The 71551-nt window shown below is 46.0% G+C and overlaps 1 protein-coding gene across 28 annotated transcripts; it reads left to right on the plus strand.

Annotated features, from left to right (window-relative positions):
• Nucleotides 1-26237: 26237 nt before the first annotated feature.
• TPM1 (tropomyosin 1) lies at nt 26238-53546 on the plus strand. 28 transcript variants are annotated; one of them, XM_028100419.2, is made up of 10 exons: nt 26238-26412; nt 27139-27264; nt 27469-27594; nt 39392-39525; nt 41604-41721; nt 43016-43086; nt 43848-43923; nt 44395-44457; nt 44748-44817; nt 52666-53546. In XM_028100419.2, exons 1-10 carry the CDS (start codon nt 26299-26301, stop codon nt 52746-52748), a joined length of 981 nt encoding a protein of 326 aa, XP_027956220.1. In that variant the 5' UTR covers nt 26238-26298; the 3' UTR covers nt 52749-53546. The 28 variants fall into 28 exon arrangements, with proteins under 28 accessions (XP_027956220.1, XP_027956208.1, XP_087880949.1 ...); XM_028100407.2 differs by lacking the exons at nt 43848-43923; nt 52666-53546 and adding exons at nt 43343-43418; nt 47749-47942; XM_088024823.1 differs by lacking the exon at nt 52666-53546 and adding an exon at nt 46237-47249.
• Nucleotides 53547-71551: the final 18005 nt, after the last annotated feature.

Here is a 71551-nt window from a genome sequence, read left to right on the forward strand (position 1 = left end):
CTAGAACTGCCCGAACAACCACGCTAAGCCATTCCTAGATTCCTGCCCTACAGAAACTGTGAGAGATAATAATTGTTTACTGCTTTGAGGCATCACACTTTGGGGTAATTGTTAAACAGCAACAGGTAACTAACACAGGCGGGCAGACCTTTATTGGCTCACGTGTCAGGATTTGGTGAGATTCTCCTTGACATTTCTACTCTCTGTGTTGCAAAGTCCTTCATCTTGAGAGAGGTAGACAGAAGCCCTGGTGCCTCCCTGTCCTCTGTAGAGCTGGGAACAGAGACTGGACAACCATGTCTGCCTCTCTGGCTCTCAGCTGTGCTAGCCAACAATGCTTTGACCATTTCTACCAGGGGTCAGCAAAGCGTTCCTTAAAAGGCCAGAGAGAAAGTATTTTAGGGCTTGCAGGCCACACAGGATATTTGCTACAACTGCTCAACTCTGCCATCGTAGCACAAAAACAGCATTCAACAATATACACAAGCAATTGGGTATTTTCTAATAAAGCTTTATTTATAAAAACTGGTGAGTGATCCATGGGCCATGGTGTGCCAATCCCTAGTTTACACAGAGGGAACAATACACGAAGGTCTTTGGTCAGGCAGGCTTATGGGGCTGGAAGGACACTACCCACAGAGGGAAGGCCATTCCTCAACTGCCTTACCCTGGGCCCCACGAATGCCTTACCCTTGTCCCAGGAGGCCACGTACATTTGGCATCTCTTACAAACACAACTACCTATGAAAAACACGGGAGCTCTCGGTTTGCTGAGAATCTGGGAACTTGTCACGGCTATTACTGAGTAAGTGTCCATACCTGCTGGTAGGTCCATTTCAGCCCCGATAAAGATTGGTTATTGCTTTCATACATATCACCTTCTTTCTTTCTCCCCTCTAATTATTGTTGTGTAGAAAATTACCCCCAACTCAATGGCTCACTCATGTAGCTAGCATGAGGCCGCTTGAATGTCCTCACAACATGGCAACTGGCTCACTCCACAGCCACCTATGCTGGAGACCAAGGAAGAAGCTGTAGTACCTCCATGACCACGCTCTGGAAGTCACATCTTGTCATATCTACTGATTCTATTGCTCCCACAGGTCAGCCCTGATTCAATGGGGGAAGAACTATAAAAGAGTAAGAATACCAGGAGGCAAGGATCGTCGGGGGCCATCTTGGAGGCTGGGTAGAGTAAGTGGGTCCTGAGGTTAACGCCACACTGGGGGTGGTCACTACAAAAGCTCACCCACTTAAGTTTGGTTGTCGCGTGACGGGGGGCAGATAGAAGGGACATGATCACCTGTTGAAATATGTATAAGTGACTTGTATTTTTAGGCCCTGTCTTGAGGCACCAAGTTTCAGGTACCAGTGGTTGTGGGTTTTAGCTACATTTGACCACACATTTTCCTTGGGGTTCCAATACCACCATCCTTGATGATCTGCCATTTCTAGGAATCTGCAGTAAATGTTTATCTTTCTGTTTTGGCTTCCCAGCATCCAAATACTTTCCTAGAGAAATTTCCCATGTGGGAGTCTTCGTAGGGTCAGGTTCCTGCCTGGCTCTTCAGCCTTTCTGTCGGTACCTGATTTACCCTATGACTCTCCACTAAACCTCTTTGCTGTTTGTTTGTTTATTTATTTTTTATTATGTTATGTTAGTCACCATACAGTACATCATTAGTTTTTGATGTAGTGTTCCATGATTCATTGTTTGCATATAACACCCAGTGCTCCGTGCAGTACGTGCCCTACTTAGTACCCATCACCGGGCTCACCCATCCCCCCACCCCCACCTCTCTTAAACCCATAGTCTCTCGTGGTTCGTCTCCCCCTCTGACTTCTCCCCCTTCATTTTTCCCTTCCTTCTCCTAACGTCCTCCATGCTATTCTTTACGATCCACAAATAAGTGAAACCATATGATAATTGTCTTTCTCTGCTTGACTTATTTCACTTAGCGTAATCTCCTCCAGTTCCATCCATGTTGATGTGAGTGTTGGGTATTCATCCTTTCTGATGGCTGAGTAATATTCCATTGTATATATGGACCACATCTTCTTTATCCATTCGTCTGTTGAAGGGCATCTCGGCTCCTTCCACAGTTTGGCCATTGTAGACATTGCTGCTATGAACATTGGGGTGCGTGTGCCCCTTCTTTTCACTACATCTGTATCTTTGCGGTAAATACCCAGGAGTGAAATTGCTGGGTCATAGGGTAGCTCTATTTTTAACTTTTTGAGGAACCTCCACACTGTTTTCCAGAGTGGCTGTACCAACTTGCATTCCCACCAACAGAGTAAGAGGGTTCCCCTTCCTCCACATCCTCTCCAACATTTGTTGTTTCTTGCCTTGTCAATTTTTGCCATTCTAACTGGTGTAAGGTGGTATCTCAATGTGGTTTTGATTTGAATTTCCCTGATGGCTAATGATGTTGAGCATTTTTTCATGTGTCTGTTAGCCATTCACATGTCTTCTTTGGAGAAGTGTCTGTTCATGTCTTCTGCCCATTTTTTTGACTTGATTATTTGTTTTTTGGGTGTTGAGTTTGAACTACACTCAGAGGAAGCTCACTTGGGGCCAAAGCCACTACATCTCTGCTGCTGTTGTGGAAACAGTTGCCAAGGTAGAACATCCACTTCAGAGTCGGACAGACCTAGGTTCCAGCCCCAGCCCTGCCGCTTTCTGCAGTAAGTTAATTTCCAACAAATTATTTAACATCTCCGAACTGGAGTTGCTTCTCCTGTAAGATGAAGAAGTTAACTTTTATCTTGCAAGACTGCTATGAGGATCAGCACATAGCACTGTGCCTGACACCTAGCTGGTACTTAATGACTGCTCTTATATGACAAATGGCAATGCTAATGATGACGACAATGGTGGACATGGGTGGTGGTCCCTCCTTATGTGGCCCCTTTCAGGGTTTTGTGAAGTGGCAAAGTTACTCCCATCTGATGACAGGTTTTTCAGGCGACCTTGAACGGCTTGGTCTCTCAGTAATAATTGCTCTTTAGAACTCTCAAAGCTGGCCCTACTTGTGAAGTTGAATAGACTCGTCTAACAAGGAACTTGCTAAAGCACTCCACCCACCCACCCAGAGATTAATCCAGAGCATGATCAAGAGACAACCTCCCCCAACCCCCAATCTGCAATGCTTTGCAAATGGGGCTCTTTGTGGCCTGCCCTGAGATCCTAGAGCATCCAAGATGGGCTACTTCACACTCTATTGTGGTCCTTACAGTGTGGTCCTAGGTCAACCAGAACTTTGGCCTGGGCCCCCGACCAGCTATATAACCTTGTGGCTGCTAGAGATGCATATTAGATAGAAAGCCACATTCTGAGATGCTCTGCATCTTTGAGCGAAGGGGAGCCATACGTGCTGTGTCACCTTTCCCAAGGATTATCCCAAGCCTAGGGTGTTCATGAGAAGCGATTTGCAGGTCTCATCCCAGGCCACTCTAAAAATTAACAATCTCATAGCAGTCTGAGCAAGAATCTGACACCTCTCCTCTGCCTCTACCCCAAGTCCTGGTGATTGGGTGGTGCCACCTACGCTGGCTATGTGGGCACCAAAGCTAAGTGGGCAACTGTAAGGTCAGGGAATCATCCTAACGTGGCAAGAAACCTCACTTGTTCTCAGACTCCCTCCTAGAACATCCCAGTCAACTCTATGGGGCCCCTCCTTTGCCCTCCAAAGCATTAATTGGACACTTAGGACATACATTTACTACATTAACAGCTGACTAGTACCCCATTTTCTTTCCCCAGAGTATAAGTTGCTGGGAACAGAGAGCCTTCTTACACTCTTCCTGTCCCCTGCACACCCGGCATAGCACCTGGAGATGAATCAGAGCTTAGAAATATTTCAGTGGCTGCTCCATTGAGGGCATAGAGCTCAGGCTGCAGACCCTGCCGCCCACGGCCCCAAAGGGTAAATACTGTGGTGAGTGGAATGATGGGAAGCCAAGACCTCTCTCAGGGCAAGTCAGCTGACGGGAATACGCCAGCCCACCGTGGCCTGTGCGTTTTTCCAGGTTTCAGAGACAGGACGTATCCTGTGCCTGACCAGCAGGACATGACCATCCCTGAAACAGCTGAGCCCCAACAAGTGTGCTGCTCCAAAAGTTGGTGCTAGCCCGCCTGCGATGTCAGGCCTGCCGGAGCGAGGTCTCAGGTTACACCCCCTCTCCAGCTCCTCAGCTTTGGATGGGAGCTGCCTTAGGACAGGGCCATCATCACCACCCCATTAGTGCAGGAAATATTTGCCAGAGAGCGTCACCGTCCAGGAGGAGAAAGACAACTGAAGATCTACATTTCATTTGTTCCAGTACTGTTTTAGCTTAGATAGATTCCTTAATCCTCCCTCCTTCCCAGTCGGCTCAAAGACCTGCAGACTTTCCACACACTCCATGTCCCTTTTAAGATTAGAAATTGACCCAACAATAATGTCTCCTTGCAATATCCTTGCAAACGCGTGCCCCAGTATGCACTGCCTGGTGTGTTTGCAGGTCAGCACTGGGAGGCAGGACAAGGAGATGGTTTGGTTTGGATTAAGAGTGGGAATAGCTGCAACAGCTAACATTGTACTAAATATTTGACAAATACTGTAGCCTTAGAACCGCCATAGGAGGTGGGAATGCCACTTAGCCCCATTTTTAGATGACTAAACAGCAGCTTAGGGGCATTAAGAAACTTCTGAAGTCACCCAACTGGGAAGTGGTGAGACCAGAATTCAGATTCAAGTATGTCTGGCACCAAAGCACAAGCCCTTGACACTCACAGTCCACTTCCGTCCACATGCCTATGATATACGGGTGGCTACGCCACACGCAGGAAACATGGGGACGATCAAGATACCAACTTGACCCCCACATTTTCAACCTAGCCAGGAAAACAAATTTTAACATATTTTTAAATTCTTTATTACAATGTGATATTTGTAATAATACACAAATACATATAGGAGTGGTTCAAAGGCTGGTAATTCATCCTGTCTATAAGGGAAGAGGAGAGATTAGGGAAAGCTTCACCAAAGGACACTCCAAAAAGTGGAACTTTCTTTATCTATGGTTCAGCTTCCTTTCTACTTTGAACGTGTAATCTTTAGCCAGCATTCGTCCACACCGGCATCCCTCAACTGCACCATCCATCATCTGGGCAAGACCCAGGCAAAAGGGGCCCCTTCTCTGAGGCCTCGCTTTCCTGGGTCTCATATATCACTGACGCAGAATATGTTCATGTCTGAAAGAACACAAGAGTGCTTCTGTCACTCAGGGTCCCGAGCTCTGCATGGCCATAGCACAGCCCATAACCCAAAACATCCACTCTCATGAGTAACGCCATTCAAGCCTCAGGGAAACACTTCTCCACATCTTTTGCCTTGGGTCTAAGAATCAAAAGGAAAATGTGCCCAAATGCCAGGGTTTGTGACTTGTGCTGAGGCCAGCATTGGAGATGGACTCCTCCCTTCAGAGGGTGGGCAAGGTTTGAGCAGTGGATGCATAGATAAGAGTAAAGGCAAATTAATTATTATATTCTTCCTCTCTGATATGAACACAACAGATTCGTGCACAGTGAAATATCTTTTCCTAGTAGTGCTATTTCTTCTATATTCTAATGTGTGGTTCTAAAGACACTCAAAAGTTAATGGAGTATTCACAACAGTTACGCATGATGGCTGGAGAGAATTTTGCATTAGTGAACAAATCATACTTCAAATTTGTATATTTGCAGACCCACCCATAACATACTGGAAGCCTGATACTAATTCTTTATGTTGACCACAGGCAGACACTGAAAGCTAAAATTATAAATAGTTTTATTTTTACAAAAGTACTTTTAAAGATTTAACTATGTTTTCAAAAGGTTATATAACAATTTTTATCTAAATGTTGATTTTTCTAAGTTGATATGAATTTATTATCAGTTATACTTTGTCTTTTAATTTCAATAGATTGTTTTGCATATTTATTTGCATAAATATTTAGTCACTTGAAAACATCAGATGGGTTCACTCCCCATTCCAGGCGCACTGTCTTATCTCCCATGGAATCCTTCCCGGGCCAGCAAAGAGTGAGTTGGCCAGTGTGGTCTCATCATCAGCCCTGGTTCAGCAGGAAGCATGTAAAAGGTTCCCTGGCTAAGGCAGGAGAGGTTTCAGTTGCAAGCTTAGTTTGGTTGCTGCTATATATACTACTCAGTTTCTCACTCTGTCTTGCTTTGACCTTGAACTTCTAACTGTCTCCTGGTACCTAATTATTCACCTGGCTTCCTGGTCTACCTCTACTGATAGCTTCAGCCACTGTCCTCCTGAGCTAGGTCCTCATCAATCTGCTTTGGTGATCACAGTCCCTGCTCCCTTCCCAGCAAGTACCCCCTGACATCCATTGGCCTGACCTGATGCAGTTCACTGATACTAACACATCCTTTAAAGATAAGGTCTCTTTTTCTCCCCCAAGAATATTCGGAGAATGGGCTTCTTCATCACTCATTTCATGTAAATCATTTTACAAACTATCCTGATTCTTGTCTCACCTTGCCCCCCTTTCAGGGTGAGTCATATAAATCACTGAACCTAGAAAGGAGAGCAGCCCATTCATCACACTCTTTTTATAATTGGGGAAACTGAGGTACAAAGACAGGAAATGACTTGCCCATGATCACACATCAAGAAACTGGGACTAGCAGTTCTCCAGTCTCCTTGCCTGGCATCCATTCTCTTGTTCCACGCCACATTTTTGGGTAAGTGTGTGGCATTCCAACAGCACCCCCACCCCACCCCAGTAAGTCTCCCTGTGACATCCCAAAGGATAGTTATTGTGAATTGTGGGAGCCAGGAATTTGATGGTGAGTGCGTGAAGGAAAAGCAAGAGAGGTCATTTCGTAAATGACATAATGGCAGTCTCCAAAGTTGAGCTGCAGGTATTCTGCCACCCTGAGAGTCTGCATGCCTGCCTGGAGACTAAACATTTTCACAGTTCCTTTGGCCCAAGGGTTATTTTCTTGTTGGAAAAAAATGGAAAATCCTCCTTACAGATGGCAAGAAAAATAACTTCAGCTGAACTAATCCAGAGACAAAGATTCTTCTGAAACTGGAGAAGGATAGGGGAGTGAGGAGGAGCAAATATTTACTTTAACTACATACAGAATGTTTCCTCTGGGTTTCTTTTTATTTGCTCATGCCCAGGAACCCCCAACTAGCTCGTTAGAAAGAAGATGGGTCGCATAGGTCATAGGAAGAGCTGGGTGGTTCTAAGCCTGCAGGAGCCCAGGCTCACAGGGGTTCCTTGCCTGGCCAAGACTGTTAGGAGCTGCACCACATAGACCTTGGCTGAGAAGAAGACTATCTTTCAGGGGAAACCTCCCTTCACCCAGACGAGCCCCTCCCTAAAGATGGGATTGTCACCAGTCTAAGACCCTATTTGTTACTTATCTTCAAAATGTACTTCTTCTTAACAAAAAAACTGCCTTTGACACTGAAAAATTCAGTTGTTACAAGGTACTGCTTGATATCAGAATAATTTATGTCCATTTCATTGAATTCATAATCTATTAATTTCTTATCTGATTTTCTCTCAGTTATTTAGCTAAAGAAAAACTAGTTTCTTTAAGGAAAAAAATCCCAGTTTTAGTATCTATATTTTAAATATCACATCTATGAGACAGACCTGAAGAGAAAAAATGTAACTGTTGGGAAACACTGAAAATATCAATAACTTCAGGTATCATGGAAGAGAGATTTCTCCCGTGAGATGGAGGAAATCTGCGGCACCTGGCACATGTTCTGAGAGCCCTTAATGCTTTTACCGCACATCTGTAGCTGCATTGTCGGGTGACTGAGAATGTTAACAGGGGGTGACCATCTTCTAGAACTTGTGTCACAAAGAGACAGTTTTCACTTGCCAAAATGTTTGGAAATGACCCGGAAGCGTCCATGCAAGTGACCGGCCTAAGTGTCACCAGCTTCACAGTAAATCCACCCTGTCAACCAGAAAAGGGGGTTGGCCCAGCCTCCCAAGGGTCATTTCACCTCTACCTCAAGATACCTACCTCACAGCCCATGCGCCTGGGCAAAGCCTGGTAAACAGGGGTCACATCCTGATTGTGTATATGAGTGGAGCATGGGGGGAAGAGCAACAGACTCAGGACCATGTCCCATCTGATTGGATGATACTTTATATATCTGAAATAAAAGTGTATTAACAATACCATTAATACTTCTATAAAATAGTATTAATAATACTAGCCTTACCTGTCTCTCAGTGGTGAGGATCAAATTGTGTAAGATCTGGAAAAGTACTTTATAAACTACAAAGCACTTCCTGAAAGTGTATATATTGTTCATGCAATCATGTGTTCACTAAATGTTTATTGAGTATCTCCTATAAGCTAGGCTCTACTCCAGCACCAGAGATAAAGCATTTAACAAATATTATTATCTTTTTAATATATAAAATTGATTCTCTTTCTGGTCTTTAAGCTGAATGGTTCTTTGATGTGATGATCAGTCTCCAAGATGGCCCCCAATGATCCTTGCCTCTGTTATGGGATGTTGTCCCAACCACATTGAATCTGACCTATGTGACCAGTGGAATATGGTAGAAGTGACAGTCTGTGACTTCCGAGGTTAGGTCATAAAATAAACTACTGCTTCCTCCTTGGTCTCTTAGATGACTTGCTCTGGAGGAAGCCAGCCACCATGTCATACGGACATTTACGGAGCCATGGAGAGGCTTGTGGGAATAAATGTGGTGTTCTCTTAGAATCTAGCACCAAAATTTGGAAGTAAATTTTTAGCACCAGACAAGCCTTCAGATAACTGCAGTCCAATTGACATCTTAGCTACAAGCTGATGAGATCTTAGCTACAAGCTGATGAGTTAGCAAACCACAGTTACCCAGCTAGACCACTTCTTAACATCTGACCCTTAGAAACTGTGACAGATAAGCCATTATATTCTTGTTTTAAGCCATTATATTTTGAGGTAATTGTTATGCAGCACCATCTAATACATTCATCAAATAATTCTTCTAAAAGGGTAAACGAAGAGAATTCCACATTTGATCTTGTATCACTACAAACTGGTATTTGTTGCCTCTCAATTGTCATTTGTTTGAGGAACCTTGTTCACATAGCACCACCCATGTAGCCTGAGCCTGTGTTGCATAAAGAATTATTTGTTGGCTGCTGAATTACTGATTTCAGAACTGCTGAGCACAACTATGGCTTATAGGGCAGGGGATAGATCACACAAGAGAGATGGTTGGCCAAGACAGGTCCACCAAGGCAGGGAAGGTGTTCAGGATAATCTTGGTGATAAGTAATCCTGGAAGTCCAGAGAGGTGGGCTGGCCTAAGGGTAGTTTGAGGGTAACCAGAGGACATCCTGGTGGCTCATCAGAACACAACACTCAGGCAGATCCAGGCTGGAGAGTCTGGATTAAAGGGAGGAAAGTATTGGACAAGTATAATTTGAAGGAAGGGCAAAGGACAGGTACAAAGACTCCAGGCCAAGACTTCAGACCAAGACTTTGAGGTGGGGTATGGGAGGCTAGATAGCGGAACCCAGTCAGAGACTTAGGGAATGAAGGTAGAAATGGTAAGCCAGTCAGAAGCCCACTCCTGGAGCTCAGGTCCAGGTAGAGCTGACGAGTGTGGCAAGGTTACAAAAGGAACAGCTGCCAAGCTGACACAGTACTGATCCACAGAACTACAGCTCCAGATCCCTGCCCTTCTCCCTATCTAAGATCTATCTTGATCCCAGAATGTAGTACAGTGTTCAGAGGAGACGGTTAAAGAGGCTCCTGTCAGGTGAAGTGAAGAGAGAAGAGTAGGCAGACATCAGATTCATCTGCAGTTTGGGAGAGGGCTCTGACTGATGTATATTCCTAGATCTCTTTCCTCAGAGTAGAGACAGTCAAGGAGACATAAAGCAAACCATGAGTTGAAATGTTTATTTCAACCTCTGATCCTCCATCAAAACTGTTTGGGTTTTGTTGTTGTTATTATTGTTACTGGTTGGTGGACAAGTGGATTCTTAGGCTTTCTCTGTGTTTCCTTCTCCCTGGTCACTTTGGGATGGAGGGTCAGGTAGATAGATGGATTCAAACATTTAGAGAGCAGAGTGTAGGCAGCAAGCTGGCTAAGAAAAGCACGTAGGCATGAAGGTGAGTTCCATAGATTCTCAAGGGACTAGAGTGAATGTTCAGCTTCTGGCCCCCGAGGATCTGCACTCTCTTCTGGGGAATGAACCAGCTACTGAGTGTCATGGGCACCCTAGCACACCATCTCCCTTCACAGATCTGGTCCTGACTTCAGCCCAGCTTCTTCCCCTAACTCTCCCTCACCTGTCTGCTCCTTCTCCTCTTCTACCTTTTGGATTTAACCTCAGCCACCTTTTGGATTTAACACCTATTATGGTACCCTTGGTTTTGGCTTTAACTTCCTCCCACTATGATTCCTCATCCTCAACCTGACAAAGCATCCTTGAGCTGCTGCCCTAAGGAACACCCTTCCCCCTTCACCTGGCACTTGGACCTTCTTAGCCAGACCATCTTGCCTTCCCGCTAGTAAAGCTCCCACCGTATTCACTTTGCTTATTTCATCCTCTGATCCTCCATCAAAACCGGCTCCTAAGTCCGAATTCACCATGATTTGGGATAGGGGGCTGTAATACAGTCCTTCCATATCAAAATCAAAGGGGAAGCTGTCTCTCTTTAACCATACCTTCACGGTTTTCCCTTTTGTAGACCCTGGACTTCTGGAGCAATAGACAATGTCCCCAAAACAATGAAAATCTAGTGATGACACCAGATTGTGAGACTCTGGTGGGGAACCAAGGCAGGAAACTTCACTGACAAAAGAAGGACTGAGTGCAGGAGCTCTGGAGATAGGTAAATGGAAACAAAATGCAGAGTAGTCAAAGTAAGGTCCTCACTTCCCCAAATATCCTTGCTTTCTCCTAACGCTGGATACTCTAACCACAAATATCACAATGTGAGATGACAAGCTCAAATCCAAATTCCCTCCTAACACTGCAGAGACTACCTGTGGTTTTGTAGCATCTCCTAGTTTTTCAAATATATCAAAGACACAAATTTTCCAGGCACTAATCCCAAAAGTAAACTCTCCAAAAAAAAGTTTATCACCCAAAGATTATGCAGATTGATGCTGAGCTCTTCCATGTCAACCTCTGCCGTCTCTCACCCTCAACACACAATGTTCAGGTCCAGGAGAGTTTTTCTATAGCAATTTCTCTACACGACGTTCACCATTGTTAGCTTAACTGACATGAATTTTTGTTCCTTGCTTGAGCTATAAGAATTGTTACTACTTAAACGTTTCTGAATTCCATCAAATCAGGTTCCATTTCCCGATTAAGCCAACCTCAGTGCCAAGTCCCATGTCGGTCATATTTTGTGGCTCCCTTGCCCCTTCCCCAGGGCTTTCATGACCCATGAGAAAATAGAAGCAAGTCCTCTAGTTGAGGTCTAGCATGGTCAGTTAGGATCCCTGGCCCAAGCTTGTAGGATCCATTCAAAGGAGGGCCACACCACAAACATATCCATGACCACCATGCCAAGCTCAGCCTTGGGACAGAAGCCAAAGCTCCCCTAGGTATGGCGTTTGCGCCATGGTCCTTAAGCATCCACCAGCCCATTCTGGTTCCTGTCACCCTCAGGAATGAAGGTCTCCCATCCTCTTCGCTACCCAAGCCCCAAGCCTGATCCCGTCTCCTCAAGGACAATCAAGCCTTCCTCCTAGCTGGGTCTATATCTTCCAAAAAAGCCCCAAGGCTTGATGCTTTTCCTCTTGATCTTTCAATCACACACACAAAAAGCTGTCCCTTACCAGCCCTCCACCCCATACCCCAGGACAAGTTGTGCAGGACTCAAGAACAGAAAGGCTGGTACCCTACACAGTGAGGCTCAGGGGTTGGCGGGATTAACTCTGTTCTGCTGATGAGCCTGTAGCAACAGAAAGGACAAGACCCTCATTTTTCAATAACTTGATGGTTAATTTATCATCACCTTTCATGTTCTTGATTCTAAAATAATCTATCTCTTTAAAGAAGAAGATCCAGTGTAATAGGACTCACCCATGACCAGGCACACAACAGGGGGCTCAATGCAACTTTACCTATGAGGATTGAAAGATTGTGTGAAGTCCACCTTGCTTTTTTCAGCTCGCTGAGACCAGACTCATTCCAATTTCAAGAACGAAGGTAAGACTTCAGAAAAACTACACCCAGGGACTGGCTTAGTAAATATACCTTACTAAGAATTTGTCTATTTTGTTTGTTGAAACAATTTGTTGTGTGTTTGTCAGGCACTGAGGAAGATTAAAAGAAGATGACATGGCCCCTACCCCCAAAGACTGTGATCTTCTAATTGGGAAGGTATGTACCCATGAGAAGGATGAAGCTTAATAATTGTAGAAAATAACAATGCAAGTAAGGTCACAAGACAAATTGACACATCTCATTGGTTTCTTGCAGCAATCTTGAGTAGTGTGTTATGACCTCCCATTTTGTAGATGAGGAAACTGAGACTCAGAAAAGGGATCCTGTCCTCCCATAAACCACACTTCTGGTGGTGGAAACTAACATGGGACCAGAGAAGCTGTTACAGCCCCCGCCACCCCCACCCCCTGCTAGCTTGCTCCCTATTCGCCCGCCCTGACCTGTAAACGTCCCAGCACATATACACACAACCTGCCTCTACCTTATGGTGCAACTGACTCTGCAACAATCTATAAAAGTTTTATTATTCCTTCTTCTAGAAAGTTGCTGGATCTCCCCAGCACTTGTAAATAATATGGTGCTGCATCCCTGCCCCCAACTTGTCCCTAACTGCAGGCACCCAGAGAAGCTGAAGAAACACAGTCAGGGGATTCTGAGATCACAGACCTCCACCTATAGGTTGATGACACTGCTGAGGTCCAGGAGAGTTTTTCTATAGCAATTTCTCTACACGACGTTCACCATTGTTAGCTTAACTGACATGAATTTTTGTTCCTTGCTTGAGCTATAAGAGTTGTTACTACTGAAATGTTTCTGAATTCCATCCAATCAGGTTCCAGTTCCCGATTAGGCCAACCTCAGTGCCAAGTCCCATGTCGGTCATATTTTGTGGCTCCCTTGCCCCTTCCCCAGGGCTTTCATGACCCATGAGAAAATAGAAGCAAGTCCTCTAGTTGAGGTCTAGCATGGTCAGTTAGGATCCCTGGCCCAAGCTTGTAGGATCCATTCAAAGGAAGGCTGCTCCACAAACATATCCATGACCACCATGCCAAGCTCAGCCTTGGGACAGAAGCCATCTGCTACCACCTGTCAGAAAGAATATTCCCGTGATTTCTCCTCCTCCCCAGGCTCAAGCTCATGTCCTGCCCACTGACAAGAACTCAGTCTAATGGGTTAGCCTGGTGATGGGCATTAAAGAGGGCACGTTCTGCGTGGAGCACTGGGTGTTATGCACAAACAATGAATCATGGAACACTACATCAAAAACTAATGATATAATATATGGTGATTAACAGAACAATAAAAAATTTAAAGGAAAAAAAAAAGAACTCAGTCTAGATATTACCTTCCCCTTCGATCCTTCCTCAGTTTCCTCCATCTGTATATGAGCTAACCAGTCTCTGAAACCCCAGAGTTTCACCTGGATCATTTGAAGGCATGCTTCACCATCTGCTGCTTCTTACAGTCATTTGTGGATCTGCCTTAGGGGATTGAAGTCAGAGCTATGAATCTGTGTCCCACCTCTGCCACATATGACCAGTGCACAATCGGGAAACTGAGCTAAAAGAAGTTCATCTGTAAAATGGGGTTTCTTGAGGATGAAATGAGATCATCAGGAGGAAAGCATTTTGTAAATGATAATAGGCTTTACTTGTGTGCTTAACCACTCTCTGCCCCAGCTTGCACATTCATAAAAATGAGGAGTAGGAATAGTGTCTCCCTCTTGGATTTGCAGCAAGGATTAAATGGGCTCACGTCTGTAAAGCAAACTGAGCACAGTTCCCTGCCTCCATCTCTGTTCCACACATGACATGATCAGAGCTGGAACCATAGACCCAGCATAGACCACCTCACTCTGACCACGAGGTTATGCAGGATTCAGGACACCTTTGCAAACACTCCTCCACATGGGTGACTTTTGGCATCTAGGCAGGAATTCCGATGCTCTGCAATAATAATCATCATCATAAACAGTTGGTGGTCCCTGCATCTAGGAAATTAGTTTTTAGGGGCCAGGTCTGGCTGTGATAGAAGACTCCTCCCCCCACTCCCCCATCTCCACCCCAAACCAAGGAGAGACTGCAGAGCATGTGTGTCTATAAAACCACAGCTGATTCTCAGAGCAAGATGAAAGGGCCGCCATCCTGAGTGGCTGGCCACCGCATCAGAGCCAGAAAGTCTCCCTCAGGAGTTCGGACAGCCTTGGTCCTCCATGAGTACTGTTATCTCTGAAGTGCTTCAGTTCAAATTTGATAAAGAAAATGAGTAAGTCAGTTTAGACTTTGGGTCAAGGATCTGTATATGAGAAGGAAAAGAAATCAAGACTATCAGAGCTGGAAGGAGCCAGTTTGGACCATGGTCCTTGCTGAGAACCTCCAAGCCAAGCCCCTCCCCCTTCCTCAGCAGCACTCCCTCTTTTCAGGGGAGGGGGTGGCCCACAGTCCTTTAGCACCCTGTGTCCCTAACCCTCTAGCCACCGTTGATATGACCAAGAGTGGGCCAAGCCAGGCCAGTCAGCTACTCGTCCTGGAATTCTGGAGTTGGAAATCAGATACACTGGTAAGTTTCCAAGGGGGACCCTCACCAAGGGAGACTCACTTCCATGGATAGAACACAGAGTGGGAGCCAGACAAGAGAGCAGAGTATGGGGAACTTGCACCTCATTCTAGAGAGAAACAACTCGGGGAGGTGGCCCTGTGTGAGGAAGATCGCAAAAATCACGCACCAAAGACACTGAGCTTCTTTTGCCTCATTGTTTTAGTTAATTAACACAGTGTCTTGCATGTAGTTGCTGCTGAATAAAAGTTTGCTGACACTTGAATTAATCATCAAAAACAGGTGGAAATCTACTCACAGTGTAGATTTTGGGGAGAAACAAATAGACACTGAGCTGCTCAAAATCAGGAGCCAGATTTATATGAAGTTCAAAACCAGGAAACAATCAGGATAGTGGTTACCTTTAGAGAGAGAGTATATGGAAGGAGCACAGGGGCTTTTGGAATGTTCTGATTCCCAATCTGGATGCTGGTTACACAGGTCTGTTGAGTTTGTGAGAATTCAGTGAGCTGTATGATTATGATATATGCACATCTCAGTATGTATGGTACATGTCAATAAAAAATTTAAAAAAATAAAACAAATAAGGGTCAGGTCTTGACTTGCCCCCAGAGCCTACCTGATAAAGTTCTGGCAGAACTTCAAGGAGCCACCTCCCTAGCATTTCATACAAGTGATATCTGGTTAAAATGACTAACCTAAGTGGTCTGGAAGGGCATAGGAATCAGAAGTCCAAGTCACAGAAGAGCAGTCTTGTTCTGAGAAGAGTTTGGGGTGGAGAAGAGATCATTGCTAAAAAGTCAACCCCAAATGGTGTGATAACAGTATGTTTGGGCTAATGTTTTATACACAGACCAACAAACACACATAGGTGTGTGAGCATATATGTTCACATGCCTTGGGCCTTTTGATAAATTCAAAATAATTATAAAAGTAGTACTTATTGAATCTTTCTACATGGTAGGCACTTGTGGTTTATATTCATTAAATAGCTCAATTATCACAACAATCTGACGAAGTGAGTATCATTATGTATCCTCATTTTTCAGATGAGGAGACTAAGGCACAGAGAGGTTTTAGTGAATTGATAAATGTCAAAAGCTAATAAATGGCAAAATCAGGTTGGTCTAATTCCAAATATTTTTAAAAGAATAATTCCTAGCTCCCAAAAAGGTATAAACAGAGGTTTGTACACTTGACTCCTCCATGTAAAATATAAGAAATACTCAGTTTCATTTATCAATGGTTTATACTGAAGGCACATCTGATAGCAAGACCAGTGAGCTTATTTGTTTCAAGGGGTGAATAGGAAATCACTAATTTGCTGGTCACTTTTCCCTATGTGACAGTTGGAAGGGAAGCAACAGACACAGTAGTTTTGTTCTCACACTTACTCCTCCTAACAATTTTATGAGGCAGGTATTTTTGTCTCTGGTTTGCAGGAGAAACTGAGGCTGGGAGAGATTAAGGATCTTCATCCCTATTCAGACTCTTACCTGGGTGACTCCAAAGCCCAAGAAGGCATTTTTCCCCCAAACACGGTGGTCTACATCCTTGTGTTGACCTCTTAACTGGACCACCTAGGCTGTTGGGTTGGACAGGAGGGCTTATGTGTGGCCTGGCCTTGCACTAGACCAGGTGTGCTCAGTGACTGGGCTCTTCTCGGCTTTATTTGTCTCTAGCAATACCAGGGCACCCAGGCCCACTGGCTCAGCAAGCACCAAGAAGAAATGATCATGCCAAGGAAAAAGCCCACCTGACTGAGAAGAGAAGGACATGGGTAACAGCTTCCCCGCTAACCACACACCTGGGAGAAGCACATCCTTCCCAGCCATGAGCTCACCATCCTTTGCTCAGACGTCAAGGCTGACAGAGTCAGTGGAGGTAAAAACAAACTAGAGCTTGACCTTCTCTCTTCTCTTAGCTGAGGAGATACTGGCTGTGGGCTTTCCTGTTGCTGTTAATGATGTGTAACTGCAAGATCTTGGGACTGCACTTTTTTAATGCACATGTGTAACATTCGTTCACTCGATATAAACATACGTTGCGGGCCTATTCCCAGCAAACATTAGGAGGCATAATGCAGTCTAGCAGTCAAGGAAGGGAATTCTGGTGCCTGTCTGAAATGGGTTCAAGTCCTAGCCTTGTTCAGGCCTGGTCTAGGGAGAGTCTGCTGCTATAATTACTTGTCTTATTACTCAGTGGAAGTCCTAAGCTCGGTGCTTGGGGGGAGAGGGATAGTACTTAAGGAGCGTTCCTGCTAGGAGAGGCATTAAGACAAGTACACAAATAGCCCACGATTGTGAAATAGGAAACATGCAGAATATGATGAGTAACCTAATAGGCAATTTAGAATTATAAGCACTGTCTCTTTCCAAAACTGTTCCTTGGGGAGGCCTCATATTTACATATAAAGCATTGTTGCTGCTGGTTAAAGGAGCTTTTTAACATTTATTGATTTATCATTATTATAAAAGTAAAACATACTTGTTTTTTGCTTTTTTTAAGTAATCTCTACCCACAACATGGGGCTCGACTTCACGACCCTGAGATCAAGAGTGACGTGCTCTATCGACTAAGCCAGGCAGGCACCCCCACATTCATTTTTTAAACTTCGGAAAGTACAGAAAGTATTTCAGAAATGTCTCATAATCCCATCATCCAAGAAACTATAGTCAATAGTGTGCATATGTTCTTTTATTTGAATCTTTTCCAGAAGTATTTTTGAGCTCCACGTTTGGCGCCTCTATTCCCTTAGGCTCTGTAGCACATTCTTTTGACTTTGTCTAGTGAGACAGATCTTGACCCTTTGAAGGTAGCTTGCATTTTGGAAACATCCGTAAGTCATCAAGAACCAGGTGCGGCAAATTTGATGTGATCAAGCCGAGGGCATGTTGCTTTGGGTCCAAACACAAGATGATAGAATAATGAAACTAATTTTATTGGGGGGCTTGTAAAATAGTACTAACGGGAGTTCCAGTGAATTGCTTGAAATTTGAGTTTGCCACAAGCAGCGACTTCGAAATAAAAGATCTTGAGGAAGGTCAGAATGCTGGGTTGTTCATTTTTAATTTCTGGTGCCCAGTGTTATGCCTGACAAATAACAGGCACTTAAAAACAGTTGTGTGCCCTGAAGGAGATCGACCACTTTAGTTTTTAATTGATTGTTAATTGCTGTGTGGCTTCGGCTAGCATTCCTTCCTCTAAGACACTCAGGCAATTACAAACCCTCCAGAATTTTCCATAATATACTCAAGAATATATATATTTTGAAAGAACGGTAAAGGGAAAATAAGAGATTGTTAACACTTTAATTATATAATCCATAAAAATATTCCACTTATAAAAATGAAACCTTAAATATATGGCTATACTTTTGACCACCATTTTCAATCCTGTCCCCCCCAACTCCTCAGAGGAAATGAATTCAGTTAACAGATTGATGGGCAACTTTCCAATTATTCTATGTTTGTATATGTCCCCATATATATTATACATATATATTATATAAAGTATACCTATCATTTTTTACTAAATTGTATCACTGTATGTATGATTCACTGCTTACATTTTTCAGCCAAATAACTTAAAACTGACCACTTTACAGGGGACAAAACCCATTTAAATATTTAAGTTCTGGTTCATTTCCTTTGGAAATAAGCTCCTGACTTCATAACCAAGCCTTCCATGGCATTTGGGAGAATTTAGAGGAGGCTGAGACGTCAGCAGATGCACATAAGAACTTCCCCACAGGCTAGCCCTAGAATTTATCAGCACAGTCCTGCACATATGACAGGCCCTGAGGAATGTGGTGGATAACATGGGCTGATGTCAAACTCCAGGATTAGAGACCTCCTACGACTTTCTCATTGTCCTTCATGACCCATGATGCATCTGTCCTCCACAAACTTATCAGGCTCCTTGAGAACATATTTCTATTTCCAGCTTGCACCATCTTCAAGGGATAATGAATTCAATGAGTTATATCTGCAGTGAGAAAGATGTTTGCATCCCCATCATCATCATCTGATATAGAGCATTGACTGGACTTTGTCTCTCATCTTCACATATTTTCATGGATATCAAAAGAGGATTTTGCTTCAGGGAAATATGTGTTGAGAGCCTCTTGTTGCCTCTGTCTGGCATAAACGGTAGAGACAAAAAAACTGAAGATGGGAGCCAAGAGTAGAATCATTATAACTAAACTGGCTGCCGTCGAGGTAGACAGATCCAGTGGTTTTCTCCAACCTCTTCCCAAGGCAGAAGTCACATCTCGGCCAGGATCTGTAACAGCCCCACAGTTTGGGAGAGGAACAAGAAAAGGAACAGAGCTAGAAATGATCTGGCTCTTGCAAGAAAAGCCTCCCTTGGGTGGTATTTTAGGACATTAGCTCAGGCTGCCTTGTCCTCAGTCATCTTGCTAGCATTTAAGTAGCCCCTTGGGTTACAGATCACGGCAGGTGCTGGGAAGGAAAGAAGGCCATGCTAAAAATAACCAGCCTCTTCTGGAACCCTGCCTCTAGCCGGGAACTCCTTCCTCAAGCAGCAGCACCTCAGAAAAAGAAGAGTCTCCTCCACCTCGAGCAGTCAGAAAGGTCTGGTTCTTTCCTCCAGTGAAGTTATTGAGGTGGAAATGGTCCTCTGGAGAACATACACTCAAAGAAGCATTTCTACTGAGGAATAGCAATTTCTATTAAATCAGGAAAACGGGCTCTCTTAAGGAGAAACCAGGGCCCCAAGCAGAAAGTGCTTGGGGAGAAGGATTTTGCTAGTCAGCCAAGAAAGGGTCTTTACAAAAACACCGAAGTTCACTGCTTCTTTTCAGTCACCTGGGCCTACCTGTAGGCCTCCAAACCAAATAATCTCAACTGAAAATTAAGCTGTTGGCCGTTGAGTATGGCAAAGTCGCAGGAACAAAAGTTTTAGAGATCCCAAGTTGGAGCATGCCGAACACAGCCGCCTTCCGAGAGCCTGGAGGAGTGGCAGCTAGATGTCAGCTAGAGCGGGGGGGCTCTGGTTTGCCCACCTCCACGGGCCCTTTTGCATCCGATTTCATGGTATGCAGGGTAAGAGTGGAGTTCTGTCCGCCACTCCGGAAGCTGCAAAGGTCACTTTCACATATGTTCCTGTTAAGGACATCAGTGGAAACTTGAGAACCAAGTATAAAAATATAAAAATGAACAGGTGGCATCCAATACGAAAAGAATGCGGGTTTTGCTGGGAAGTGATGATTAAAACCATTCCAAAGCTGAAATGTGGCCCCTGAGGCTGGCTCAAGTCTCTCGACTGCAAAGTCTGTGAACGCTTTCATTCAGCACAGCTGGAGTCTTGAGGAAGCACTAGCTGCTATCCTGACCACATATTATGTCTTCGTTTCCCCCCAAACATACTCCTTGGATTGATTGGTGGCTCGTTCCTTTGCCAATCCATGAGTTTTGAGAAAAGCAGGTGTAGATTTCTAGCCATCACCCCGAACTCTCCCCTGAAGCTACTAAGAGCAAATTTAATGTGCCTGCCTTTCTCTCTTCATGAAGATGTCCTTCCTGTCCCATCTTCAGCCATCAGTGTGAGAAGAGAGAAAGGTCTCCTCAGCCCAGGTTCTCCCGACAGGCCAGGGTGGGGTGTAGGGGCCAGGGCCGCAGTACAGAGCTGGGCCCATACAAGACAACACACCCTTTCAGTCCCAGCCTGACTACTGTCCCCTGTCAACCATGTTCATATGTAGAAATGACCTCTGGTGGCCCTCTGTTCTCTCCTCTTCACCTTGTAATGTGTTGTGGGCTGGGGCAGGGTTAATGGAAAGAGCACCATTGCTTGGAACTGGGATATCTATGTTCTTGTCCCTGCACTGCCACCTCCCAGCTCAGTGATCCTGCACTGCCCTTGATATTCTAATCTGTAGAGTGGGAATAATAGCCCTCATCCTGATGCTGTCATAAGCTGCAAGGAGGAGATAATAAACATGAATACACTGTACATACAGACGTTCTTGAGGCTGCTAAATTCCACAAGTCAGGCTTGAGTAATCCTTCGCATAGTTGGTGCTGTTATAAGAAAAGAAGATGTAAGGCAGGAAAAGCCATAGGCCTTTTTTTGTACCGGGAGAACCATCTTGCCTGTGCAAACCGTCCACGTAGCACCCGCACTTGGGGGCCTCTCCGCAGCGTCAGGACCAGCCGTGAGTCACTCAACAATGAAGGAAGGAAGCATCCACGGGGCCTAAAGACTTTTCTCAGCACTCCGAACCCTTCCTGGAAGCAGAGCCTATTTTCCTTGGGTCCTTGGTAGTGGTGGCATCCCAAGCCCATGAGAAAGAAAACTCCCCTGTGGATGAGGAGGACACGCTGTATCTTGTTCCATGAGACAATGAGCCATGAGCATAATAACATGCTGCATTCCAAAACCCAGTAGAAGAAGCAATTGTCTCTCGATTTAATTATAGATTCTTCACTTTCCCTTAATTGCTTGAGTCAACACTGTTGATTCTGGGGCAGTCACCATACGCAGAGCTATTGCTATGAAACAAGGTGTGACTATCAGGTAATGAGGTTTTGATTTTTGCTTTATGTTTTTAGACAAACAAACCCTTATGTACATATTCAAGTAAGTGTTCCTGTTAAAGGTATCCCCGGTAGCAAGCTTTGCTTATGTTAACTCTCTTTTCTAACCAAATATTGGGAAATGTAGTGTGGCAAGTAGGGGTGCTCTTATGGGGGTAAAGGAACAGTCTATTTAATATTAAAGCTCTGATATAAAATATAAAACCTGAGATACATGATCCTTATAGCTATAGGGGGCCCAGACAGCATTTGGGACAATGGTCGTAACACTGTTGGAAATACACAAATAAATGACCCCCAGAGAGAGGGTTTTATCTGCAACATACATATTTTCCTGGAGAAAAGGATCCATGTCTCTTATCCACCTTCCCTGACCTCATAAACTCAGGTTAAATGCCTTGCACACCAAAGGTGTTCAATAAATATTTGAGGGACGTTTGTCCTACCCTATCAAAATACTTATATTTATTCTTCAGAAAATAAACCATGGAGTCTGTATTTTCAATGGAAATAAATCTTTCGCGCCTAGTTTTGTTATCTTTCCTTCCCGGTACTGTTTCTCCTACTTATTCGTATGAATAACAGCTAATAAACTGTCATTCAGCAAACATTTATTGAGAAATGACTGATACCAAGCCCTGGAGAAATCTGGAAATTCCACGGACGTTCTTAGTGTCCATACAGAAGCTCGGGGCCAAAGGTGTTGTGCAGCCTTCTACACCAGCATGATTTGGTCAGCTTTTTACTTTCAAAGAACACAGACTTTCTCATGTCACCCCAGGAAGGAAAGAGAGTTATTACAAGGACCCTTGGAACTGAAATATGATCACATTCTCCCAGTCTCTTTCTCTCCATGGTCTTTCTGTTTATCTTGATAAGTCTGTTCCATTCCTTCTCCATAACCCAATTTCTCTGCTTCCTCATAACTTAGAGGATGCATGGCCTATTGCAGTGTATTAGTCAAGGAAAGCTAGTTATGCTTCAGTAACCCCCGACCTCAGTGGCCTAAAATAGCAAAGGTTTATATCTCACTCTGGCTACATGTCCACCAAGGGTTAGTTGGGGAGAGGGGGAATTCCTCTTATCATAGCTACTTGGGAACCCAGAATGACAGAGCAGTGACAGTCTTGAAAAAGGAACATGAGGAGGCATGTGCTCTTAAAGTGTCCACCATATGTCACTCCTGCTCACATTTCCTTGGCCAAAACAAATCATTACCACAACTAACTTAGCTGGGTGGGGATGTGTAATCCTACCAAGACCCTGATTGGAGAGAAAGCCCAAATATGCATAAATAGCCTTAATCACCCTCATTGAGACATCTCTAGCCCAAGACTGCAAACCCCTTTTGGTTTCAGCAGCCACAGCTAATGATTCACATTTTCCATGTTCCTTCATTCAAAGTGCAGTGAGAGAGAAGCTGAGTATCCCAGTCCCTCTGTCTGACAGGCTGCAACTTAGGTCCCTGGTTAGCCTATGGATCTGTCCTTGAGTCATGGCCAATCAGCTGGGAACAGGGATATACACTGTAGCATGTGGCTGTCCAGCCCAGCCCTTTTGATCCTCTCCAGCCACCAGGAGACCTGTCCAGTACGGAAGAAATTGTTTGAGTTAAGTCATGATGTTTGCTTGTCCTAGCTCTTGATGACACAGAGGTCATGGATGTGCAGTCCATCAAGCTGGGTGGGGTCTGGCTGTCAGGCTGTTTATGGAGCAAACTCTCAACAGTGATGAAATGGAAATTACTGAGCCCAGGGACCTGCTATGTTAACCCATCAGTCTAGGGATAATGATGTGGTACTATGGGATTTTTAAAAAATTGGCTCTATGTAGCTCTATTTCCACACTTGGACACCCCAGTCTTCCTCCTCTGCACGTAGACTTAGGTGGGAGGTGCAGGAGGGGAACAGAAGTGATTGGCTTCAACCCACACAAGAAGACCTGAATATGTGAACCCCGAAATTCAAGTCCCATATGCCCCCCATCTACCTTTCCAGGCTCATGTCCCAGTTCACCCTCCAAATAAACCTACTATCCAACCACTGTCAAACATTCCTTGTTTTTCTCTCGGCTCATACAATACCCTTCTCTTTAACTGCTACCCTTCCTCTAAAATCACTTTGTTTTTTTTTTAAGATTTTATTTATTTATTTGAGAGAGAGCGCAAAAGAGCACAAGCAGGGGGAGCGGCAGACAGAGGGAGAGGGAGAAGCAGGCTCCCCGCTGAGCAAGGAGCCCAATACGGGGCTTGATCCCAGGACCCTGAGATCATGACCCGAGCCAAAGGCAGATGCCTAACCGGCTGAGCCATCCAGGCACCCCTCTAAAATCAGTTAAAAAACTACCACTTTAGGGGCACCTGGGTGGCTCGGTTAAGTGTCTGCCTTCGGCTCAGGTCATGATCCTGGGATCCTGGGATCAAGCCCCGCATTGGGCTCTCTGCTCAGCGGGGAGCCTGCTTCTCCTTCTCCCTGTGCCTGCCTCTCTGCCTACTTATGCTCTCTCTGTCAAATAAATAAAATCTTTAGAATAGACAAAATAAAATAATTTAAAAAATGAAAACCACCACTTCTCAGAAAAGTTTTTTTCTGTCTGCTATGACCTGTGGTCATTTCTAGGACTTCCTCCTCTGAATTCTTCTACCCCGGCTCATGCTGAACACCTGGAAGGCATGAACATGTCTTACTCATTTTGGAATCCCAGAGCTTAGTGCCTGCCTAGTATATAGGAGGTGCTCACCAACAGTGTGTTTAATGAATTATCTGTAGCACCAGACATTTCGGGAAACTTTAACGAGATCCTCTGCTCTATTAGGCACAGTGAAGGAAAGTCAGTAATATATGATCTCTCCAGAAGTTTCCTTAGTTTGGTTGCTTGGTTTCATAGATGAGAAAATTGAGTCCCAGAGAGGAAAAATGATTTGCCGTCTGCCACCCAAACAGCCACTATCGACCGAGCACTTGGCTATGTGCTAGACAAATGCTTTTCACTCTTTATCTCATTTTCATCTTGTGACAACGCTAAGAAGGGAGACTTTTTACACCTACTTTTACAGAAGAGAAAACGGGGGCTTAAAGGGGTTGTAACCTGGCTAAGGCCACATTGCAAGGAGGTGGCCAGGCCAGGTTTGGATTCTGCAGTCTAACTCCTGAGTCCCTACTCTTGCTTGCCCCCTGTGCTGAGCTCCAAGCTAGGGAGTCAGCTCCCTGTGGTCCATGCATCCGTCTATTGCCCAGAGGCCTTCAACCTTTTCTGTGCTCCAGTGGCTGGGTTGACATAGGGTGATTACAGGGTCTTGGTGAATTTCTGTGCCAGGCGGCTCCTATGCACACAGGTCTAATGTTCTGACCACTAATTCAGGGTATTTTTTCCCACCTGGGCAGTTGGGTTAGTGGAAGAAACCTGACAAAATCCTGGAGAGGAATTTGATCATTCTCTGAAGGACTTACAAGTCGTTTGGCCTGCCTAATCTGCTCAGAAACCGTCTGGGGAATATTCGGTATCCATGTAGTACAGGTTGTGAATTACTCTGCGGAGACTGTTAACAAGACCCTCACCAACTCTGTCTTGGCCAGTGTCAGACAGGGCCCTAGGACAGCCCCCTTTCTTCCCCATCCACCAAAGCTCTGAAAAGAATAGGGTTTTCTCTCTTGGGGGCTGGGAGGAGTGAGAGATGGAAGGGAAACCCTCCTGCCTCCAAGCAGAGCTCACTATACACAGCTGGACCTGATCCCTCCTCGGGGCTATGGCTGTGGATACAATGACTTAGCTGGGATAAGTCAGCATTTTGGCAACCTGGTATCTGAGCACCTAAACATGGAAAAAGGCCGACTCCCTAAAATCAATGCAAGAATAATGACAAAGAGTTAGATCTGGAGGCACCTCAGGGATCATCTACCCCCTGGATTTAAAAAGACACTGAAGCTAAGTTACTTGTCAAGGTCACACATCTGCTGGTGATAGAGATTGAAGACCATGGTGCCTGAGTCTAAGCTCAAAGTTCTTTCTCAAACTCCCACCCACCCACCTACACACCAACACACACAGCCTACCCTTTGCCATACCACCACACACAGGCACATGCACAACTAAGCCAACTAGGTCCTGTGTCCCTAAAGTCTTTGACTGTCCCTCCCCTGGGGAGAAAGGCACTCAGAAGACAGATTCCCAGACATCCTGACCCGCACCAGCAGGAAAGTCTCAGGAGGAGTCCCCACGTCTTCCTCTCAACTCTCCCTTCCCTCCTCCAGAGAGGGAGCACCCAGATGACACCTGGCAAGCTGAGAGCTGCGGGGGAAGCACACGGGGCGGGTGCGGGGAACGCGCCGGGCTGGGACCAGGCGCGGCGGCTGCTGGGGGCCCCCCTGGGCGGGATGCTGAGAGCGCGGGGGTCTGGCGGCTCCCCCGGGCGACGCGCACCCACTACCTGCCCCGCTCCCCCGGCCTTCTGGGGCTCGGGAAGGCCCGGCTGGGCACCCTGACGGCCGGGCGCGGGCCCCGGGAGGAGGGGGCGCGGAGGGCACAGGGCAGAGGTCAGCGCCTCGGCCCGGCTGGGCCCTAGCGAGGCCCCGGCGCCCAGTCCCTGGCGCGCAGGTTTGGAAACAGGGCGGCCTCACCCGGCCGCCGCCTCGGCGGCTCCGGTCCCCATATATAGTCATATCCACCGTCAACTGGGAGGCCGGCAGGCGGCAGCGAATGGGCGCGCGGCCCCCGCGGGAAGGAGCGGGGAGGGGGCAGGGGGCGGAGGGAGGGGGGAAAGGGGGCAGGAGAAAAAAGCTTTTCCAAAAAAGTATTGGCTGTCTCGAGGAATGCGGTCGCCCCCTTGGGAAAGTACATATCTGGGAGCAGCAGGCGGCTCCGCGCTCGCACTCCGGCTCGGCCGCCCCACCGCGCGCTCGCCTCGCCGCTCCCGCCGCAGCCCCAGGGCCCCTCGCCGCCGCCACCATGGACGCCATCAAGAAGAAGATGCAGATGCTCAAGCTCGACAAGGAGAACGCCTTGGATCGAGCCGAGCAGGCGGAAGCCGATAAGAAGGCGGCGGAGGACAGAAGCAAGCAGGTCTGCACCTCCCCGGCCCTGCGCCCGCCCGGGTGCCCCCGAGCCCTGGGCGCCTGGCACCCCTTCCCGGCCGCTCACTCCGAGGACGGGGGCGAGCCGCCCCCCACTCCTGGGCCACCAGGGTCGCGCAACTGAGAAGGGAGAGGGGAAGAGCAAGGCTCGGGCTTATTCTAACTTTTTGGTCTCGTCTGGGGACCTTTATTTTCCTCCTCTGCTTCCCAGAGTCCGCGAAGTCAACTCAAGTCCTAGAGGCACTTGATTCTCAGGATCGGGGATCAATGTTGTATCCGGGGGGGGATGGATGAGGGGAATCGAGTCCAGAAAGTGTTACCCATTCTTCTGGACTTTTGACTGGAAAGAATACAACCGGGACAGAGACTGGGCGCGGGGGGCGGGTGGTCTTGAAGTTTTTTCCTAAGAACAAAGATGGGACAGAATAGAGAGTACGGCCCGAAGGTCAGGGAGACAGGGGCGTTTTTCTGCACCCCCAGTTGTGGACTTGAGCCCGCTGAGGCCTCGTCCCGCGGGAGTTGGGGGTGCAGGGTGGGCCACAGTGCGGTTCCAGCTTCGGGAGAGAAGAGGTTACTTAGAGACCCTTGAACCCCAAGTCGGCGGCGCCCCAAGCCGAGGGGCTCCAGCCAACCAGGCGCTCGTGTGTTGTGTGTGTGTCTAACACCCGGTCCGTGCCGGCCGCCCGCGCCCGCCCGCCGCTGCCCCACCCCCCAGCTCGAGGAGGACATCGCGGCGAAGGAGAACCTGCTGCGGGCGTCGGAGGACGAGCGGGACCGGGTGCTGGAGGAGCTGCACAAGGCGGAGGACAGCCTCCTGGCCGCGGATGAGGCCGCCGCCAAGGTACCCGGGGCGCGCGGCGTGGCGCGGCGCACGAATGGCTAACTCTGTCTCTCTCTTTCTCTCTCCCTCCCTGTCTTGCCCTCTCTCTCTCTCCCGCTGTCCCTGTCCTTCTGGTTCTGTGCACCCACACCCCTCCCCTGCGGGATCACGCTGCCTGCTGCACCCCACCCCCACCCCTCCCCGTCCCCCACGGCCAACTCCCAGCTGGAAGATGAGCTGGTGTCGCTGCAAAAGAAACTCAAGGGCACCGAAGATGAACTGGACAAATACTCCGAGGCTCTCAAAGATGCCCAGGAGAAGTTGGAGCTGGCGGAGAAAAAGGCCACAGACGTAAGTGCACGCACACACTACCTCCCTCACCTCCTGCCCGGTGGCCACTCTGCGGTCACCACAGTGGCCAAGGAGCAATGGAGGAGGGCCACCTCCTCCTGCTGGACACCCGCACACAGCCCTGACATGGCCCAGAGCACTGGATGCTGCCTCCGACTTCTATTGCACACATTCATTTATATTTCATCCACTCCTCTTTTTCTCCTTCTTTACCCCACTCCTGGGGGTGGAGGTGGGCGGGTGAAAAGCTGGGAGTGGAGTGGCTGAAATTGGATGCTGGAGGTGAACCTTGCCTCCCCGGTGGCAGAAAACCTCTGAGGTGTCATCACCAAGGTTTGTGCAAACAGAATGCCTGGTTTTCTTTACTTTCCTTTGCCGCCTTAGGTGGGTGGGAATGCCTGGTTTTCCATGGTGAGTCTAATCAGGGTACAGAGGACCTGGCCTCTAAATTGAAGCAATGGCATGGTGCTACTTTTACTTATTAGGCTGAGTTTGATGTTGGAGTGCAGAGACCCCTGAGGCTTCCTTTCTCACTAGGGAAGCCTTAATCCAGCCCTTAAGATCTGCCTGGGAAGATGATACTTGCTTGGGTCTGCAGTCTGACAGCACTAGATCCTGAAAGTACCCTGGGAGTTATATATAGCTCAGTGCTTTATATGGTATAGTGAGCTAACTGCCCCCTGCCCCTCCTGCTTGCCCCACCCCCACCTGTCAGCCTTCTGACAACCACCACATAGTTTCAGGGGTGATGCACATACTGCAAAAACTCTACCAGCACTTTGTCCACTGCACTTTGGAATCTTTTTCGCTGAAGAGCCTGTCTCTTCTGCCCCATAAGTCAAGCCAAGCATTAGATTTCCAAAGGAACGACTTCTTTTCATACTGTTGGATTCCATTGTAGAAGCTCATTAAGGCTAGAGGCCCAATTAGGAAAGAATTCCTTGGGACGTTAGTAACAATTCCAAGAATGTATGAGCACCGGGGAAAGCTGTGCCCAGAAGCTGAACTACCAAGCACAAAGGCAGAATTTCTTGTATGAGAGTAAAATGCAAATTGCTGGAGGGTCTTGGGTCTTGAAACCAGTAAAGGCTTTTTGTGGCTTGAAAGGCTTAAAATGTAATCTCCAAGCATGCTTTGTAAATGAGAAATCCAGACATAGGACATTTAGAATAGACAAAAGTATTTCAATGACCATCAAGATTATTGGAAAGGGGTTCAGAGAAGCACTGACTTAGCTAAAACATTAAAGTTACAAACTACCTGGCTTTAGAAAAAGAGCCAAAAAACACACATAACTCGGCGCCTGCTTTGTATAATGTAGATCAGATGTCTGCTCCGTATAAGGTTAAATGGAGGATGTCTGTCTCCCCCAAATTCTCCAGCAGGACGTTTATTTAGCTTTTTCAAAAGAGCCGCTGATAGATCAAGGAGAGATATTCCTTATAAGGAAAAGAATGCAGAGAATTTGAAAATAGCCCAGTAAGACTGAAGGCAAGAGAAGGAGAAAAAAGCTACTACAATTCTTAAAGGGAAAAAAGATCGTAATTATTAACTATGTAGTGCTATCATGTCCTTACGGAAAAGTCTCGTTTAAGGGAATGCTGGAATGAGGTGGGGCAGAAGTGGAAATGAGGGTATTTAAAGCCACCTTGGGGGGGCGTGGTTAGCAGGGGAGGGAAATTTTCGAAACTGTTTTGGTTCTTTTTTTTCCTGCTGGAAAACTGTCCCTAATATGGTACTTTTCTTTTTTTTTCTTCTTTCTTTTTTTTTTGTAGTATATTGATCGTCTTCCCTTTTAAGACATTTTAGGTTGTTTGGAACCTGTAGGGATGTTGAAGAACATTTGTGAAGAAATGCTATATTTAAAGTGATTCCTAACTAGTAAAAATAGCCAAGACTTAAGGAGAAAGAGACTGATATCACTAGAGAAAGAGGGAGGTAGGTCAGCTTCCTGAGGTAGCTTCATACTACATTTGGAATGAGGATACTTTACTGTCATTACTCACCAGTGTAAAAACATTTTCATTTTTTCCTACTACTAAAAACGTTTTTCTACTTATTTACCAACATACTTTACATATCTTATTCCAGAAGGAGGGGGTCTTTCTAGCTTGAAAGATTGTAATTCACAAGGTAGCACCTTGGTGGTTTTGGTGTGAAATTTTTGGTGTTCACCTAAATGAGCCTGAAGGGGATCAAAGGTTCCATTTTCTCTCTGGCCCCCCAACTCCTTCCCCAATAATTGTGATGTATCTAATATTTGCAGTATGTGAGTCTTTATTCCTTGTAGGTTTTTGCTTCCTAAATCAGTAATTCCCCACCTTACGTAAACAGAATCTCCTAGGGAGGTTTTAAAAGCCCTAATCCAGGCTGCACCCCAGGTCAATTAAATCAGAATCTATGGGAGTGGAACCCACGCATTAGTATTTTTTAAATGTGCAGCCAAGGTTGAGAACTGCCCTAAACTCTTGTATAATGACATCAGCATGAAAATGAACTCACCTGAAACTATCTTTCCCAGGTGTTTGAAAAGCAGGACGTTAAGTCATTAGTTGGCTGCCTAGAGCACTTGAGAGCACTTGCAAGTGTCGGGCAGTTTCCCTGGCTCCTCCTGGAGGCCCCCAGACGCCCCCTTCCTCCACCTTCAAAGTTGGAGGCCCACAGTCTGTACTCCTCTAGGGGAGGAGTTTGTAACCTTCCTCCTGACCAGATGAACTGTGTGGAAACAAAGCCAGAGGCTCCACCTACAGGACGTGAGGGCACATGCTGAGGTTTGTGAGAGTCTTAGCAGAGACTGAGACAAAGTCCAAAGAAAATGAGTGGGGGAAAGCAAAGGAGGGTCGTTGTTAGGGCTTTGGAGGAGGGGGGTGTCAAGTATATTTTTTATCCTTCATTATTCCCACACTTAAACACATCAGAAATTTACTTGAAGGGCCTCCTGTGAGAAAGGTGAGGAAGAGAGCCGTGAGACTTAAAAGGCATTTAAAAATCAGCCCAGTGGGAGAATTGGCAGAGGACGGTTCCCAGAGATTGGGTTTTCAACCAGCTGTAGCCAGAGGCTCTCATAGGGTTCTGTAGCCTTCACGGCTGTGCCTTTTTAAAGGCATCTCAGTCCAGCCCAGAATTGGTCGGATTCCAGAAGATCTCTGAGGCTGATCTAAAACCAGAGAAGTTTGTAAGTATAAGGGACCCTCGAAATGATTGTTTTTATGGAAAGGAAAGTGAGCCCCAAAGAGGCTCCGGGCCCTGAGAACACAGCTGGTTATGCGCCCCCGCCTGACTCTTAAGACAGTGCCTGCATCTGTATCACTAAAGCGATCATTTAACTATGTACAATGTATTGTGCTAAGTGCTTTGTATGATTTCATAATCCTTGCCACAGCCCCATGAGGAAAGTAGTACCATTAACCCCACTTTTATAGATGAAGCCCAGAAAAGTCCAGTTATTTGACCAAAGTCAACAGCCAGGAGAGATCTAGGAGCCGGATTCTAACCTAGGAAGGCTGCATTTAGAAGGAGGTTTAATCACAATGCAATATGTTAGTGGCTTCCACTTCGCGAGTTTGGTGAGGGAGGAAGGTTGTTGTGGTTAGGCCCTTGCGTGCTGGGGTTCTTTAGGTCCCTCTGGGGACACATTCTGGCCCCAAACCCCTCATTCAGCTTCTCTCCCTCCCCGGCTTGGGAATCCAGAACTCCTGAGTGCGGTGCTTCCGCCGCCAGTAGGCGGCACCGTCGCCCTTAACAGCCAGGTCCGTTACCCTGGGTCAACGTGGAGCCAGGGAGGGGCGCTGGGAGTCCAAGTAAAATCCCTGGCACGCTGGCCTGCCACCCGGCCGTGCCCAGCTCTCCAGGTGTCCCCCAGCGCGCCCACCGCCTCCACCCGCCTGGATGCCACGAGCATGCGCAGTATCTCCCCGGTTTGCAAATTCCCGGGGACCGCGGCGCGCGCCCCGCCCCGCCCCGCCCCGCCCCGCCCGCTGTGCCCGCCCCCGGCGCTCGCGCACCCGCCTGCGGTTCGCCTGCGCCGCCCGGGAGACCACCACTTCCGGGCTAGTCCTGGGCCGCTGGGGGCGCCGCCGTTGCGCGGCGCGGCGCGGCGCGGCGCGGCCTGGGCGGGGCGGCTGGGCGCTCAGGAGTGCGGCAGTGGCGGCCGGAGCGCAGCAGCCGGCCTCTCCCACCGCAGCCCGCCGCCGCCGCCGCCGCCCCGAGCGATGGCTGGAAGCAGCTCGCTGGAGGCAGTGCGGAGGAAAATCCGGAGCCTGCAGGAGCAGGCGGACGCCGCGGAGGAGCGCGCGGGCAGCCTGCAGCGCGAGCTGGACTACGAGAGGAAGCTGAGGGAGACCGTAAGGGACCCACCCATCGCCCACCCACCCCCATCCAGAGGCGCCTCCGCCGCCCTCGGGCCCATTGCGAGGTGCAGAGCCCTCCAGAGCCCACCTTCCCCTGCCCCCACGCCTCCGGGCGTGCACCTGGCGCACCTGGGGCAGCTGGCGTCTGGTTCTAGGGAGCGGCCCTGCCTGTTCTTTTCAGTCCTTTCCATCTTAGCTGGTTTAAAGTAAAAGCTCCGAGGGGAAGCAGGAGTGGTGTTGAGAAGGTTCTGGAAGCAGCACTTTCCCAGAAAGGGCTCTATTTGGGGGTTTTTTGCATTCGGCCCGGGTGTCTTGGGTCCCCCGGGATGTGCACTTTGCGCTGCTAGCCTTATTTACTCGAAGGGTGGGGAGGGAAGAGGGAAATCCGTTCCTTTGGAAAGGGGCGCTGACAGGGCAAGTCTGGGGTACTGCCAGACTTTAGGGCCTGGGAATGCTAAACTCCACCGTCCCCATTGACCATTGGTTTTCTGGAAGCCTGTTTCTTTGTGGTGGTTGAGAACGTTGACAGCGCCAGGTTCTGACTCAATAGTAAGAGACCCGTTCACCGTTCCCTTTGTATTAACCATCTCTCCTCCCTAGTGGTCTTATACAGACATTCCTTTGTTACCGAGTATTGAAAAAAGTTGGCTAATATCCACAATGACTGGGTGTGTTCTCTTGCTGGCTTCCCCCTCCCCCATGTTGAATGTAATACCTGGTAGCTTCCTTCCTTTCTCCTAAGGCAAATGTATCCAACAGACAGGAAGAGGATTTCAGAGGTAGTTCAGGCATTTACTATTTGTTGGTTTTTGAGTGTGTGTTTTAAATCAGGATACTAAAACACCTTGGGAATTTAATGACAAGCATAATATGGTGTCCAGCTGTGCTTAATATGGACCCATTCTGAGTTGAGTAAATCCTATTGGTTAGGTGTTGATAATGGCAATATGGCTGGCTGCAGAAACTTCAAGACCTGTTTTGCATAAAATGCATAGAAGCAAATGGGTTTTCTTAGGAGGAAGCCCTAACTAGAGGAAATTTGAGATAAAATACAGACGGGAATCAGGAAATTAATAAGCAAAAGATAATTTTCTTCAGTACCAGTCAGCAGAGACTGCATAGATGTGTCTGAATTTGACAGGGCAATAAATTGATTCCAATTCCCTCTCTGGCTAGCCGCTGTCCTTGAACCATTTAAAACTAATAGAACATGATGGATAAGAATGAGAACTCTGGACCCAGACTGCCAGGATTTGAATTCTGGCTTCTGCTACTTCCTACCTTTGAGACCCTGGGCAAATTAACTTCTCAGTGTCTCAGATCCCTAACTTTAAAATGTGGATAATACTAACACGTGCCTATTGAGGTGGCGAAGGGAATTAAGTATGTGTAAAGAAGTTACAGGGGTGTTTGGCACAGCAGAGGGAGTGCTAAGTGTCAGCTGGTATTAAAACTGCACAGCACTTGGCTTTGCTCATTGCCCCTTTGCCTTCAGTTCACCACCTATCAGAGGGTCTTTAAAAATGGCCTGCTCGTTTCACTACATCTGAAACCACTCCATATAAATGCTTTTAATCAATTTTTTTTTTCTTTTGGAACTTGGAGAGAGGACATGGGCAGACTGGAGAAGCTGTTTGGTTGAAGTAATGTCAGTGGCAGAAGTCAGTAGGACTCCCCTCACCCTCCTAAGAAAGGGAATATGTGGTCCTATCCAGGAGCGCCTTGTGATTGAGGTTAGAAGCAGAAGATTAATTTCATGAAGGGCACGTTGTTACTCTTACACTCCTCTTCTCTTTTGTGCATCGTTTTCATGACAGTAGTCTTCCTGTGCCTGTCGGCTAAAGACGATGTTTTCATTCTTTTCAAAGTGTTGTATTTAAAGGGGTTTAATTGGTTCCGTTTTTTGTTTTTGTGTTTTTTTTTAAGTAATTTGAAAAACTCTATCCAGGTGACCTGAGACAGAACCTTTTTAAGATAGCGGTTTGAGGACTGAATCAAACCATTGAAGAGACCGTTTCAGATTGAGAGTTGTTTTTGACTTCTGCAACTGGAACTGAGAGCTTATTGAAGGTGGCCTCTTGGTAGTTGTCAGAGCTGTGAGTTAAGCTTAGTCAGTTTATCTTGGCAGCAAGAATACAGGTTTAGTGACAGAATCCTGAGCCACTGCAAAAAATATTTGGAGAGTTGGCCCTAAATTCTGATTCTCAAAAGTTTGGACATGCTATAGTTAATTGGCCCAATTATGTCAGCACTTACCTTGGAAAAATTGGCTATTGCTTATTTCCTACTGGTTTGTTTTTCCAAGGTGTGTGGGCCCTTCAGACTGTTGGAATGAGGATACTTTGCCTGATATAATGATTGACTCTGGGTCTTGTGACCCACTAGGGTTTTGTATGTTTTTTGTCATCCTCAAAGGAAAAAGTAGCAAGAAGGAGCCAGTCTTTCCCCCTTTCTGGGTGGTATCCCCCAAACAAGGAGACTTAAAGTTATAGCCTATAGGTTCTTAACTGGTAATTTTATTAAATCGTGGGAAATAACCAATTTGCAAAACTCTCCTGCCCTGTCCCACTTTTGAGTTGGTAAATATCTCTGAAACCAGGAGGCTCGAGAGTGTGCTTTGTGCTCACATTGGCGCCCCCAGTTCCTGGCAGTAACTGGAATATACACTCATGATTTCTGTTTTCATATGTAGGCAAGGCAAGGGCACTACAATGCCCTGTTCATGTCCGTTCTCCCTCATTATACAAATATGCCTCATAAATTACAGGCTTTGGCACAGATAGAGGAGGTTGTGTTTATCTGTTATCCATGGGAGTGCCCCTTAATGTCATCAGTGGTTTTTTTCCCCCTTTCCTTACCATATAAGGGCAGAAGTTTAACTTGGCTGTAGTCACTTGGTCTTACACAGCAAGTTGGGTGAAACCTCTGTGTAACTACAGTTTGCGTGAAATAAAAATGCCCGACCTTTGATCATCCCATGTTCCACTGTGGTTCAGGCAGGGCTTTGAAAACATATTCCAGAGGATCACTTTTTAGGCTATCATGTTATTTTCCTACAATTATTTTTTTCTTATTAGTATTAACTAGAATACTTTTTTTTAAACAAACATCATTGCTATTTTTTTTTTAGTTGTATTGGCCAAGACATCTGGATTTCATGAAAATGTAGGCCTCATAAAAGTTTTCTTTCAAATCAGATTTGAAGTAATATTTTGCTGTATTGTGGTGGCCATACCCTTGATTTCCGTGTGGTGCCGTGTTGGGTGGGGGGCAGTGGTGTGCCTGCCCTTGTTTTCTGTGTAGGTAACTAGTACCTTTGGTTTGGGTGAGGGGACAGGGCAGGCGCAACTGCAAAGTACCTGGTGGTTAACAACAGATCTGCAGGAAGATAATTGGTAGCCTTTGCTAATATAGCAGTCTCTTTTCTGAAGAGCTCATTACATGCTGGGACACAATAGCACTTTTGAAATAAAAGAAACCAGCATCCCAAATTGAAAGACTCTACCAGCAGTGTCAACACATGGGCCCGTTGTTAGAAGAAGCTAACCCAGCACACAAAGGGTGATTTCCATGCCTGGAGATAATCTGCGTCTGGGGTCTAGACCCTTCCCAAAAGCCTTGTTACTTATATGTGCTTTTAAAATAACAGATACTCATTTGGCTGTGGGCTTGTACTGGCAGAGGCAGTTGCAGGTTAAATCTTAAGTAGACTGCCCAGGTTCTGTGATGAAAGGAGCCTTAGAGAATACCTAAATAAACCTCAGAACTTAGAAAACACCACAAATAAAAGCTAGTGAAGGTGAGAGGGGCCTTTTGAACACAGGGCAAAATCCCAAATACACACATACACGTGTGCATGCACGCGCACACACACACGCATGTGCAACTAAAAATAAGAGAAAGAAGTGCTCTTAATTCATTTGTGGAATTAAACTTAATTTGAATTCTGGGGACCCAAACAGCATTGTGACTACACCAGTATGGTAGGGCCTGAGAAGCCAGTGAGAGTCCAGGTTTTTCCCAGGGAAAGCTTTCATGGGGATAGACTTACCCCAGACACTGCTCTCAGGTCCCCACTGGAGCCTACAGGCACCTGTGCCTGCCTGGGAAACCTCAGGGGCAGCAGGTATTGGCTTCCCGGCTTGAGAGCAAATGCTCTGTGTCCATACGGGAGGGGTCACCCATGAGTGCTATGTGATGAAGTTTTGTTTTGTTTTAAGATTTTATTTATTTTTTGACAGAGACAGCGAGAGAGGGAACACAGGCAGGGGGAGTGGGAGAGGGAGAAGCAGGCTCCCCGCCGAGCAGGGAGCCCAACGCGGGGCTCAATCCCAGGACCCTGGGACCATGACCTGAGCCGAAGGCAGACGCTTAACGACTGAGCCACCCAAGCGCCCCTGTGATGAGGTTTTTGATGTAATACCACACCGTATTTCAGAAAGGACTGAGAGGACTTGTTTAGTGGATGATATTCAGTACAGTAACTCTTCTAGCCCTGGTTGGCCTCTGTCACGGAAGCCTTTCTTTTGTGTGGGGAGTTGTGTTAGGGGAGGCTGTAGAGGACCTCCCACTCTGACATAGGAAGAGAGAAAGCGCCGGAGATCCCTGGAGGCCATGAGAAGTGACAGAGCCCACACACGAGGACCCAGGCAACTGGGGCTTTAGTCTTGTCTCCCACTGATGGCCTGAGCAAAGTCAGCCGTCTGGATCAAAGATCCCTCTCCTTTCTTTTGAACGGAGAGCTCAAAGAGTGGTTCCCACAGGATTAGCCAGCTTCTGTGGATGGTGGGGCGGGGAAGGTGCAGGAATGGAACAGGTTGCTTATTTATATTGCAGATGCCTGCCCTCCCTTCTGACCTCCCTCCTGAATCAGAATCTCTAGGAATGGAGCCTAGAACTTTGCATTATTAACGCGCACCTCCTAGTGGATTCTGACACTCAGCCAGTTGTGGGAACTGCTGAACGATGCCTAGGGACTCTTCCAGCTAAACAGATGAGACCCCATTTTGTGACCCACCTACATGTCTGCTCTCTGTGTGCGAACAGTCCTAGCTCCTAGAGTGGACCTCCATTCCCAGTTGTGGCTTGGGTGCCCTATATGAAACCCTGTATGAGGCCCTATAGGACACAACCCATAATGTCAGGAAGTCTTATGTTTCTATAACATGCCCCCAGGGAAAGAGTTAGTGACATTTATAAAACAGGGCCTAGAACTAAAGGAGGGAATGGTTAGAGTGAGAGGCAGTAAGAGGGAAGATACAGATTGATGTGGTGGACCTCTCAGGTAGGGAGCTCTTGTGTACAGAGGCAGGAACGAGCATGGGGTACGGTCTCCTTATTCTCTGGTGCCTCAGCCACATGAGGACCTAGACTGCCCTGTCACCCAGAAGGTCCTTTCCTTAGAGCAGAAACAGTCTTCTTTCTGTGAGTAGGAAATTCTCAAGATTGGGGCCCAGATGAAACACAAAGCAGAAACTTAGAATGTGGTGGCTACAAGAAAACATTTGGAAAATCTTGTTGACATTTCTCTGGCCATAGCGCCTGTAACAAAGATATTTGCCTTCATGTTAAAAGAAATAATAAAGAAGGCGGGGAGAAAAATACTTTTGAGTACATGACATAGACAATCTACTATGGTATTTTTGGTTTTGCTGTTCATTTTTGTTTTCAACTTTGCAACTTGCTTGCTAATCTCCCCCCCCGCCCCCCCACCCCATTCATAAAGGGAATAGAATTTTACTGGAAATGGAAAATACAGAAAAGTGAACAAAGCAGACCTGACCCAGAGTATACCCTAAATGTACCAATTTTTTAAAAATAGAGCTAAAAAGACAGTTCCTTATATGTAAGAAATGTATTGTCCCTATTACCCTCACCTCTCCTCTAGAAAAAACCATACTCACCAGCTGGTCAGACTTAGCAGAACCCAGTAAGGATATACCTTGTAGGCCAATGTGGTTATAAACTGTCCTCCTCAGATCCGTTTCCCTTTTCCCCTATTCCCTGACTCCGTCAGCCAATTATTACTACATAATTAATTTTTGATGAGATAAAAGTGTATTTGAATTTTTTATAGAGTCCTTCACCATGGTTGGAGATGCCCTAATCACCTCTTTTCCAGACAAAACTTGGCATTTAAAATTTTACAAATCCTGATGAGCAAAGAGCTGGATGTTCTCATATTCATTTCATTCAAGGCCATAATCACAGCCTCTCTCTAACTACATGTGCTTATCAAACCGTGTTCGTCATGGGTCCATGAGCTAAGAAAGTTGCTTTGTTTAAATTAGGTTGATTTTACTTGTTTTATTCAGTAGACATTTACTGAGCCCATATTGTGTGCAGAGAACTGTGACTCCCTACATATAAGAGGCTTCCTATTGAGTAAAGAAGACAGGAATATAGAAGGAAATCACATGGGTGCCTAAGTATGTATGTATTGTAATTTTTAGAAAATTCTCAAAGTGCCCTGAAAACCTTATCACCCCATGATAAGCACATATTCAAAGTGGATGCGGATGAGGAAATGGTACCTGATTAGTAAGTGCTTGCTGACTTCCATGCATAGTATTTAAACAGACCCTAATGCAGTGTATATGAGGGACCATCACAGTCTTACAAGTGTTCTGAGGCTCATAGTAGCCAGCGCTTGTCATAGTAGGTAATCATTGCATCCCCAAAAAAGAAACATCTTAATTCAGATACAGATACCAATAAAAGTAGTCTCTATACTGCTTTTCTTCTAAGGAGTTTGAAACTTTTCTTGTAGTAACCTTGTAAGAAATGCCAGTAAGCTTATCTCAAAAATACATGGGAAATTTGTCTTGGCCCTGCTCCAGCATGACCAAGTTCTGCAGGGGTCACTGAGAAGAGGGTGGGGGAGGGGCGGTCACTGGATTTCGTTGCATCTGTATGGTGTATATCTTAGAACAGCTGAATTTTTAAACATTTTAGTTCCTTTATAAGACTCCTTTGAGCAAGTGGCCAGGAGAAAGGAGAATGCAGACCCCTGAGTCTGGTTTCTGGCTGTCCTGCTCTTGTCTTGTGCGGCCGAGCCTGGGTAAGTCTCGCCTCTGTCCAGCCCTCGTGCCCCGGTGAGTGAGGTGGCTGTCCTGAAGCGCTCCTTGGGCAGTCAGGTAGGGCCAGTGTGGAGTTCTGTGGAAGAAAGGAACCCAGCGAGAGAGCACTTGCTCACAGTCCCTCTGGCTGCTGAAAATGGTGCGTGTAGACTTGTAAACACATAAGTGTGTGCGTTCACTGTATCAAATCAATGGAGCCACGCCTCCGAGAACTCCAGAGTGGACCGGGGCATGTGGTGCACCTGGAGGTAGCTCCCCACAGGGCCAGGCTTCCTGTCTGAAATCGGTGTTTCAGGCTCCGCCACTTCCTGAAGGCACTGCCCTCGCTTTCTCTCCTGGTCTGAAGCACCTTTCACACTCTCTGCCTAGGCTGAAGCCGACGTAGCTTCTCTGAACAGACGCATCCAGCTGGTTGAGGAAGAGTTGGATCGTGCCCAAGAGCGACTGGCAACAGCTTTGCAGAAGCTGGAGGAGGCTGAGAAGGCCGCGGACGAGAGCGAGAGGTGAGCGCACCTCTCCCAGCCCACCTTTCCGCACCAGCCTCTCCTCTGGGTGTGACGGGGGGCTTCCCTGATCTTTGGGGCTTAAGAGTTTTAGAGTCCCTTGGTGGGATCATTTCCTCAGTCGATCCCAGGTATAACTTTACTAGGTTTGTTCGTTTAACATGAGTGGGACACCTGTGTGCCAAGCGCTATTCTAAACCCCAAGGTTACAAAGAAGAGAAAGATCCTATTCCTGCTGTCATAGAGCTCACCGTCCAGCAAAGGAGAGGGACATTAAAATGAGATATTCTAGGGATGCCTATCGGTTCCTTCATTCCTGCTGACCACAGAGCAGTTAGGCATTTTTTAAAAGATAAACTTTATTTTAAAATATGCAAAGGGGACTGGGCCTATCAGTTGTCAAATAACTCAAAAAATAAGTGGAAAAGGAAGCACAGATGAAACAGAAATATGATCTGTGAAAGTAATTGTTTTGGACTTAGTAACACTGATAAGACACTCATGCACATCAATACAGTCGGATACTTGTGTATTCTGAGCCCGCTCCCTGTAACCTGGCTCTACCTGACTGACTTCTCTAAGATTCAGCGTTGTGGTAGTAAAGGAAAACCACGGCCATATAGCCCAGCACAACTCCATGTGTTCTAGAAGGCATTTTCTCGTGTGCTCTGCCTCTCAAGCTCGTGTATTCATATTGCACAGAAGCATTATTCCAGGAACAACTCCACGAGACTAGAGAGAGTTCTCCTGCTGGAGGGTTGAGAGAGTAGTGTGGTGGCTCAGAACGCTGGGAGTGCGGATCCGTGCTGTGACCCGGGCAGGTGAATGCAGCCAATCACTCTTTCCATTTCTCCCTCTTGGATAGAAGTGAGTTTCTGCTCCCTGCCACCAGGGATAAAGAGTCATTTCAGACGAAGATTCAAGAAGCTTTTAAGCTAAAGTTTCCAGCTCATTATTCACTGTTGCTTATTGTTTCTTCCCTAACCAAGAGTTTTGGAATTCCTCAGGATGACTCATCATCTCTTACAGTACACACATACCAGTGGTTTTGTGGCTGATTGTTCCTGAAATATACTTGTTAGTGAACCTAAAAGGCAATCTGGCAATGTTAGACTTGGTGGTAAAAAGGAATTTAGAGGTCGTTTACCCCAGGCCCCTCATTTTACAAATGAGAAAACAAGGGCTTAGCAGTTGATGAGGCCTGCCCAGAGTCTCACAGCGAATTGATGGCCAAGCCAAGACTCGAATCTCAGTCTTCTAATATATACCGTAGCACTTCATCAAAAAATAGTGGCTTATTTATCTGAACTGTCTGCTTAGATTTTGCTAAATGAATCCCATTTTAACATGACTTTATCCATAAAACTGTAATATATCACAGAACAATTAACATTTTCCAAAATTTAACACCGTGGGATCCAAACGTACATATCAGCATAGACATTGGTATCAGTCCGTTTCTCAACACCTCTAGTATGAAAGTATTCTATTAAAGGCAAAATTCATAGTTTCTTATCTAAAGTATTAGGTTGACCCTTATGAAGTTGCCATTTTTACAGGTCTGATGTCATCAAGTATCAGCAATTTCATATGGTTCAATCTGATACTTATATTTGTAGCTAATGGGCTAAGAATAGCTACCTGCTTTGTAGGAAGAAATACATGAGGACAAATTTGTTTTTGTTATAACTTTGGTCCATTTTCAAGCTGAAGCTTCCCACCAGGAGAAGGAAAAAATCCCATTATTTATATAGCAAGTAAAGTATGTTGGCTTTTCCTGTTTCCATGCCTCGCAGTTTCAAACAGCATCCTGACATGGTACCTTTCATTTAACATTAGATCCCTGGACAGTTTCACCATTATTGAAAGTGAGGGTTCATTCACAATAAACAGAGAAGTGTGTGGCTTTTTGTCTTCAGCTCTGGAAACTCTTGCTTCATGGTTTGGAAAGTAAAAGCAGCTCTATGCTCTATTTGGGTCTGTCAGTTATACCAAGCTTCACAAACCAGTGCAGTGCAGTGTGGGTTTACGTTGGTTTCCTCTAAACCTTGGGTCTTCCTGCTCGTCTTTCTTTTCAGAGGCATGAAAGTCATTGAAAGTCGAGCCCAAAAGGATGAGGAGAAAATGGAAATTCAGGAGATCCAACTGAAAGAGGCCAAGCACATTGCTGAAGATGCCGACCGCAAGTATGAAGAGGTCAGATCTTGGGGCCCAAAGCCTCACGGACTTCCCAGCAGTGGCCTCGGTGGGGGCCAGGAGCAGTGCTTACAGCCTTGTGTTCTTTAGTGAAACGATCTGCTTTGTTGGTGGAAATGGGTGATTTTGAGAAGGCAGAGTTTCTCTGTCTCCAGAAAACAGTTCTGATTTGATCCTGCTAAGGGATCCCAGGCTTTATCATGAAGCCAGTCCATAGCACTGAGAAGGACTGAAGCTTCCCCCATGATCCCCCACCTTGGCCACCCCCAGACCAGGACAAAGACCTCTGGCCAGGAGAAGGGAGAGTTGGGCCTCTTGTCCCTTGTAGAAAGAGCCTCTCGTATTGTCACCGTGCAGGCCACTCTTCGGTGTGATTCGCCTAACACCACCCCGTTCGCACAGCATAGAGACACAGTCCATGCACTGAAGGCCGTGTAGAGTCAAGAGGCCCTTTTCAGTCCATCCTCTCTTCAAGATGGTAGAATCCCACTGTCAAGAGAGGTTCACCAGTGAATCAGCTTCTGGTCATGTCCCCATGAGAACGACCTCCTATGATAACAAAGCTAATATGACTTGTTTTAGTTTTCCCTTAATGTATCATGGCTATCTTGAAATGGTATTGACACTACTTTTTTCCATCATCATCATCATTATTACGACCACCCCATTATTCTTAGTACTATTACTCTCCTTGAAACGCTCCGAGGACCCCTTCTTCCCCCAGGTTCTTTCCCCCACTGAACACCGACTTGACTTCATTAGTCACCTTACCAGCCCATCCCATGTTAGCTTCTGCTGCTGTTCTGGTGTTATTTTTAACCTCCTCCACAAAGAGGAGGTTGAGGTACAGAGCTCTAAATTGACAGAGTTCTAAGGAGTATTTTCAGTGTTTTTTGGCAGCCCCTACCTTTACAGCATCAAATGCAGCATGTCTCAGCATGCTGCTATTTTTGAGATTGTGAATTTTATCTCTCTCCCTCCTTCCACACTTTGGCTGGCTGCTGTGTAATTATATGGACTTCACCTGGGTCAGACTTAAAATGAGACTGCCTGCTCATAACCAACCATTCTGGTCTTTGTGAGCAGAAGCCTCTGGTCTACTCTCCATCGGCCCTCCTGGTAGAGGGTGGCTTCTCTCCAGCCCACGAGAAAAAGGGCCATCTGATTTGTCCGTAAGAACGTCTAGGGGCTGGTGGATCCAGTACCCGCCTCCATACCCTGCCCCCTTACTTAACGCTTGCCAGCCCCATGGTGTGTGTGTGTGTGTGTGTGTGTTGTGTTTGTCGTGCTGCAGGTGGCCCGTAAGCTGGTCATCATCGAGAGTGACCTGGAACGCGCGGAGGAGCGGGCTGAGCTCTCAGAAAGGTAGGCGGGCCCGGTGCCGGTGTCCTGTGTGTGGGGTGCTCCAGAGCAGTGACTAAACAGCATGACCTTCTGGCAGCTGCACATTTACCTGTTTCAGCTCCGGGCTCCTCCTGCGCTCATCTGCCATGGATGAGCTGCGAGTATGGAACACGGAGGACTTGTGTGGGGTGTCTGTATGAATGCGTGTATCACTGCATGCCTTCCCTGCACACTGATTTTGAGAATGGCCTTGTGCATTTCCTGTGTCCACTAACAGCCAAGTTCGACAGCTGGAAGAACAATTAAGAATAATGGATCAGACCTTGAAAGCATTAATGGCTGCAGAGGATAAGGTACTGATGGCTCATGTGTGGTTTTAGGTTTAACTGCAACCCAGACGTCTTTCAGCTTCCAGTGTCTACTGGTTCGTTTGGTATAACGACACCCTCTGCTGTCTTCTATCTTGCTTTAAATGCTTTCTTTGGGTCCTTTATACTCCTTTGTTTTTCCTTCATAAATGCTCTTTGGTGCAGCCAAAAAAGAAGCCAAATTATCACACTTCAGAATTGTTGGATTTTGTCACCCTGCCTTGGTGCTGTTGCAAGGTTGGGGGCAGTGTCCTTGGCAAAATGGAGCATTTTAATACCTGACGATTTGGCTACTTTAAGGCAGCCCTTTGTTCTCTAGGACTCAGTTCTCACTTTTTCCCCTCCCTCTCCTTTTTCTCTCCTCCTTCCTTGGGCTTGTCTCCCACCCTTTCTGCCTCTGATCGAAAACGTTAGCAAATGTGCCGAGCTTGAAGAAGAATTGAAAACTGTGACGAACAACTTGAAGTCACTGGAGGCTCAGGCTGAGAAGGTAGGCCAGGAGCACGGTGTGGGGGAAAGGCGTCTTGTAGGAGCTGCTCAAAAAGCACGCACTCTTTCTCGTCTGAGGCCCCGCCGATGAAAGCAGGAGTCCCTTAGGCATTTTATTTAGCAAATGGCATCATTGTGAGGTGATTTCTTGATGGTTATTGGATAACAGATTCTTTTTTTTTTTTCTTTTACTAGAGAACATATTTTATGTTGAGTAGGTGAGTCCGTCGGCAACAATTCAATTTAAACCAAGCGCCACGTGGCCGAGTTATCTTGTTCTTGTGCCATGTAACACGATAGGGCAAGAGAACAGAGAACGTACTGTAGCGTGCCATTTGGTATCAGAGGCTCCAGTACCTCCTCTAGGAGATCCTCAGCATCTGTTGGCTGGGCTGGCGCTTTCTTTGTATTTGAAGACCTGAGGTTAGGGTGAGCTGTAGCCTGACATCTGGAATGCTCTTTCTCATTACAGTACTCTCAGAAGGAAGACAAATACGAGGAAGAGATCAAGGTCCTTTCTGACAAGCTGAAGGAGGTAATACTCTGAGTGTTTTAGATGAAGCCAACTGGATTTTAACTGAGTCCCGTTTTTATGGAGCTGGTTAGGGCTGCTTCGTCTCAAAAGTATGGTGAGCCCAGTCAGGAATATTCAAAGGTGGTCCTGGAGTTAATGTGCTGTGTTGGTGACGGACTGACAGGCCCTCCGTTCCACACCCATTTTGTGGGTGCTGTGCTTGACTTTCATTCTCTAGTTCTCCCTATATTTGTAGCTACTAGTGATGTAAAACTTCCCAATTCTGACTGAAATAAATGGCATCCTTACAGGCCGAGACTCGGGCTGAGTTTGCGGAGAGGTCAGTAACTAAGTTGGAGAAAAGCATTGATGACTTAGAAGGTAAGATCTTAAGTTTTATTTTTTAGTTAGTTCTTATGGTTGACTACTGACCTCACAAAGCAGGTTTCCAATCCAAATGCATCCTCCTTGATACACTTCTTTGCTCTTGCACATTCTTCCTGTCTGCCCTTTGGGGTTTTCATTCTGTGGCTCCTAAACTCTTGAACCTGAGTCCTCTGCTCACCAGATGACTGCTAGCCACTAGACGAGGCCCGTCTCTCTGTAACGGCAGATGCCATCCGGCTTGACTTCACACTCTGAGAAGTGTGGCGGGTTTATTTGTCATTGTGGGTGAGGTGGTTGTAGGTGAGAGCGACTAGCGTATTTTCTACTCAGTGATACCTCCTAATTGTCAGAGTGGCATGGATTTGTTTTTAGACAAAACTCATCTTCCAAGTAAGAATCCAATGTAAGGGTTGGGTTTAAGCCCTTCATATCTTGGCAAGTGCTCCACATTCTGAAAGGGGTGTGGGGGTAATAGGACACTGTTGTTTGAGATTATATTTAAGCCTTTCTCCCCTCAGGTGTGTAGGTTTTGTTTTAGTAACACCCACCTTTGTCTCACAGAAATCCTAAATGTTGAACTCTGAGGCGTGTGGAGGGTCAGCTATGAAAAAGAACAGACAGGGAAATATTTAAAATGGACAAGGAAGGCAGAAGGGGCTGGTGAAGGCACTGGACGTTGGTGCTGATGAATACCAAGCTGGTGGGGAAGAGAGGGTGACAGATGGTTGCAAAACAATCTGCCGGAGTGTAGCAAAGAATGAAACCCTCCTCATTACAGAGACTAAACTGGAGACTTGGCACAGCACCACCCTAAACGTGTGGCTCCCCTCGCTTCTCAGGCCCCCCAGGCCAGGAGCAGGGTAGCTTAGCAACTCACAGGGCACTCAGAAACCAGTATTCCAGGAGGCTAGTTTGGCCAGGAAGTCAGTGGTTGGAAGGCGGAGCCAGATCAGGATGACAGACCAGAGACACAAATTGTTCTTCCAAAACACTGCCCTTGGATATTTTCCCCACTGTTTATAGTCGCAGGTGGCTGACTGCTCCAGTGCCATGAAAATGGAGCTATAGATGGGAGAGGTGTGCTGTCACCTACCCAGCGGACAGCCTTCTGTGGTTTCATTTAGGGTTTAACATGGTTTACTGCTCTACCAGCCATATTTGTGATGATTTTCATATTGGGTCTTTCTTGTTTTATTTTCTAATGGCTTTTGTTCTTTTTGTTTTTGTTTCAATTCATTTAAAAACAAAACGCACGCCTCCTGCATTGGCCACCTGCTGCGATACCACTTCCTTCATGCACTGCCCCTTTCTTGCTGCTGTGTCGGGATGGCGTCCGCGCCACCCTTGCTCACCCTCCATCTCTTGATCACTCTCCATGCCCTTGCACCTCTGCCTTCCACTTCCTGGTCATAGACGAGCTGTACGCTCAGAAACTGAAGTACAAAGCCATCAGCGAGGAGCTGGACCACGCTCTCAACGATATGACTTCCATGTAAATGTCATCCACCCTGCCTGCTCACATCCGTGCCCTCATGCTAATACGATAAACTCACCACTGCTCCCTTCTGTACTTCCAGAAGCTCCATCTTCACACCTTTCTGTTTACTCTCTTTGCATCACCTAGGATAGTTTGGTTTTGTTCACATTCTACTAATATAAAAGCCAAGCAGATTAAGTCTCTCTGTACAAATCATTTTCCTTTCAGAATCTGTTTCTTTCACAATCTCTGAGCTAGATTGTTCCCACCAAGCAGTGAACTGAAATATGAAGGACTTGAGAGCTACCCTTTTAGGAAATCAAACTAGGCTCAAGTAAAATTGAAGGCCATGCCATCGTGCACAAACTTCGCCAGAAATATCCAAAAAATTGGTATCCTGAGATTCAGTTAAATACAATATGACCATTTTTGTAAAAGATCTATAAATTTAAGGAACCCTAAAGTTCCTTAAGTCCAGTTATTGATGATCTGAGAGGAAATTGATCTGGTACAGCCTAAGAAATGGTGCTGTGAGAGATCATCTCTTCCTCGCTTTTAAGAATTCTGGAGAGAAATGGTTCATCTGCTGAATACCAGAGCCTTTAATTTTCTGTGTTTAGATAAAAGGAATTGAAATATTCACAACGAACACCACAACTGGTATCAAAGAATTGGGAAATAAAACCCTGATTGCCCAGTATGAGTTCGGGAGTTAATGCCCACTTTTAACTGCATGAGGCAGTGAGAGTTGGAGTAGATCCCTTATTCTCATGAGAGCTTTGAGCATATACAACTAATCCGCATATTACTAACTAAACCTAAGCATCACACTTTTCTGCCTCTTTAAATTCTAACCTGGAGCTTTCCACAGAGGGTTCCCTTCATTCTAATAATATGGCACTGAATTCCATGTAAGCTGGAAATTTGCAGACCCACCTATGCAGGGAAATGGTAGCCTGAAGGGTGTGGCCTGTCCCTGCCGCCTCACAGGTTCTAGAATCTCCACATCACCATGAGATGCATTGACTGTCCCCATGGAAAGTAAAGAGAATTCCATGCTCCTTTCCCTCATTTGTAAATGCGGGATGAATCAGAATCGCTGTCTCTAAGGTCTTTTCCAGTGCTAAAATGTGGTGATTCTAAAGGGAAAACTCGTGACATTGTGTACGATTAACTATTCTGAAAGGTGGGTTAGCTTAAAGTCTTTTTAAACTCTTGTTCTTGGGTCTTCTTCGCAATGGCCCGTCGCCCGGAGGGGCGTATGCTGGCCTTGGGTCCCAACGCTGGCGGGTGAGGATGGGCATCCTCCTGCAGGTGCGGCTGGCAGCGGGTTTTGCATGTCTGCTTCTGGTCTGTGTCAGGTGCTGCTCTCCTCTGTTAGTTTGATTTTCCTTTTTTCCATTGTGCCACTTTGTTTTCCTTTTCTCCCACCTTTTCTCCTCATGCAGATAAGTTTCTTTGCCTCACTTCTCCCGAGACCCCTTCATCAAGCTGGCTGTCCCACCTCTCTGAGCTCTGCAGTTTGTCTCTTCTCCAGCTGACCTGGCTCGTTCCTTTAGCCTCCTGCCTCAGGGCCAGGCACGCTGCTTTCCATTGTACAGAAGCTCTTCATTTCAGTGTCAAATAAACACTGTGCAAGCTGTTTCTGTTTGCTCTTCTCTTTACTTATTTATTGACATTTTTTGTTTCAACACTGAATAAAACTACAAATCTACTTCACATATATGAGGGTTAGTTTTTGGCTGCTCCCCCCCCCCATGCTGAACATTAATATTAAAAGTTTCTAAAGCAGTAGTTCCATACGGAACTTTTAAAAAATACTCATGCGTGGGTCCCTCTCAGAGTTTTGGTTTGTAAAGTTTAGAGTGAGGCCTGGGCATCTCGGTGGGGGTGGGGGGGTTTGTTTTGTGTTTTTGAGAGGGTGATGGTTCTGGTATATAATCCTCATTGAGAACATCCGCACAGGGGACGTTGCTTGCTGAAGTGAGAAGATGTGCCTTGAACAGTGTCTTCCTCTGCCAGAGGTTTGGTGTGGGATGTGGTGAGCCCCCTGTGCGGATGCTGAGGTGGCCCTGCTTGCTGGGACATGACTAACTAGCGGCCCACACTGCCAAGAATTCACATACCGGGATCTCAAAAAATTACTTGTGTCCTGACGGTGGTAGTTGAGGTTATTGTAGGTCATCCTTTTACAGGCCAAAGAACCATTAAAGCTTGTTAAAAGTATATTCGTTACTCAGCCACCTTCATTTTGATCATGAAATGACATCTTAAGTTTGTTGTTTTTTTTAAGATTTTATTTATTTATTGGAGAGAGAGCAAGAGCACGAGCTGTGGGGAGGGGCAGAGAGAGAAGCAGGCTCCTTGCTCTGCAGGGAGCCCAACTCAGGGCTCGATCCCAGGACCCCAGGATCATGACCTAAGCTGAAGGCAGACGCTTAACTCACTAAGCCACCGAGGCACCCCTTAGTTTTCTAAATATGATAACATTTAAGTCAAGGTTCATTTTTGTGCCCTTAAGGACATCACGTATTTTTTAGGAGGGTTTGTATGTACATAATCTTTGTAATATCCTTTATTTGTAGGCATTTTTAAAGATAGCCGTTGGAGTTTATTCTTTTTTTTTTTTTCTTTTCCCTAAAAGCGAAGTTAGTAGAAATTGTTCAGAATAGAGTTATATTTTATTTAGGCTTTACTGGTTCACTTCAAAAATAGCAGCTAAGTGATTTTCAAAGAGAAACACATTTCAAAATTAGAACTTTAAAATGATATGGACTTTTGTTTCTTAATTCCCAGCATTTCTGCATCCTCAACAGTCTGGCTCTATTTCTCCTGTGCTTTAAATGTGGGTGATTTTCATCTGTTTTTGTTAGTCTGAGAGAGTTGATATATACCACTATACTCAAATAAATTTAGACAAACTGAAAATAATGTCATTCACTCTACAAAGACTTCAGAGCAGAAGAATAGTCTTTAAGAGGACAATAAATTAAAGTATTTTAATAGTGTTATAGTAGGCTCTCTAAAATTTAGAATCTGGAGTCACTGTCTTTCCCTTGAGGGTGTAGACTTCTATAATTTCATGGATTTTTTTCCTCCCTAAGCCTCATTGGGTCTGCTTTTGACTATAATTCCTATCCTTTTTTTTTTTTTTAATACCTAGTGATAGTGGGCCCTTCTCTGAGCGACCCTGTTTCCTGCTATAGACAAAATGAGGAGTCTAAAAGTTCTGAGCAGATGTGCCGTTAATTCTGGAGGCACATTTTTTTTTTCTTTTTTGGAAACCCTTCCAGAGACTTTCACACTTTCTCTGTAAGAACGTTCTCCAAGGGAAATGGGAAACTAACGGTTTAGGAAGGCAAATCTAGACGAGCCCCAGAAGGTATGGGTTCACAAGAGGATCAATAGCGACTTGATTCTGTCCAGAAATTGTCAGGGCCCAGGTTTCTAGTTCAGAAGGCCAAACCATAGCTGTTGCTACTGCAAGAACCTAGTAGGATCAAACAGAAAGCACTGCTGAATCTCGGCCCTAGAGGTTCCAGATGTCTGGGAGGTAGGACAGGAGGGGAAAACCCTTCCAAATGTGTAACTGTTTCTGGTCCCTGCCCTCAGGCCCCCCGGGCAGACAAGCTCCATGGCAGCTGCAGTGGAGCAGGTCCAAAGGGGGGGGTGTGGTAGGAACATCTGTCATTTTAGCTGAGTTCACATCGACTCTCTGGGTTCTCCAGGGTTTCCCTAAAGTTCTTTCATTCCAGTTTGGCTGGACATGGACTCAGCAAACTGAGACATCCTGCCTGCCCATGGTGATCACCCCACATGCGGTAATGGGAATGTGCCAGTGGGGTTTAGCTTTGCAACCCCAGAGCCACATCCCTTACGCAAGACACTGTGGAAGGCAGTGGAGATGTGAAGAGATGAGCCGGAAGTGTTCTTTGCCCCTGATGAGCTGGCCGCCTTGCTGGAAGGTAGAGGAGTGAGGCGTGTCTGAACTCACAGATGGTGTACACTTGGAGCTACATGGAGAAGGTGACATTTGACTAGTGTTTTGAATATCCAGAGAATGTGGATGAGCAAAGAGGACAAGGTAGCAGATACTTCAAGCTAGAAAGCCTAGTGCATATGGCATCTTCCCCCCATCTCCTACCACTTAAAGAGAGGGAGCTGAAATAAGACTTGATTAATTTCCTGACACACCTGGGGGCCGGAGGCTGGATGGTTGCATTCTCCCCAGGGGTAGGATTGTCAGCTTTTCAAGATAAGTAAGTAGAATTTCTGGGTCCAGGTTGTCACTGTCATTCGAACCAGTTGTATATCCTCCTGCTTTTCATGGTAAGTGCCAGCTTCTTGTCATTTTGGCGGCATCCCCTGGGCCGTCAGATACAGCCTGACACCTGTGGTTGGCCTCCCTGCCATGTGAGCAGATTGTATGCCCTTGTGTAAAATTGACATTGCACTGCTCTCCCTGTGGATGTTTGAGATCTTGTTCACTCTCTACACCTCCATCTCGCACCATGCATGAATGCCATTCTCTTCAAGAAGTAAGCAAATGAATTTTAAGTCTGTTTCGTGTGGAGATGAGTGCTTGTTGGTTTTGCTGTTTGAATAGAGTAACACCCTGTATGGTGGTGACTGGGGGAGGGACAGGGAGCTTAGTTCTGTGTTTCAAGGACTGTAAACGCAGCAGCCACTGGGGGCCCCCTCTCGGTACTTCCTGAAAGGAAAGCCAGCCCCGGTAGTGCAGATGAAAGGGGTTCTGGGAAGAGGTGGGCAAAATGGGCAGGTTGAGGTTTCACTGTAAGTTCTCCACTATGACGCTCGGGCTGTTGCCAGAAACTGCATGTGGCTCATTCACACAGTGGTTTTAGTAAGGTGCAGGAGGAACATCTCCCCTCTCTTGTCTCTCTCCCTCGCCCCTGTCACTCCCTTTCCCTCCGCGGCCACCGAGAGAAAAATTCTGGCTCTTCCTAAGTCTGCCAGGCCTTTACTGCCCACCCTGCCTGGGCGCGGGACAGCTGACCACCGGGGAAGGGTGAGCTGCTCGGCAGGTGACCCGAGGTATCTCTGTGTGCTGTCTGTTAACTCCTTTACCAAGTCTGGCTAACCTCTCTTCCTTCTGCCTCCTCTCTTCTGCTAACCTGCTTGCTGACCTGTCCAGACCAACTCTACCAGCAACTTGAGCAAAACCGCCGCCTAACTAACCAACTAAAGCTGGCCCTGAATGAGGATTAAACTTAAGTGGGAAAGAGCTTGGGCTGAATTCTAGGAATGGAGGCCATGGGCAGGAAATCTAAGACTGCCATACCTTCAACTAATAGGGCTGACAACACTTGCTTTCTGCAGAATTGTACATGGAAGGGATTAGCTGAAAAGCTGGCTTCACCTGCATTTTCCTCTTATATCTGGAATAATTAAGTTATCTTTAAACCCCGAAACTGCTTTTGTGGTAAAATTACGTATATGTATATGGATTAAATATTTATAACAATTCAGCAATCGCAGGTCCTCTTGTTTGAACTGATTCTATTTCCTACAGAGAACTGAGTCCTGCTTTAAGTTAGAAAGCCAAAGCAGAGGAGTAACTATACACACATATATATATTATATATGGGATCCAATATATAATATGTATACACACATAGCTATTACGTATTCATATTCCTAACTTCATAATATCTGGTATAGTGTTTGATTAAGTGTACCTATGCTTGGGCAAAATAGCTTTTGAAAACAGAAGCTCATGTCAGAAGTCCCTGATTGTCTGAAAGGTATGCTTTTATTCCGTCTTGTGGTGGTGTTGGAACCTGGTGAGAATGTCATGCTAATAATAAATAGAACACTATAAGAATAGTAAGAGAATGTCCTACTGAAGTGTGCATGAAATATGTTGATACTCATTTTTTTTTAATGAGCAGCAGAAATAAATCGTTTTAAAAGTTGTCAGAAAACCTACTTATGTCATCTTTGTCTTCTGTGAGATTGTGTTACAACACAGCTCCCAGACCTTTACCTGCCTGTAAGTCAGAAATGTCTGCTGTATTAACTGCAGTGCTGCAGGTACCCGTCCCTGTCCCCACGGCGTACGGCCCGTGGACCTCCGCCAAGCCCCACCGGCGCTTTATTCTGAATGGACCCTTGGTGAAGGTTCAGCCGACCGCTCTGTGAGAGCCTGCTGTGCCTGTAGTTCCTTTGGGTCAAAGACGTCTTCCCCCTTTGTGGGTCCTTGTCTGGAAATGAGTAATACCTCACCAGCATGCCTGTCCTAATCATCTCATCTTTGTGACTTATGTTTGCCTGCCTAAATGTACAAACCGCCGCTGTGTCCAAAGTGCAGCTATTCATGACTTAATTTTCTAATCCCACCACAGAGAAAGTGGCTCATGCCAAAGAAGAAAACCTTAGTATGCATCAGATGCTGGATCAGACTTTACTGGAGTTAAACAACATGTGAAAACCTCCTTAGCTGCGACCACATTCTTTCATGTTGTTTTGTTGTTTTATTTTTTTGTTTTGTTTTGTTTGGAAACACCATGCTTACCATAAAACCCCTTAAACGCATTTTTATTTACTTTTACACTGTCACAGAAAAACAGCCACGAAATACCAGCTAGGTCAGGGGATGGGGAAGACACACACACACATACACACACACACACACGCACGCGCGCGTGAGCCCATGGCAGGGCCGTAATGACTTAAATGTGCCATTTCCCAGGTTGCCGTTGCCACACTTCATAAAGAGTTTTGCAACCCAGTGTACTCAGCCAGTCCAGGAATCCTCACTAAAGCAGAAAGATTTCCACTCAAAGTGCCAACGATGTATTCAACAGGCAGATTAATGATGAAAACGCAATCAGGCGTGGATTGGTGCTACTTTAAACAAAAAGTCCCACTGTGGTCTTTCGTTCAATATTGTACAATTTAGAATTCTGTCCAACACTAATTTATTTTGTCTTGAGTTTTACTATGAGATGAGTCTGGGTCCTGTATGCCTGAATTCACTAAAGCCAAGGGTTTGTAAGGCACGCTGCTCTTGTAAGACTTTTATCTCCTTCTCGTTGGCACACTTGTGGCTCATTACAACTTGTAGGATAGCATTCGATGTGGATTTCTACTCTCCATTTCTCCATGTTAAAGATTTAGGCACTACGTACAATTGGTAAAGAAACATTTTCTTAAGAGTTATAACTATATGTAAACATTGTATAATGGTATGGAATAAAATGCACATTGTAGGACATTTTCTAAATTTGGTGGTCCTGTCATTTGTACCTTTTTACTTTGTGAACTCCGGATGGTGTGGTTGACCTACCTTCCCTCATGGATGGTTTCTTAAAACAGTATCCCAGAGATCGGGGGAAGCTGGGTTTTGTGTGTCATCCTCCCCCCATCACTCCAGGCGGCATCCCTTAGGTCTGTTACAGTTACAACCCAGCAGGAAAGACCCTTTCCAAAAGCCTTTCTCCATGTTATGGGCGCCCGTCTGCACACACACACAGGTTTTTGCAGGGGTTGTACTGTTTGGGGGATTCTCCCTCGAGTCTTAGCTAAGTCTTTAGCCCACACACATCAGATCATGAGTGAATGCACCAAGCAAGCTCTTGTCCCCCAGCCATGTGACTCTACTTAAAAGTATTGCTCTATAGGGTCTCTGTGATGTTCTGCTTTTGCACTCCTGCTGAGTTCTGAATTCCCTCACATCTTCATTCTCTCCGACTTGGAAACTGAAAATACCACTGGTCACTCTTGAAGACTTGAAGCAAACAAAAGGAGATTATAAACAAAATCAGTTGGCCAAACTTGGGCCGCAGGGCGAAAAAGGATGTTCTCTTGAAAAGTGAACGCAGTAGACTGGAAATAAACGAAAACTCATTTGGATGACAGATAATGTTTTCACTAAAAAGGATTAAATATATCTGTAGGTATTCTTCCAAGCCCTCTGATCAGGCATTTTTCTCTCCACAGAAAGGAAGGGCGTGGAAGGCAAAGAACCCAAAAAGAAGCCTGGAGGCCAGGCTTGCGGGTTCCCACTTCTAAAACACGGTCCCCTTTCTCGAGGCAAAGAAACGCTCTGGGTCTCCCCTTGTCTTCAGCACCCCTAGGCTCCCTGCTGCCTGTCCTCAGCTAGACCAAAAGTGCCTCTCTGCCTCATTGTAGTCACAGAAGCCTTGAACCCAGCACCCTTTGACTTTGGGAGCCAGGTCTGGCTTCACCTTCACTAGCTGCCTAGCCCATCAAGTCCCTCAATCTGAGATTCTTCATCTATGAAATGGGGACGAGATTAGCACGTAGCTCCCAGGGTATTACCACGGGACTGGAATGTATCACCCATGTCATAAAGCACAGCACCTGGGACATGCTTGATAAGCATCAACTGCCTCTGTCCTCATGCCACGTGTGCTCCGGAGACCACCACGAAGGGCCTTCAGCAAGCCTTCACCACCTGACTCGGTGGAGCTAGGCCAACACCTCGCCCCCCATGACGATGTTTAGTAATACTGTTCTCAGAGACCATACGCCAGAACCTGTCAGAAGTGCCTCACGGGGGTTCTCTCAGCTTCCCGTCAGTCCCCGTTTCATTAACACGGAGACCGAGGCTTTGACAGTCCATGAAACGACTCAGTCCTGTGGCTCCCGGAGAGTGGGGTCGGGCGTCAGGTTTCAGACCCGCGCGGATCCTCATGTGTTTCAGATGTTGTGCAGCAGAAGAAAAGCCACTGCTAGATGCAGCTAGAACCAGATGAGGCGGCAAACACGGTTGGGGGAGGAGACAGGGAAGATGTAGGTGGAATCAGCTTCGGGGCTGCCGTGACCACTAGTGAGTGGTTTACCGCCTAACTTCCTCCCTGGGCTCCAGGGGCCCAGGGAAATCACGAGTTAATGAAGCATCAGGCCAATTCCAAGAATTCTTCCCTGATCTTTCTGATAACAGGGAACACCCTGTCTCCACGTGGCACACACCTGGGTCTGTTCCAATGTGATAATCTGAACATGCCGCCCCTGCCAGGTCAGGAGGAAGATAAGGGCTCTTCCAAGTGGGAGCACCGAGGCTGGAACCTGATACAGTCGTCATTTAGAAAACCATGAAGTACAGAGAAATAGTTCAAGATTCATACCCTAAATTCCATTAGCAGGCCCAGATTTCAGAATAAGCAGGTGGAGAAGTTGCCGTGTTCAGGGTAAAACACTGTGGCTCTCCACAGAGAAAGGGTACAAGTAAGGAATCCTCATCTCCCCAGAATGTTTAAATTTATAATGAGAGTTCCATAATCTGTTGCTGAGGGAAAAAAGAAAAACACTTTCTGGATACATTCTTAACTTTTTGAGACTGGCATTGAGGAGAACAATTCCCCTCCTTATTGCTCCGGGAGAGGTCATTAGCAGAAAGAAAATCTAGTTTTTATGTATGCTGGTATGTATTCTCCAGAGTGTAATATTTTGGTTATTTGGAGAGAATTTGGTTATTCTCCAGGAAAAATATTTTTTCCTAGAGAAAAAAAAAATGTCTTTTTACTTGAACAAGTATTTGAGTGTATGTTAACCATTTTTTCCAACTTGTCAACACTATTTGTAGATGTGATTTTGTTTCAAAATCTGCAGTCAAATCTACATACAGAAGGGAAAAAAAATCTGAATTCTCCAATCAAAACAAAAACTCTGGGGGGTTCAGGGAGCCATCGTTTCCCAAATTGGAGACAGGGGTTTGGGAAAAAATTAGAAATGTCAGGCAGTGCAAGAAGTGTTCCTTCCATTATATATACTTTTTGACGTTGAGAGTTTTCAGAGCTACATTCCTCTAACAGATGTCATAAATTTTGTGTGTCAAACAATGAATGAAGCTATGCTGAGGGTTCACTAACATGAATGCAACTTTTGCCAAGTTTTTGACAAATGGGCATCGACCTAGAGGATAAGACTGGTTCCTGCTGCCTGAGACAGTTTTCTTTACATCTGTTTCCAAGGCCATGGAGAACAAGAGTCAAGGCCTTATCAGGGCCTGCCAAGGCTGATGCCCTCACTGAAATGCTGATTCAGAGCCCAACTGGAAGGAGGCTTTTAATCAAGGCCTAGAGAGTTTCGATGGCTTGCTCAAGGTCATTCAGCTAGTGGAGTTTAGCTCTCCTGCAGGACCTGGAAAGCAGAGGGGCAAGCTCTGAAACCTGCTCCACCACTCACCGTGACCTCGGTTCATTGTACCATTTTGAGCAGCAGTTTCTTCAGCCTTGAGAGAGAGGGTTTGCCTCTTCACATATTCTGCACTTCTCACAAGCCTGGGAACTAAACCAAGTGGTGTGTGTTGATGCTCCTACCACCTCCAGGCCCTTTTCTGCTCCTCAGCCTGAGCCTTTTCCCCCCTCCCTGGGGGATCCTTAGGGAGACTGAAAGTAACTCTGTTCCTTTTGAGGTGAAAAATCTCCAGGACCATTCCCCCTGGAGGCCATCCGTGGCATGGCCTCCATACCACATATAAAAGCCATTCAGAATACGGTCATTGATGGGACAAATGGCCAAGACACAAACGCTCAAGTAACACTTCCAGAGTCATTACCAACAGTGCACAGAAGGTAAAGAATGTTTCAAAGCAATAGATTCAAATTCCTTTTTTAAGCAAAACCCTGGCCTTTGAAAATAAGTTTCTATTGCTGCGTTCTCGAACTGCATTTGGACATGCTAGAGAGTGAAGCGGACAGTAGGAATACACGAATACTGCCCAGGGGCCCTGAAGCAGATGTGAACGAAGGCAGGCAGCCCTGGTTCAATCTTGAGCAGCCACAGGGCAGGACAACTGCAGAACCCATGTCTCCAGAGGAAAGCTAGTGATGGCCAAGCAAGCCCTTTGTGTGTGTGGCCCAGGATTGTTCTGTCTCCCAAGGGGCCTCCTGGGCCTGGGCCTGGCTGGTCCAAGGCTCCTCTGGGCGGATGCTGCAGGACCAGGGGGGGAGGGGGGGAGGGAGGGGGGTAAAAGGAAAGCACACTTCATGATGGTGAGTCCTGATCTGTTTTCAACTTTGGAATGCTAGATGCTCAGAAATTGGAATTCTTGTTCCTTAGACTCAGATTGGATATTACACTCCCAGGGACACGCAGTAGGATGGTATAGGCCTTTGGCCTTCCAATGAGCTAGGTTTTGATGGGCTGACCACATTCTGCCTCAGCACCCCCACCCTGCACTCTGTCCCACTTCCTCCATGAAAACCATTTTTCACACTAAAACAATTTGCTAATAACTACTTGAATCATGCTGTGGTTCTAGGACACCGTTATCTAAAGCAAGCCCTGTCACTATCCCAAAAGGGTTTAGTACTGGTGCTAAAAGCCCAGAGAGTATGTTAGAAGTGTGAGCCAGCCCCCAGGGCAATAGGGTTTTTTCATTTTTGCTCTTAAGGGACTGCTACATATTGTATCTCAGAACCCAGACGGGAAGTGATGAATTACTGATTTATTCCGCTTGAAGACTGCCATTCCCATGATTTGTCTTCCTCCTGTGTTCTCACAAAGTACTCCTTTCCAGAATACTCCAGAATTATCTGCCTTAGCACCTTCCCGAGAAATTAAAGAGGAACAAGTTGGAATAACTTGTCTAGGAATAGGAATATAATAAATGTAAAGAAAATGTGCCTAAGGGAAGTGCTTCTAGACTCAAATCCTGGCAAACCCGGTCACATCTCTTCATCCTTGAAAGCTACTGTCTGTTTCTGGGCTTGTGATCTCCCCTCTCCAGCTACCATTTTTTTTACTACCCTATAATCGCTTGTTCTGCTCACTTTGTCTTAAACACAGAAAGGAATCCCATATTGTCTTCTAGTAGCTAGAGAATAGATGGAGATTAAGATTATACATGACTTGGCCTCTGGGACTAAGAAACTCTACTTTCACTTAAGAAGCATGCACATCATTTTAGAAAGGAACTCTAGGTTGGGGGTTGTAGAACAATATAGAAAAAGCGTAAAACAGGCTTCTTGCCCTCAAAGTCTATAGAAGAAGCAGTGCACACACGTTTAAAAATAATAGGATGTGATTACAAGGCAAATTGAGAGTAAATGATAGAGGAGTGCATTGAAAACAGGCATCATGCCTCCTTCCTGGAAGATTGTTAACCACCTAAAACTGGGCCTGCTGCGTCGTTTTCTTAGAAGTACTCCCATCACAGGCGGTTCACGACTCACCCTGACCTCTCAAACCTTAGAAACAAGACCTCCGCTCACTTACAAATGCCTTGGTTTTGCTCTTTACTCAGGCCACCAAGTGTTTTGTTCTTCACTGTAGTTTTCTTCTACCTGACTTTAATTGAAAAATTCTCCCTTCTTCCCCACCATCCTATTCTTTGTCTTATGCTATTTAATTTGTTTTAAATGAATCTTTGGTTTTGTTCTTACCATACCTTTGCTTTTATCCTAGAGCATCTCTCAATCTTTAGAGCAAACAGTAGAGTATAAATAAATTAGTACATAGACTCTTAGAGACTATAAACTCAGCATTCTATGCCAGTAGGGAAATTTGCAGGGATTTCTGGAAAAGCAAATGGATGAGAGATGCCAGGAACACTCCCTTCTTCCGTGGGAAGATCCTCCTTCCCACAGCACTCTTTCTTGTAGTCCTTAGAGAAGACAGTGACCTGATCTGCTGGTCTTCAACCTTCCTAACAGGTTAGGGGCCCTGGGTGTCTCCAGATAATTCATTTTCCAGCTTTCATGGAAAGATGAAAAGTGAGGTGGGGCATGAGAGAACATTGAGTTTCACTACCGTATTGGTAAGAACTGCTGGGGGTCGGGAGCGCTTCTTTTGCTTTTCTAGTTTGGGTTCCTACTCAAAAAGGTAAGTGCTAGGGATCAATATGGTGTAATTAAATTTGAGTGACAAAGACTCTAACCCAAAGAATTGATCCCAATTTGTATAACAGCAGTGGATGTGTATTATGTATTTAAAGGAACATGTAAATTTCATGCAGCAATTGGCAAGTTCAAATGAAAAGCTCTGCCATATTTGGATACAAGGTTGCAAGGTAAATAAGCCAGAATGTATACATAAGGTACACGCCACCATATAATTGTATACACTTTGAGTTTTTCATTTGTCACATGTTATTAACACTATAGAGAAAATCAGTAAAGTCATTCATAATCTCACCACCATTTTTAAAAGTAATTATTTTTCATATGTTTTGCCTGTATGTATATTTAGGTCTTTTTATTCAAAACTTAGTATTTTTTATCCAAAAATTTTTGCATGGGTAGCTACTTCCTATGCTGCTACGCTAGTCTTCATGTATTATTATATGGTATTGCATCTGGTTAATGTACCATAATTTGTTATTCTATTTTTGATCATTTGGAATGTTTCTGATTTTTTTTTTTTGCTTTCATAACTAGAACTGGTGAGATTCATTATAATTTTGGATATTTCTGACTGATGGGACATGAAAACATACACTTACAGGGGAGAAAAAAGCTATTTCTTTTTAAGTACAGGCATACCCTAAATATGCTCTAGCCAGGACCAGACAGCCCATTTGGGTTCTGAGCTTTGGGTTCTTAAAAAAGAAACAAAACAAACACTTCCCAAACTGGTTGAAATAGAAACTTTTGAGAAATCTAGCTCCACATGTGGTCTCCGTTTCTGCCCAATCTCCTCCCGCCAACAAAAACACAGAAACTTGAGCTTTGAGCAATGGTCTCACAGCAGTTACCCTGCTCCTTCCTATACCCCATGTCTAGACCCAGAACTGATAAATGTGAATAACGGGCATGGAGGCTCGGCGGCGCCGTCCAGGGCCATTCTTGCTTCAGTTTCGGGAAGCCCCTTCCTTACTGATAATGAACAGTGACGGAGGGGAGCAGCAGTAATAGAGTAACTTCAGCTGTACTACAGAGGACACAGCCTGGGACAGTGGTTACAATCCCAGGCTTGGAAGTTAGAGCAGAATTGGAAGGCCACCCGTGGCTGTGTGACTTAACTTTTCTGTCTGCAAAACGGAGGTGATACTAATAGTACCTGCACTGAGGTCATGACTATGGAAGGTAATACATGTCAAGTTGTTAGTACCGTGCCTGATACAAAAACTCCAGGATGGACAACTTCTTTTGTTGTGTTATCATCCCTGAAACACACCTGAGTCTCGAGTCCCTGCAACCAGCCCTTATAGCCACTCTCCCCAGGCTTCTAAGGAAAGCCCTTGTCCCTTCCATACTCACCCCTGTGAGGCTGCCTCAGATGCCCATCAGGACGGTTCAGGGCCAGATGGTTCAGTGGGTTCTTCCCCCTCTTAAGTTACAAGGAGGCAAGGCTTCGTGGCCCTTCAGCGCTCAAATCCAGCATTGGGAAACAAAACAGCCCCTCTCCAGTGGGGAGGAGAGGGGCCTGAGTAGACCCTCAGTGACCGAGGCATCGACCAACCATCACCATCTCTCAGGGAGTCACCTCTTCCATGGCATCCAGAAGAGAGCGCCCAGGTCCTCTGTCTCCACCAGAGCATGATGGGGGGTTCCCTCCAGGGTTTGGTTTCCTGGGGACTTCTCAATAACACTGAAAACCCAGCTCACCTAGTTGTTGATCTTACTCTCAGACACTAGAGCGTTACTTAGGGCACTTGAAAGTTTTCTTCAGATGATAAAATACCTTCATCCTCCTCTGGTGGAATCCTTCATATCTAAGGTCCTGCTTCATGGTTTCCTCTGTTGGGATGCAGTTCCTGCCTTCTGTATCTTTAGTCTTGAAAGACGGGGTTGGCAGGAGGGAGCAGGCTATCCTCATTTGAAGCAGATCCTAGATATGTGGGAGGAGGCAGGAGCACAAGCTTCTTAGCTGTGGCTTTTGTCTAGAGAGGTGGGTGTGGGGCAGGGTGCAGCGACCCACCAGCCAGCACCAGGAACTAAAGCCAAGCACCTGCTCTGTGCTTTTGGGTCTGGTTGGCCTGGGTATCTGACACTAGGGAACATCTTTCCTTTCACACCCTATTGTCTGGGGCTTCAGTTACATTCTTGACTCAGAGCCCAGGAATGGGGAGAGCAAGCACTCCAAAAATCCTTAGAGCAGTGACTCACTTAGGTTTGCAGCCTCCCTAACAATAAGGCACGCAACTGGTCTTCCAAGTGGAGGGTGTCACCACCACCTCCAAATAGCTGGGTGAGCATCTCTTGGCCTCAGCGCTGGTGTTAAGATGGGTCCTACAAGGATGGGTCCTGAGTGCATCAGCAAAAGAAGAACACCCAAAAGAAAAGGAGATAGAATTTAATATTTTATATACCCCCCCAAAAAAGCATTGATGAAGTCATCATTGGAAAAATCTGAATGTCCTTGGTCTATTTCCACTTATTCTATAGTGATATTTTATTTCAATTTATGTGTAAATGGTGTCATAAGGGGACTGCATATCTCATCGCTGCCCACCACCAAGAGGAGCTGGGTTCCTCTGCAAGCTTCTCACTTGTGCCCTTGACTCTCCCAAGGACTCCATCCCACCTTCCCCCAACGCACACTCACACATGCCCACACCCAGAGCCATCATCATTGCCTCCACCACCACCCACATGGGACAAACGCCAACCACAGTTACATCTTATGTGTTATGTTTCATGTGTTTTTGTGAGTCTGCAACACTGACAAAACCTGGTTCTATCCCTGGTTCTTCCCAGCGAACAACTGGGGAACTTGAGGCAAGTTACTTGGCCTCTCTGAATTTCAGTTTCCTCCTCTGTGAAAGCCTATCCTTTAGGGTTATGTTAAAGAATAAAAGGTAAAATGTGTCCAGGCCACCTGACAGGCTGTCAGTAATTAGTAGGGCTGTTAATGCCCTTTCTTCACTCCTGGCCCATCCTAAAAGGTAGATAGAACAGGTCCCTTCTCTGAGAGAACCACCACCATCCCCCACCATCCCGTGTTAGTCTGAGGGACTTTGTAGGGAAACATCACCCTTCGAAGTAGCTTCCTGAGTCTCCTGCCCCCACTACCCCAAACTTTTAAAGGGGAGGAGCTTCCCTGGAGAGAAGCTTACTCAAAGGGTGACACTGTCACCATTTTCTGAGGTCAGTGCCTATTTTTTTCTTTTAGTGTCAGCCATCAACTGGAGACCGCATGAGTGTGTCTAAGGAGCCTGGGCCAAGGATGCCTCAGGGAGCGAGCCCGTCTTGGAAGGGGAGGGCCAGCACTGCACCTTCTGGAGTTCAAGTTATGCATTTCCCACGAAGGCCCTTTCCCAGGCCCCTGTGGCCGGGAAGCCCAAGGGGACTCAGTGGCGGGACGGTAGGGGGAAAGTGTACATTAGCACTTCCCACATTTAAATGAGCACAGGAATCACCTGGAACCTTGTCCAAATGCAGGTTCTGGCTGTGGTCTGAGGCAGGCTGGAGGGTCTGTATTTCTCACCAGCTCCAGGTGATGCCAGCGCTGCTGGTGGGTGGACCACAGTTGGAAGAGCAGGGCTCGGAGGTGTGACTTGGAATGTAACATTGGCATTACTCAGAGAGACTATAGATGTCCTGTGGGTGGGGAGAAGAAACAGAAAATAACTCATTTGGCTCAGAAGTCACAGTCCAGGAAGGGAAGACATGATGCCCACACCATGCTCAGGCTCTGAGGGTGAGGCCAGCCTGGAATTCCACAAGACTATCCCATGAGAAAGAAGGAATTCCTCACCAGGAAGTTCGGGCATCTCAGAAAGGGGATATGAACACGAGGTCACCCAAACTCATCCAAGTCCGTTCCAGCCCTCCCGGGACCACAGCTGGCCTTTGGGGAAGCTAAGGCACCAGCCAGGATTAGCGTGAGGCAAGTGAGGCACCAGGTGCAAAATTTGAGGTGCTCACTCTCAAGGTCATGCAGTATTTGTGTGTGAGGCCTCCTTGACCTCTGTGCCCTTGAGGCTTCACCTGCTAAGGCAGGTGCTAGTCATGCTCCAGTTTCCCACTTTGATATTTGATCTAGGACAGCCAGCTAGACCCTCCGTGCCTCTGGTTTTCCCTCAAGAAAATAAGATAAGAACTAAGTGAAAGTAGGGAAGAAAATCACTTACCATAACCTTCTTTGGAATTTATTTATCTTGGAAGGTCTGGCACCTAATCCAGGACCTAGAGTGAGGTAAGTGTTCAACAAATGCTTTGTTCAATGAAGGATTGGATACTATTACTAAATAGAAAGGACTTTTGATGAGCAGTTGCCCCCTGTCAAAGAGCAGGGGCTATTTTTTCATGGTCTTTGCACTTAGTGTGTTCCTAGAATATAACAGAGGTCAATAAAAGTCTGTTGAATTTGATAGAGGTGAAACCCATTCTGTGTGGAAATAAAGTTAGTACTTGTTTTACCAAGTGTCAAATGAGAGGCACCTGGGTGGCTCAGTCGTTAAGCGTCTGCCTTCAGCTCACGTCATGGTCCCAGGGTCCTGGGATCGAGCCCCGCATTGGGCTCCCTGCTCAGTGGGAAACCTGCTCTCCCCCTCCCATTCCCCCTGCTTGTGTTCCTGCTCTCGGTGTCTCTCTCTGTCAAATAAATAAAATCTTAAAAAAAAAGTGTCAAATGAGAGACTTTCAAAATATTTTTCTTTATTCTTCTTGAAATTCCTGTATTAATAATTTATTCCTTTGACTTTCATTTTCCTTACCCACTTGTCTTTTTTTAAAATACCAGAACCAGGGTGCCTGAGTAGCACAGTAAGTTGGGTGACTGATCTCTTGGTTTCAGCTCGGGTCATGATCTTAGGGTCGTGAGATCAAGCCCCGTGTCGGGCTCTGCACTTAGCAGGGAGTCTGCTTGAGACTCTTTCTCCCTTTCTCCCTCTGCCCCTCCCCCCCACTCTCTCTCTCTAAAAAATAAATAAAATCTTTAAAATAAAATAAGTTACCGGGATGCCTGGGTGGCTCTGTCGGTTAAGTGTGTGCCTTCGGCTCAGGTCATGATCCCAGGGTCCTGGAATCGAGCCCCACATCGGGCTCCTTGCTCAGCAGGGAGCCTGCTTCTCCCTCTCCATCTGCTGCTCCCCCTACTTGTGCTCTCTCTCTCTCTCTCTCTCTCTCTATCTCTGTGTCTCAAATGAATAAATAAAATCTTTAAAAAATAATAATAAATAAAAATTTTTAAAAAATACCAGAACCAGCAGTGCCTGGGTGGCTCAGTTGGTTAAAGGTCCAATTCTTGGTTTAGGCTTAGGTTGTGATCTCCAGGTCATGAGATGGGGCCCTGCTGGGCTCTATGCTCAGCAGGGAGTCGGCTTGAGATTCTCTCTCTCCCTCTGCCTCTCCCCCTCCTTGTGTGCTTGCTCTCTCTCTAATAAATAAATAAATCTCTTTTATAAATAAATAATAAAATAAAATAAAATAAAATACCAGAACCACAAGAAAAGGATCACATTAACCAAAAACAAAACTTACCCTCGTGTGTCTTTGTCCTGGGAATTTTATAAACTAGGCAAATTATCACCTATGGGCCAAATTCAACTCACCACCTGTTTTTGTACAACCTGAGAGCTAAGATTGGTTTTTAAATTTTTTAATGGTTGAAAAAAATTCAGAAGAAGAAGAATAGTTCATGATATGTGAAAAGTATATGAGATTCACATTTCATTGTTTATAAAGTTTTATTGGAACGGTCATATCCATTCATTTATGTGATGTCTAGGGCTGCTTTTGTGCTACAGCTACGGAGCTGAGTAGTCATAACAGAGACTTGTGGTCCAAACGTCTAAAATATTTACTATCTGGCTTTTTACAGAAAAGGTTTGCTGACTATCTACTCTGAAGGGAGGCTCTTCTACTTATCCCATCAGCTTGTTCCAGTAGTTTTTACTAAATCACTAGATATAATCTAGTGAGGAAGTGATAATCTGTGAGATACCTAGATTCCTAGAAAGTTTTGTATAAATAGAAATCTTATGAATAAAATCATTTTTTAAAGATTTTATTTATTTATTTTAGAGAGAGAGAGAGAATGGGCAGAGGGAGGGGCAGAGGGAGAGGGAGAAGCTGACTCCCCACTGAGCAGGGAGCCCGATGTAGGACTCGATCCCTGAGATCATGACCCGAGCTGAAGGCAGACGCTTAACCGACTGAGCCACCCAGACCCCTAAAATCATATTTCAGAATATTTCTTATATTGCTACTTAAAGTAATTATTTTGGTTTAGAGAAATGAAAACATTCTCTCTCTGAGTTTTGGCAGTCAGGTTTGTCTGAAGCAGGCACCGCATTGTCCCAGAGGCACCTTCTCTTTATCTTTTCTCTGCTCCTAATTCTTGGGGCTCGGGCCATCGGTGCTGATGCACTCCATACTTCATCTCAGTCTCAGCTCACTGGAGGCAGACTGTTTGAATTATGATTCAAGTAAGAAAGAGACCTTTCCCAGGGGTAGAGAAGGAAGTGATTTACTCCAGGTACTCCCAACAGTATGCCTGGGGAATCATCTGTGTGCAGCCAAATGGTTTCCATACTGTAAGGAGTGTGTGTGTGTGTGTGTGTGTGTGTGTGTGTGTGTGTGTGTGTGTGTGTGTGTGTGTGTGTTGGGAGGCCAGGAGCTGGGGGGACGTGGGGAGGATGGGATAGGAATTCCAGAATTGGTATTTCTCCCATTGTCCCCCACCCCACCCTCAAGCTTCTCCATAAAGATGGGATTGTCATTTTGGCCCCCACATCCCTACTCTCTCCCCAAACTCCTAGTTTTGCAGCTGCTCAACTTCAAGGAAAGTGAACTTGGGTTGAGTTGGCAGCACAGGGATTTTTCAAGCCAGACATCACCTCCCAGTTAGGAGAGCTGATGAAGTTTGATCCCAGTTTGAAAGTTGTGATTTCCTCTGGTTCTCTGGAATTCTAGATTCTCCTGGATTTGCCAGAGGGGTTTGGTTGGTCTCCCCAGGATGAGCCTTGAAGCTCCATTTTTCCCTTCTTACTGTAGAGTGTCTCAGCCGAGTGCTATTTGAGAACTCACAGAGCAGTAGCAGCGTGGGAGTCTCCGAGCCCCACTCTGGACTGCTGGGGAGCAATTTAAAAGTCAGCTCCACCTTCAGGATGTGAACTGAAGGGAGTTAATGGAAAACAGCAGGCTTTCATTCTGCCTGCACCGATGAATTTTTCCATCTCCCTGTTTTCATAGTGTAACGTGTTAGATGTCATGAAATACCTGTAAGCAAAGAATCCCCAATCTCTCCCTGATGTGAAGAAACTTTGAATTTGCCCAGAATCATAAAATCAAAGTACTACCGTACTCGCAAGACTTCTGACACCAGATGTGTGGCTTTTCCACACTTCAGGCATTTCCCCGATGTTAGCCCGGGTGCCCTACATTTCAGTTCGGTCCTAACACTCTCTACCTGGAGTTAGCATCAGATCCCACAAGTTCAGGGCTCAGTCCCACGAGACTGCCCCCACTTAAGGCACCAGTCACAAGTCCCAGGCTGTCACCTGTACTTCTCACCAACTGGCTAGAAGTCAGAGTTCCCATGATCCCCTCCTTGGCTTCAATAATTCGCTAGAGTGGCTCACAGAAATCAGGGAAACAGGTCTCACCAGTTTATTATAAAGGACATAGTAAAGATAATGAATGAAGAGGCAAATGAAGAGATGCATAGGACAAGATCCAGAAGGGTCCTGAGCCCAGGACTTTCTGTGCCTGTGGAGGGGGAGTCAGCCACCATCCCAGCATGCAGGTGTGCTCACCAACACAGAAGCTCCCCAATCCGGTATTGTTGGAATTGTTATGGAGGCTTCATCGTGTAGGCATGGTTGATGATTAACACCATTTCCAGCCCCCTGTCCTCTCCAGAGAAAGGGGGTTGAGGCTGAAAGTTCTAAGCTCCTGATTATCCTTGGTCCTTCTGATCAGATTCCACCAAGAGTCACCTCCTGGTGGTCTTTTATAGGAAACAGGGAAGGAACTGAGCCTTGTGACCCATTTGGTACCAGCTGAACCCGAAGCTTGAGCAGATATGCGGGAGTGAGAGAGCAGAAGGAGGCTAGAAAGGAGGTGAGGGACAGGCCAAAGTCTTGGGAAGGGCCTTTCACAGCCTCAAACAGGGCCATCTGGTGTGCAGACCCCACTGACACAGGACCTCTGGCCGAAGAACAGTTTTCAAAGGCCTGTGAAAACATGTGAGATGAGAAAAACAAGGAATGGATCTAAAACAAGGAGAAAAGTATAAAATGGAAAGTAAAGCATTTTAATTAAACATCTCTACAACATACGGTTATGTCAAATGCATTTTTAAATTATGTATTTATAAATCCTTCATATTTGGAAATAATGGTATGGTTTGACTTTTCTCCATAAAATTTCTTGTGCCTGTGTGATGACAGCTTACAACTCACAATCATATAGTAAATGGATGACTAGTAGCTACATAACTTCAAAAGCAAAATTCATTTTGATTTGTTTTTGCTATGCAAAAATGTTATATTTCATGGGAAATACGGGTATATTCTAATGTGTTTGATATGCTGTGGAATGTGAATTCCATAATTAATTGAAAGGCCTTGGGGCCTGTTACCGTCTAAAACCAGCCCTGATCACAGGCCCTGGAATTGAGGGTGCGGGCCAACTTGAACCAGATCTCTGAGGGGTAAGATGGAGGTCCCAGCTGATATCAGATAATAAATGCATTGAGTAAGCTCAAAACCTTTCCATGCAGAGTCCATCTGTACACAAGTGCTTTAAACCCTGAAGGGCTCTTCCAGTGTATGAGCTTTTAGATGGTGGGAGTGAAGCTTTCTGGAAAGCCTTACAGGTATAGTGAACTGGTAGGCCGAGTCTCTGCCAGGGCTAATGTAAGTCATGAAACAGAAAGTAAACCAGAATGAGGAGGTGATATGTTACTGCTGGGCTAGTGGCAGGGGGCCTGGGTGTGAGGCAAGGAGCGGCAGGGGGGCCTCTGGCCTGGACCGGCCGGCCTGCAGCATCACTGAGCTGTGGTAGGTCTCCTGATGGCTGCAGGAATGTCCCGTCACCCATGCAAGCTCTGAAAGCTGACACTGGTTGCTGTTTTCCCTCTGAAGGATGCCCCCCACCGCCCCCTGCCTCCTGTTCAGTCTTACGCTTGAGAAAAGAGTGCTCCCCAGCCTCCTCCCCACCCGCACCAGTTTTTTGTCTTTAGTGTTCCCAGGCTGTCTTGTCCTACCCAGCTGCATTCTGTCCTGTCCCCAGCCCACCCCAGCCAGCTTTCCTTGACGGTAGCTGGTAGACACTTGCTCCGAACACTGGCAGGCTGGCTTCAGAGCTCTGCGTGGCAGAGAGGGAGAGGCCAGACCAGGGGGACATCCGCAGCTGGGCCTCACAGGCCCGGGAGTGACTGTGGGAGAGGCCAGGCTGCTCTCCTCACCCCTCCTTCACTGGCTCTGCGCAGACAACCTCAGCCCGACGTGTCCAGGGAGGAGGCGCTGGTTATGAGGCCACTGCTGTTGGTCTGCTCTTCACTGGCAGGTGACCTGCACGGGGCAGTTTAAAAGGTCTGTGGGTCTCTCTGCCACTGCCACTGGTGTCAGTGACCAGAAGGGCCAAGGCCAAAGAGCAAAGAGTGGCCTTCCTCCGGAGAGTAGACCTGGCCCTCCTTCCCCGGGGAGACCCTACTCCTTCCTCACCCACCAGTGCACTTTGCACCCTAAGGTCTAATAGTGTCACAACAATGGGAGCTCACATTCATCTAGCGCTCCCCTGCTCCCAGCAAACATTTACATATTTTGTTTGATTTTGACAGTGATGCCAGAAACAAGGGAGGGGGCAGTCATCAGAACTATGCCCATTTGATCCATGAGGAAACAGCTCAAGGGTGAACTGGCTGGCCAGTGTTCTGGGGCTGGTAAGAGGGTGAGCCGAGTGAGGTTGAAAGCTGGTTCTTCTGACTCCAAAGTGTGTGGGCTTTGACCCTGAACCCACCGGGACACACCAGCTGATGCTAAGCAGCCAACCAGGCCAGGAGCATGGATTTGGAATAGGAGTATACCAACATGGTTCTAGAACCAGAATTTCTGTCTCAGGAAACTTTCAAGGCTCTTAAAATGCTGACATCACGTAAAGTCATTGAGAGTGTGTGTGTGTGTGTGTGTGTGTGTGTGTGATCTTATTTTATCTTATTTTTATTTTCCAGTTTTATTGAGAAATAACTGACATCACCATATATACTTAAGGTATATAGCCTGACGGTGTGATTCACATATATTGTGACATGATGACCACAGTAGGTGAGAGAACTCTTAGGATTGATTCTCTTAACAACATCCCTGTACGTCATACGGCAGTTCTAGTCATCATGTTGGACGGGACATCTCCAGTACTTACTTATTGATCACTGGGAGTTTGTACCTTCTGACCACCATTCTATTTCTCTCTCCTTCTTCTGCCTCTGGTAACCACAAATCTGACCCCCATCTCTCTCTGTCTCTCTCCCCGCCCCTTTAATATGAGTCTAGTGGGCACAGGATGCTGCATTAGTGTCAGGTGTACCACATAGTGATTCAACAATTCTGTACAGCTGTGCTCACCACAAGTGTAGCCACCATCTGTCCCATTACATCACTGTTTATTCCTTATTCATTCCATAACTGGAAAACTACTTCCCACTCCCCTTCACCCATTTTGCCCAACCCTCGACACCCTCCCCTCTGGGAACCATCAGTTTGTTCTCTGATTCTGCTTTTATTTGTTGATTCACTTGGCTTTTTTTAAACTTATGAGTGGAATCATATGGTATTTGTCTTTCTCAGTCCTACTTATTTCACTTAACATAATACCCACCGGGTACATCCATGTTGTCTCAAATGGCACAATCTCCTCCTTTTTATGGCTGTGTAATATTCCTGTGTGTGTGTGTGTATACCACATTTTCCTTATCCATTCATCTGTTGATGGACACTTGGGCTGCTTCCATGTCTTGGCTATTGTAAATAATGCTACAATAATCATAGGGGTGCATACATCTTTTTGAGTTAGTGTTTTTGGTTTCCCTGGATAAATACCCAGTAGTGGAATTATCAGATCATATGGGAGTTCTATTTGTCATCTTTTGAGGAATTTCCATCCTGTTTTCTGGCTGCACCAATCTGCATTCCCACCAACAGTACACAAGCGTTCCTTTCTCTCCACATCCTTACCAACACTTGTTATTTCTTATCTTTTTTATTTTAGCCATTTTAACTGGTGTTAGGTGATAATTTATTGTGGTTTTGATTTTTATTTCCCTGATGATGAGTGATGTGGAGCATCTTTTCATGTGTCTGTTGGCCATGTGTATGTCTTCTTTGGAAAAATGTCTATTCAGATCCTCTGCCCATCTTTTTTTTTTAAGATTTTATTTATTTATTTGACAGAGAGAGACGCAGCGAGAGAGGGAACACAAGCAAGGGGGAGTGGGAGAGGGAGAAGCAGGCCTCCTGCTGAGCAGGGAGCCCGATGCGGGGCTCGATCCCAGGACACCAGGATCATGACCTGAGCCGAAGACAGATGCTTAACGACTGAGCCACCCAGGCGCCCCCCTCTGCCCATCTTTTAATAGGAGTGCTTTTTTGGTGTTGAATCGTGTAAGTTCTTTATATATTTTGGATATTAACTCCTTATCAGAAATATCATTAGCAAATATCTTCTCCCATTCAGTAGGCTGTCTTGGTTTTGTTGATGGTTTCCTTTGCTGCGCAAAAGCATTTTATTTTGGTGTAGTCCCAGTAGTCTATTTTAGCTTTTGTTTCCCTTGCCTCAGGAGATGTATCTAGGAGAATTGCTTGTGCTTGGGGCAGGTCTCAGGTCTCAGCTACAGCCAGTGTCAGAGAAATTACTGCCTGTGTTCTCTTCTAGGATTTTTATAGTGTCAGGTCGCACATTTAGATCTTTAATCCATTTTGAGTTTATTTTTGTGTATGGTGTAAGAAAGTGGTCCAGTTTCATTCTTTTGCATGTAGCTGTCCAGTTTTCCCAGCACTGTTTATTGAAAAGACTGTTTTTTCCCCATTTATATTCTTGCCTCCTTTGTCATAAGTTAATTGACCATATAATCGTGGGTTTATTTTTGGGGTCTCTCTCTTCTGTTGATCTGTGTCTCTTTCTGTGCCCATACCAGACTGTTTTGATTACTACAGCTTGTAGTATACCTTGAAATCTGGAATTGTGATACCTCCAGCTTTTAGTATTTATAAATTGTAGTATTATTTGTTCCAGTTTTGTGAAAAATGCTGTTGGTATTTTGAGAGGGATTGCACTGTATCTGTAGATTGAAAAGCCATTGAATTTTAGAAGGAAAGATCATCTTGCTTATAGCAAGATTCAGTGCATTCATTCATTCATATATTCATTTACT

This window comes from Eumetopias jubatus, unplaced genomic scaffold (assembly GCF_037043125.1).
Source record: "Eumetopias jubatus isolate StellerSeaLion01/CBP00866 unplaced genomic scaffold, mEumJub1_p1.0 scaffold_7, whole genome shotgun sequence".
NCBI classification, from domain to species: domain Eukaryota; kingdom Metazoa; phylum Chordata; class Mammalia; order Carnivora; family Otariidae; genus Eumetopias; species Eumetopias jubatus.

What these genes read in the sequence shown, in the direction of transcription:
- TPM1 (XM_028100407.2), top strand. Translation starts at nt 26,299, where the DNA reads ATGGACGCCATCAAGAAGAAGATGCAGATGCTCAAGCTCGACAAGGAG. An exon ending in CGGGCTGAGCTCTCAGAAAG is followed by an intron (nt 43,087 to 43,342) that starts GTAGGCGGGCCC and finishes GTCCACTAACAG; the next exon opens with CCAAGTTCGACAGCTGGAAG. An exon ending in TTTCTGACAAGCTGAAGGAG is followed by an intron (nt 44,458 to 44,747) that starts GTAATACTCTGA and finishes GCATCCTTACAG; the next exon opens with GCCGAGACTCGGGCTGAGTT.